We start from the raw sequence: 72089 nt of genomic DNA on the forward strand, positions 1-72089 counted from the left end.
AGTCTGAAGGTGTGCGTGAATGTGTTATGTGTTATTATCGGGGTCAGAGAATGACAGCTTACCACAGGAGGTTGGTGGTACCTTAATTGGGGAGGACGGGCTCGTGGTAATGGCTGGAGCAGAATTTGTCGAATGGTATTAAATACATCAAACATATGGTTTCCATGTGTTTGATGCCATTCCATTCTCAGCGGTGGCATTTCTTTGTGGGGCCCCACAGCCCTCCATGTGCTCGCCAGAGGTAGCCTGACTGCCATTAGGTACCCAGATGAGATCCTCAGACCCCTTGTGAGACCATATGCTGACACATGCACATTTGTGGCCTGCTGGAGGTCATTTTGCAGGGCTCTGGCAGTGCAACTCCTTGCACAAAGGCGGAGGTAGCGGTCCTGCTGCTGGGTTGTTGCCATCCTACGGCCTCCTCCACGTCTCCTGATGTACTGGCCTGTCTCCTGGTAGCGCCTCCATGCTCTGGACACTACGCTGACAGACACAGCAAACCTTTTTGCCACAGCTCGCATTGATGTGCCATCCTGGATGAACTGCACTACCTGAGCTACTTGTGTGGGTTGTAGACTCCGTCTCATGCTACCACTAGAGTGAGAGCACCGCCAGCATTCAAAAGTGACCAAAACATCAGCCAGGAAGCATAGGAACTGAGAAGTGGTCTGTGGTCACCACCTGCAGAATCACTCCTTTTTTGGGGGTGTCTTGCTAATTGCCTATAATTTCCACCTTTTGTCTATTCCATTTGCACAACAGCATGTGAAATGTATTGTCAATCGGTGTTGCTTCCTAAGTGGACAGTTTGATTTCACAGAAGTGTGATTGACTTGGAGTTACATTGTGTTGTTTAAGTGTTCCCTTTATTTTTTTGAGCAGTGTACAAAAAGCTGGTATAAAAATGTAAGCATGGTTAATTAGTGGGATTTTGGTCTGTGTATGAAAGGGATAAGTGATACACAGACCAAAATCCCACTAATTTACCATGCCTGTTATGTTCTACCAGTTTACAAATTGCAAAGGGAAACCCAGCTGCGAGCTGCCCAGTGATGCAAGCCTACCAGACAAGCTAAATGCCTTCTATGCTCGCTTCGAGGCAAGCAACACTGAACCATGCATGAGAGCACCAGCTGTTCTGGATCACTGCGGGATCACAATCTCCGTAGCCGATGTGATTACAAAGGAAGACCCAGCCGTGATCTGATGTGAGGCCCGCCAACGACCCAAAAGATTGGGAGATCTTGCTCTCCGACGCCGACTTGAGTTTTTAATTAGGTCAACATCCACAAGGCCGATGGTATTCAAGGGCGTGCTCTCAGAGAATGCGCAGAACACCTGGCAGGTATATTCACAGTCATTTTCAACCTCTCCCTTGACCACCATAATTTCTGTTCCCAAGAACTCAAAGGCTTCATGCCATAATGACTACCACCCTGTAGCACTCACATCTGTAATTATGAAGTGCTTTGAGAGGCTAGTTATGGCAACCCTTAGCCTACAATTTCCACACCCCCCCCCCCATCCGTCTGTTTAAGATAGAGCATGGGCTGCATCTCAATCCACCGTATCTGACGATATCGTCGTTCTTCATCTGCGGTAAAAGGTGGCAGAGCTAGAGCGTAGTTTGTCAGACCATGAGACATCCCGAAAATCGGTCTTCTCACGAAAATGTCTGTAGCGTTCGAACGGTTTGGGCTACACACTAATATAGCTTAGGACCCTGGGACAGGAATGCCTCCCTCTGCAACTGGATCCTGGACTTCCTGACGGGCCCAGGTGGTGAGGGTAGGCAACATAACCTCTGCCACGCTGACCCTCAATACGGAGGCCCCACGGGGTGTATGCTTAGACCCCTCCTGTACTCCCTGCTCACCCATGAGTTCGCCGTCGCTCACGACTCCAACACCATCATGAAGTTTGCTGACGACACGATGGTGGTAGGCCTGATCACTAACAAACATGAGACAGCCTATAGGGAGGAGGTCAGGGACCTGGCAGTGTGGTTCCAATGTCAGCAAGACAAAGGAGCTGATCGTGGACTACAGGAAATGGAGGGTCGAGCATGTACACATTCACATCGACGGGGCTGTAGTGGAACTGGCTGAGAGCTTCAAGTTCCTCGGTGTCCATATCACTAAGGATCTATCATGGTCCATACACACCAACAAAGTTGTGAAGAGGGCTCAACAGCACCTCATCCCCCTCAGGATGCTGAAAGGATTTAGCATGGGCGTTCAGATCCTCAAAAAGTTCTACATCTGCACCATTGAAGGCATCTTGACTGGCTGCATCACTGCTTGGTATGGCATGTGCTGGGCATCCGACTGCAAGGCGCTACAGAGGGTAAGGATCTCTCATGGTCCATACACACCAACCTAAAATAGTTAAATAGTTAACCAAATAGCTACCCGGACTACCTGCATTGACCCATTTTGCATCAACCTTTTTAGCTCATCAAATACGCTGCTGCTACTGTCTATTATCTATCCTGTTGCCTAGTCACTTTATTCTAGGTTAAACAGTGTATACGGAAAGTATTCAGACCCCTTGACTTTTTCCACATGATGTTATGTTACAACCTTGTTCTAAAATGGATCAAATAGTTTTTTTCCCCTCATCAATCTATACACAATACCCCATAATGAAACACAGGCAAAACATTTTTAGAAATGTATTCAGACCCATTTTTTGTATTTCACCCCCTTTTTCGATCTTGTCTCATCGCTGCAACTCCCCAACATGCTCGGGAAAGGTGACCCGCCAAACCGCACTTCTTAACACCCACCCACTTAACCCGGAAGCCAGCTGCACCAATGTGTTGGAGGAAACACCGTTCAACTGATGACCAGAGTCAGCCTGCAATTGCCCAGCACGCCACAAGAGCGCAATGAGCCAAGTAAAGCCCCCCAAGCCAAACCCTCCCCTAACCCAGACAATTGTGCACCACCCTATGGGACTCCTGGTCACGGCCGGTTGTGACACAGCCTGGGGTCTGTAGTGACGCCTCAAGCACTGCAAGCTGCGCCACTCAGGAGACTGTATTCAGACCCTTTACTCAATACTTTGTTGAAGCACCTTTGGCAGCGATTACAGCATCGAGTCTTCTTGGGTATGAAGCTACAAGCTTGGCACACCTGTATTCGGGGAGTTTCTCCAGTTCTTCTCTGCAGATCCTCTCAAGCTCTGTCAGGTCGGATGGGGAGTGTCGCACAGCTATTTTCAGGTCTCTCTAGAGATATAGCCAAGTTATCGTTACTCATTGTGTATTTATTATAACTTTTATTATTATTACGTGTTATTACGTTTCTATTATTTCTCTATTTTCTCTCTCTATGCCTTGTTGGGAAGGGCCCGTAAGTAAGTATTTCACTGTTAGTCTACACCTGTTGTTTACGAAGCATGTGACAAACACAATTTGATTTGGCAGGTAAATTCATTAACCCTTCCATTGTTTAACACCTCCTTCATTTGAACTGCAAACAGCACCCATGATGGTAAATAAGGGGCTGTTTGAAAGGGGGCCATATAAACATTGCCTTATTTTTTTTTTTACAGGTAACACACCCATTTCAGACAGAAAATGTGGTATCTGTCTGCTCTCTCTCTCTCTCTCTCTCTCTCTATCTCTCTGTCTCTCTCTGTCTCCGTCTCTCTCTCTCTCTCTCGCTCTACTGCCTCCTCCATATTCATTAGTTATTATTGTTATTGATGGCTTGGAACACCTGCTTCCAAATTACTGCTGTAATGACCAATTACAGTCCAGACTATATTAACACTTTCTACTGTGTGTGAGCTGCTGATAGGCTCTTTGGTGACAATGACAATGTTTCTGTTCTTGAATAGGAATCTCAATTCACTAGACATCTATATCTTCATTACTCTGAGGTAGACATGTCAGAACTACACAGGACTTGACTACCTCTGATTGACGGATGGTCTAGAGCCACCACCAGGGGGAGTCATGCTGCATCACGCCACTCAGATGGGTGGCTGACAGCCATAGCGAGCGAGCGGAGAGGAATAAAGGTGGAGGAGAGTAGGCTGATTAAAAGGAGAGGAGAGGAAGAGAGGTGAGGAGGCTGAGAGAAGATGGGGAGCTGTCAACAGCTCATCAGGCAGCGGTAGACAGCTGGGGCCAACCAAATAATTTCCCTGGGTGATTAGGTGTGTGTGTGTGATAGCATAAGGGCAATTGAGGTGATTACCACTGAGATTTTGGAGCTGGAGAGAACACTGTGGGTAGGACACAGAGGAGTGAAGTTTCCTTCAGAGGTACAGAGAGAAAGAGAAGTGAAAACGATGAGAGAACTGGCTTCTGACTGTAAAGGAGGTCTTCTTTCTTCTAGATGAAGTTCATTTTGCAATATGCTGTCATGTGTCACTCTGGAATGAGGTGTGAGTCTATTCTGTGTGTGTATGTGTGTTTTCTGTACATTTATCAACATGTACAGCGGGGGCTTCAAACTCATTCCATGGAGGTCCTAGCATCTGCTGTCTTTTCCCCTTTCAATTAAGACCTAGACAAACAGGTGAGGGGAGTTCCTTACTGATCAGTGACCTTACTTCATCAATCAGGTACAAGGCAGGAGCGAAAACCTGTGGAATGATGCAAATGTATACACACTCCTATCCGACAGGTACAGTCTTCACACTCCTATCCAACAGGTACAGTCTACACACTCCTATCCGATAGGCACAGTCTACACAATCCTATCCAACAGGTACAGTCTACACACTCCTATCCAACAGGTACAGTCTTCACACTCCTATCCAACAGGTACAGTCTACACACTCCTATCCAACAGGTACAGTCTTCACACTCCTATCCTATAGGTACAGTCTACACACTCCTATCCAACAGGTACAGTCTACACACTCCTATCCGATAGGCACAGTCTACACACTCCTATCCAACAGGTACAGTCTTCACACTCCTATCCTATAGGTACAGTCTACACACTCCTATCCTATAGGTACAGTCTACACACTCCTATCCTATAGGTACAGTCTACACACTCCTATCCGATAGGCACAGTCTACACACTCCTATCCAACAGGTACAGTCTTCACACTCCTATCCTATAGGTACAGTCTACACACTCCTATCCTACCAGAAACAGTTGAAACAATAAGACACACTCTGTTTCTTAATATACTTTATTGTAGCTGCACATTGCATGATTGTGAGTTAAAGTGCCTACTGTACCTTCCTAAAGACAATTCTCCCACTACGGCTTCATACACATTAAGATTGGTCACATGGTTGAGGTCACTGTGCAGTTTACTTAGCTGGTCCCTACATACCATCAAGATATTCAGTCTATTTCTATAAACACATCATTCTTAAATTACTGCAATACACATCCATTTAAAATGGAAGAAATAAAGAAGGATATTACTGTGCAAAGACACGAACTGAAACTCTTAGATTTTCCAATGAGTTCCCAAAAACACTGAAGGTACAGTAAATATGTAACATAATACATATATAAGTAAGTCTATTACATTTTTGTAATTATATTTCTGTCAGACAGGAACAATCCTCTTTTTCTCCGTCTTTGAAGAGTACATTCCCCTCTCGATAGCCTTGTGCTTCTTGCTAGATGAAGGACTGGCAAGTTAACACCAGAGTTGACACCGAAGCCAGTATGGTTGTTTCTCAATTGACACTATCAGTACCATATATGGCTCTTGGCATATGAATAGATGTATAATCTACTTATAATCGTATAATAATGAAGTATCATACAGTCAATCTGATCACTGCAAAACATTCAGTCAGAGAGACATAATCACAGATACACACTATACAGATTGCACTGAGGATCAGGGTAATTCAGTAACATATTTAGAATATCTTACATGTGATTTAGTGTGTTTCTGCACTCTCAAGGGCTGTGGATTGCCGTACGTTCCCAATTCACTTTCTTTGGCTCACATATTCACTATAATATATTAATATATCATCGACTAATAACATTATTAATCAAAACATACAGATTACATAGAGGCTATAGAATATACATCAAATATACATTTACAAATGGAGGAAAATACTTGACTTTTGAAACACTGGTATTGTCATAAATAACTCATATTTTAACTTCATATATATTTATAGTTATCATATTAGTATTTAAACATCTTCAAAAATGAAATACTGTTTGCTTGTTCCACACAGGCCAGGAGCCGGTGTTTTACACTCTGCAAGTATAATTTGCCTTTAGACACAGATCCAGGATCAGCTTACCCTCCCCAATACCTAAAATGAATAATATTAACCATTAGGGAGAAAAACATAATACTGACCCTTGGTTAGTAACTAGGGGCATTTTCAGCCAATAGTCAACACTAAGGTCATAGTTCAAAGGTCAATACAGCATTATGTTACAGCATGGGATACATACACTTTTACACACACACACACCTTCTCCACGAAACACACACTGGAGGTCAAGGTTTAACACTAGGAGAAAGGGTTGGTGCATCTGTCTCTAGAATTATATATATATGCTGAGCGCAAGTGATGCATCGTGTATATCATAATATTCATATATCATAGTATATTGTATACTATATGTGCTCTCAGGCATTTCTTTGTTTTCACACACACACACGCACACACACACACACACCAATGTAGAGGGTTTCCCTGTGTTACCTTACCTTACATAATTGAATCTACTGAATCTACTGTGCAACACAGACAAATGACTGCTTTACGGACTTGAACACACACACAACACAGTACTCTACTGCAAACACACACATACAAACGTTAGTCAAACTTTAGTATTGGAGTGTGCACCCATCATGCCATAAAAGCTGTGGTTTACACATCCTACCTACAGAGAGAATTGTTTAGGACAAATCAAGAACAGCTCCAAAATTTGCTCAGAGCCCGATTAGAGTGGTCACAGGTAAAACATTGAAAACTGCAGTTCCGGGCCTACGGCTACTGTGTTGGCGCTATCTACAGGTCACGCCCCAGCCTCTCGATCTCATCAATAAGAAAGTCGATGTCTGACTGGAGGGCTGCAGGGTTGGAGATAACCATGCGGAAGAAGTTGACCTTCTGGCCCTGAGGCTGGTAGCCCACCATGGTCGTACCAGACTCCATCATCATTGCTTTGATATTGGGCGCCACCTGGAGGATGGGAGGGGAATATAACATATTTAGAATACTGGAATTACGTGTCTGGAACATTTGAAAAGATAGAAGACGGTATAACAATGACCTTGTGAAGTTTCTCTCGATACTCTTTGCTGTTGTGTTCCATGCCTCTCAGGCTGGGTGGAATGTACCAGAAACACACATTGGTGTGCTGGGGCTACGGAGAGAAGACACACATTTAGAATATTTGGACCTTAATTAAGGATTTGTTTTATTACTATCATTTTTTCAGCACCCCTACTTCCCTGCGGCTGTGGAAGGAAGGGGGGTGGGGGGGGGGGGGGGGGGGGGACTGAGGGAGGAAAGGAAAAACTAGGACAGTTGCTTACCACTCCCTCGAACACCATCTCGTATCCCTCTCTGTTTCTGATCTTGTCGTAGAGGTACTGAGACAGGTCCAGACACTTGTCAATGTGCTGCTCAAATCCTACGGTGCCCTGCGGAAAAAAAGATTAATATTACAATGATTAATAAGAGCTGAAAATACAGAGGTGCTGGCTGGGGACAGCAGGGCATTCCTATAAGTGTTGAAACCCCATTGGGGTCTATATGTAAATAGAAGCCTGGATATGACCAAATACTAGATTCATGTAACATTGACTCACCTTGGCCTTCCACATGAGCCAGAACTTAAAGATGTCAACGTGGCGCCCACACTGGATGGCTTTGTCACCCGTGTCATAGCTGACATCATACTGTTTATCAGGCTGGAACAGGTACCCTGCGCACATCGAGTTACAGCCCGCCAGAATACCCTACAGAGAGAAATAACAGGGTTATATAGAGAGCGAGAGTGTCTGTGTGTGTGTACGTGTGTGTGTGTGTTTATCCTGACCTTCTCTCTGACCAGGATGGCGGAACACTGTAGAGGCACTCCCATCATCTTGTGAGGATTCCACGTGACAGAGTTAGCCCTAAAAGAGGAACAGCAGTCGTTACTGTGTTTGTTGTGTGAATTAAGGAGTGTGTGGGTGTGTGTGCTTGTGTGTCTGTGTCAGTACCTCACCACGCCGCTGAACTTATGGCGATGCTTCCTGGACATCAGGAGACCACCTCCCCATGCACCCTGGAAAAAGAACACACTCACCATTAGAACAATAGGAAAAAACTATATTGTCCCCAAACACACACACACACACACACACACACACACACACACACACACACACACACACACACACACACACACACACACACACACACACACACACACACACACACACACACTGTACTCACGTCTACGTGCAACCACATGTTGTATTTCTCGCAGATGTCAGCGATCTCATTGATGGGGTCAAATGCTCCGTAAACAGTGGAACCAGCTGTAGCGTTCACAAACAGTGGATGATAACCCTGGAGGAACACAATATCACAGGAGTCGCAAAGTGACATAACCCTTCATGTAAGAAACAGAGAGAGAAAGAGAGAGAGACGGACGGACGGACAGACAGAGAGAGACAAAAAGAGATAGAGAGACAGAGAGAGACAGAGAGAGAGATACAAAGACAGAGGGAAGGAGAGAGAGAATCACCTTCTGCTTGACATCGAGGATCTTAGCTTCTAGATCAGCAGGAATAACTCTCCCCCTGAGAAAGAACAGGAACAGAGAATCAGCTGATCTATCTTAATGTATATCTACAGTGGGTCAGGTGCGACCTTTGTGTGTAGCTGGTGTACCTCTCATCTGTGCTCAGCAGGACCACGTTCTCTGAGCCAAAGCCCAGAGCTGCCCCTGCCTTCTTGATAGAGTAGTGGCTCTGTGGGATTACAGGAAAATACAGGAACTTAAACAACTTAAAACCAACATTATTGAAGATTTCTTCAGAGTGTGTTTTTGCTTGTGAGTGTGCGTGTGACGTACATGTTCTGATGTGAAAAGCACCAGGCGGGGAGCGGCAGACATGCCCTTGGTCTTGACCTCAGGGAAGTACTTGTAGCGAGCGATCATCACACTGTACATGTTAGAGATGGCACCACCTGTGGACAGAGAGAGAATGACTGGTCAGTACAGGACCCTGGACAGCAGCTAGTCCAATACAGGCAGACATGACCACCTGATTTTCGCACTATCCAATGATACATTTCCACATGACAGGACAATAAAGGTATCCAGTCCTGTTGTACATGATCACTTCTATATTGAAAAGATATCAAACAGTATCGGACATGTAGTAACACACATAACGTACTCACATACTGTATGCCTGCACACACACACACACACACACACACACACACACACACACACACACACACACACACACACACACACACACACACACACACACACACACATACACCATATCCTACATACCTGGTGAGAATATGCCGTCCCCCTCTCCTGAGGGCCAGCCTATCATCTCTCTCATCTTCTTCAGCGTCAGCTGCTCCATCAGGACAAACACTGGAGCGATCTCATAGGTGAACCTGCCGGTCAATATATTAATACACGAATCAATCAATTCACACAACTATCAATTCACTCAAAACAATATTTATTGTAACATTTCACTTAAAATATTTCGGTCACATAGACCTTTGACCCTTTTCCTACGTTCCAGCTAAGACTTTACTTCAGGTGAACAAATGTTAAACATATTCAAGGATGTTATTTTTGCACGGCTAAACTGAGCTGAGGACCCAGAGCTACTGCTAGAACTGCAAGACGACCCTATGGACTCAACGTTCCATTAAATTAGCCTCACACACACACACACACACACACATTTACGCACACAAGCAAATTTTGCTGACAGAGTTGAACTAATTAAAATCTGCCTGATATGAGACAGGGAACAGACATTCATATTCAAATCCCTTTAAAGTATCAGTCAGCGTTTAATTAAAGCACACAAAGCTCTGATGGCTATCTGTCAATTCTGTCAATCACAACAGAGGCTTTGATGCGACTGGCTGAAGGGTGTGTGTGTGTGTGTGTGTGTGTGTGTGTGTGTGTGTGTGTGTGTGTGTGTGTGTGTGTGTGTGTGTGTGTGTGTGTGTGTGTGTGTGTGTGTGTGTGTGTGTGTGAGAGAGGAGGGAGGGAGGGAGGGAGGGAGGGAGGGTGGGGCTTGTGTTGGGGAGAGATAAGAAGGCTTTAGCCCCAAATCTATTTCCTGCTTCAGAGTGGAGGAAGAGAAAGAGAGAATGAAGGAGAGAGCGAAGGAGAGAGAGAGGGAGCACAGATGTGGAACCAATGGAATGGAGAGAAACGGGAAAACAAGATGCAAATGTAGAGACAGAGGGAGAGAGGAGACGGAGATGACAACAGAGAGGCTTTTGTTTCAACCTCTATTGAATTTTGAGTTTAGGGTTTGGCTCATTTCAGAATTGAATTGAGAATGCTTCATAAATTGCAATTCAATTCTTGAATTTGAATTACATTTGAATTGAAGTAGTAAACAGGACACAGAATCACAATTCAAATTTGAATCAATGGAAAAATAATTGAATTCAGTGAAACTCAAAGAAATTCAAATGCCTCTTCTATTCCACATTATGTGTAGTCTATACAAATATACATATTGTACATAAAACATCAAACAGGTCGTTATATACATATGTAACAGTATAACTTTAAACCGTCCCCTCGCCCCGACACGGGCGCGAACCAGGGACCTTCTGCACACATCAGCAACTGACACCCACGAAGCGTCGTTACCCATCGCTCCACAAAAGCCACGGCCCTTGCAGAGCAAGGGGCAACCCTACTTAAAGTCTCAGAGCAAGTGACGTAACTGATTGAAATGCTACTAGCGCATACCCGCTAACTAGCTAGCCATTTCACATCCGTTACACATGCATGTAAAATATTGTTGAAAAAAATTGAAATTAATCTTCAAATTAATGGTCAAGGAAGACACAACTTGTATGAAAATCAGTGGAGGCTGCTGAGGGGAGGACGGCTCATAATAATGGCTGTAACAGAGCTAATGTAATGGCATCAAACACATGGAAACCATCTATTTGATGTATTTGACACCATTCCACCAATTCCGCTCCAGCGATAATCACAAGTCTGCCCTCCCCAAATAAGGTGCCACCAACCTCCTGTGATACGAATATTCTAAGTTATTATATTTAATTAATCACTTACATTTTTCAATATGGGGAAAATACAACATTTCCCAGAATGCATTAGTTTAACCCTCAAGTTGACCCGGAGGCCTTCGAAAAGAAGCAAAACAAATGAAATGGTTGGTGGAAAAAGAATAGTCTATTCTAAGCACTAAGGTTAAAAGGTATACAGTATGAGCATTGTTTCCAGAGGAAAGTGATATATTCTTTGGTATCTGGAAGTGTGACCTTTAAGATTCAATGAAACTCTCATGTTCTATGACTGAGTGGAATTCATTTGAAATGCACTGAATTGAATTCGACTTCCTGTTATTCAAATGAAACTTCTACATCCTGTGGGGAGTGGCCAATTCAATTCAAATTTCAATGAGTTGAACGGGAGTCAATTCAAACATTCTAAATTGAGCCCCACCCTGGCTGAGATGTTGTGATTTGATCATTTCAGAAAGAGAGGGCAAAATCTCTGGTTGACTGAAATGATCTATGACATTTGTAAGCGACTCTGGTTTGGGTTGTGTGAATTTTGTGGCCCTACCTCTGATGCCTGACCTCCCCACATCCTTCCCCTTCCTTCCCCGCCTCTCTCACCCCTCCACCTATGGCGCATTTCCAATGACAATTTGCCCCAGAGTTTTACCCAAAAGGCTCAGACTATTCTGTTTCCACTTACGAGTGCCGGCACCCGTGTTTCGCCATAGCTCTGGTGGACTAAATTGGAGCCAAGGCAAGGCCCTGGGTATATTTCAGCTAGCATTTACATAACAATGGCTAACTGTGAACTTTGACACATTCTCACAAAAGCAAAAGTCTTGAATGATGCAAAGGCTGTTGATTCTGCTCGTCACAAGTCTTTAGTGTCACACTCCTGATGGAAACATGATCACATTAGCAGCACACTAGTTTTGGGGGTAAATCTAATTGGGAAAGCACCACTACTGTATAACAAGGCCAGTTACACAACACACACACAATCCCCCTTCTACCCTTCACAGCCCTCCCCTCATCATCTGGGGACAGGGGAGCCGCACTGACAGACACACAAATAAACACAGAAGAGGGGAGGAAGAGAGAGGGGAAGGGGAATAATATATGGCCGAGAGAGGAATGGAAGACATTTGTGGCAAAGAGGATAGTAGGGGGAAGAGAGCATTTAAAAAAAAAACTTTATGTAACTAGGCAAGCCAGTTAAGAACAAATTCTTATTTACAATGACGGCCTAGGAACAGTAGGTTAACTGCCTTGTTCAGGGGCAGAACGACAGATTTTTACCCTGTCAGCTCAGGGATTCAATCTAGCAACCTTTCAGTTACTGCCCAATGCTCTAACCACTAGGCTACCTGCCGCCCCAAGAAGAAGGAGGAAGGAGGGAGAGAAGAGTAAAGGGAGAGGAAATGAGAATGAGAGCGAGAGAACAGAGAGGGAGAGAGAGAGAGAGAGAGCGAGATAGATAAATCTCGGCAGCAGCCCTATAATCAATACACCAGCACAGATTATGACTGATGGGCCCTAATTACACACCACACCACACCACACCACACCACACCACACCACACCACAGACAGACAGACAGACAGACAGACAGACAGACAGACAGACAGACAGACAGACAGACAGACAGACAGACAGACATGGCCGGATTAAGAAATCATAGGTCCCGGAGCTTTGTTTAAAAAAAAAAAAGATTGGCAACTCTGACTGACAAACTGAGATCAATCTGGTCTTCAATTCAAACAATGAATAGCCCAGGCCAATGAAGCGACACACAGATTGTACAATATTAGCAGGCAATATATATATATATACAGTACCAGGCAAACCATATCATTCAAGGGTTTTTCTTTATTTTCACTATTTTCTGCATTGTATAATAATAGTGAAGACATCAAAACTATGAAATAACACATTTGGAATCATGTAGTAACCAAAAAAGTGTTAAACCTTGAATTATAAATAAATCACAACAGTGTCACCAGCAAGCACCCCACAACATCACACCTCCTCCTCCATGCTTCACGATGGGAACCACATATGCAGAGATCATCCGTTCACCTACTCTGCATCTCACAAAGACACGATAGTTGGAACCAAAAATCTCCAATTTGGACTCATCAGACCAAAGGACAGATTTCCACCGGTCTAATGTCCATCACTCGTGTTTCTTGGCCAAGCAAGTCTCTTATTATTATTGGTGTCCTTTAGTAGTGGTTTCTTTTCAGCAATTCGACCATGAAGGCCTGATTCACGCAGTCTCCTCTGAACAGTTAATGTCGAGATGTGTCTGTTACTTGAGCTCTGTGAAGCATTTATTTGGGCTGCAATCTGAGGGGCAGTTAACTCAAATGAACTTATCCTCTGCAGCAGAGGTAACTCTGGGTCTTCCTTTCCTGTGGCGGTCCTCATGAGAGCCAGTTTCATTACAGCGCTTGATGGTTTTTGCGACTGCACTTGAAGAAACTTTCAACGTTCTTGAAATTTGACTGACCTTCATGTCTTAAAGTAATGATGTACTATCGTTTCTCTTTGTTTATTTGAGCTGATTACCAAATATGGCTATCTTCTGTATACCACCCCTACCTTGTCACAACACAACTGATTGGCTCAAACGCATTAAGAAGGAAAGACGTTCCACAAATTAACTTTTAACAAGGCACACCTGTTAATTTAAATGAATTCCAGGTGACTACCTCATGAAGCTGGTTGAGAGAATGCCAAGAGTGTACAAAGCTGTCATCAAGGTAAATGGTGGCTACTTTGAAGAATCTCAAATATGAAATATATTTTTATTTGTTTAACAATTTTTAATTTTTGGTTACTAAAATATTCCATATATGTTATTTCATAGTTGTGATGTCTTCACTATTATTCTACAATGTAGAATATAGTAAAAATAAAGTAAAACCCTGGAATGAGTAGGCGTGTCCAAACTTTTGACTGGTACTGTGTGTGTGTGTGTGTGTGTGTGTGTATACTGTATATATATATACAAAATATACAAAATGTCACTGTTAGAACATCATATTTGCCTTACTTACAAGCAGAGCACAATCTTATATAAGGAGACAGAATATTTTGACAAATCTGACGATTTTGGCTGAGAACAAAGGATAATCATTTTTCCTAATCTCGGGCAATAATATCTATAATGGCGATCATTATCACAATCACAGCCAATCATTGGTCTTTTCAGGGTGAAAATTACCCCTCAGTCACCTGCCTGTCCTATGGGACAGCCCCTAAATGCCCTCATATTATCCCCAAACCAGACCCCCTAAGTGACTCTGAGCACCATTGTGTCAGTTGTGTGCATGTGCGTGTGTGTGTGTGTGTTTGTGTGTGCAAGTGCAAAGGAAAATCAGTCTTTATCTACAGGGACAATAGAGCCAGAATGAGTCCTCCACAGGGAGCCGGGGCAGTCAGTCGCTGAGTGTGACAGGATTTTCAGTGTCGCCGGGCGGCCATTGTGTGTGGGGCCCAGCTGGGCTATCTGCTAAGACCAGCTCACAATGAGCCTGCAGTCAATGGGGCGTTAACACTATCTCCTGAATCTGGGCCAGGCTGAACTTGTGTGTGTGTGTGTGTGTGTGTGTGTGTGTGTGTGTGTGTGTGTGTGTGTGTGTGTGTGTGTGTGTGTGTGTGTGTGTGTGTGTGTGTGTATCACAATTTAGTGTTCCTGCTCTCTGAGTCTCTCTCTCTCGGCATGGTTCCAAGTTTCCAACCGAGAGATGAGATGGAGTTTTCCAAGCAGGGTGATTGCCTAAGCTAATGTTTAAGAAAGAAGTGAAGCGTCTCTTCTTTTCAATCTTGTTCTGTTACTATCAAACTCTGATCTTGAATTCTTCTTGTTTTATTACCATTAATGAACATGTCTGGTCTCTCAAAATCCTATGTTCTAATAAAGCAATAAGGCCCGAGGGGGTCTGATATATGGCCAATATACCACAGCTAAGGGCTGTTCTTAGTCACGACTGTCCCTGAACAAAGCAGTTAACCCACTGTTCCTAGGCTGTCATTGAAAATAAGAATTTGTTCTTAACTGACTTGCCTAGTTAAATAAAGGTAAAATAAAATAAATAAATAAAAGGAATATATATATTCTGTCAACCAATCAGAATTCAGGGCTCAAACCACACAGTTTATAATTAAGCAATAAGGTCTGAGGAGGTGTGGTATATGGCCAATATACCACGGCTAAGGGCCGTTCTTATGCATGATGCAACGCGGAGTGCCTGGACACAGCCCTTAGCCGAGGTATATCTGCCATTTCTCACAACCCCCCGAGCTGCCTTATTGCTATTATAAACTGGTTACCAACGTAATTAGAGCAGTAAAAATAAGAGTTTCGTCATACCTGTGGTATACAGTCTGATATACCACGGCTGTCAGCCAATTAGCATTCAGGGCTCGAACCACCCAGTTTATAATCATGTATTGTTTGTGATCTCTCTTGTATGTGTATTTCTCTCTTGCAGCTCTGGCATTGCCCTGCTTGCTCTCTCTTGTAATGTTGTAGTCATTTCTCTTGTGTATTTATTTGGTCTTTCACGTTCCTGTATTACTATTAAGTTATTAACCCGTTTCTCCTCTCTACATATGTGTTGTCGTTGCATTCTCTCTTGTAGCCCAGTCCTGTATTGTGTGTCCTGTATCCTGTGTTGTTTAGCTCTGCAGGGCTTCATGCCCTCTGTCAGAGTGGGCCACCAACTAAAACTGAGTTCTGATCAATGTTCAATAACCAGCCCGTGGGGCGTGTGTGTGTGTTATCTGAGATGTACAGTATTCAGGCATACTGTTCGATACACGGTTGGTACAATGCCAACATCAGTCAGGTCAAAACCCAAATTGTATACAACGGTCTTATATGAACTTCATTTTAAACACCTTTGACCTAACCAATCAGAGGCCCTGGCCTTCGTTTAACCCCCGAGGTTAAAGATTTCCAATTCCGATTCTGTACTGAGCAGGTCTGAGGGGAACCAGACTTCCTGAGAAATAATGATTTTATTATATTTTTTGCTACATGGCGGAAATCCTTTAAATGTCAATCACAACCCACGGGGGCTTTCCAGCAAACGTTGGCTAGCCAGCACTGTGATGTCCACATCACACGCACACACACACAGACACACACACACACACACACACACACACACAGACATAGACACACACACACACACACACACACAAAAACAGCAGTGTATGTCTCACATGTTTGTGTTGGCTGTAGATGTGAGCCACTCTCCAGCCAGCCCAATGATGTCCAGCCCAGTAGAGAGCTGGTTGAAGAACCGCGGATGACCTGGGACACAAAGAGAGAGAGATGAGAGATTCTATCTCAATGGGACTTCCTGGATTAAATAAAGGTTCCTAAAGAAACAAAAGAACATAGTGGAATATTTGCCTGGATGGTTTCTATAACCTTATAAAAACACACCGTGTTTTCTTCCCCCTGGGGGCTGAAACAGTGTGTGTGTTCTTTTCTGCTATTAAAACAAACCACTTTAAGTTAAAAAGAAAAAAACACATTCACTCTTCTCTGTATTCCTATTGTGTCCCGAGCCGCAGTGAAACATTTGCCTTGGAGGTGCAGAGAAACTATACTGGGGACACAAAGCACGTATCCACTGATAACAAGGTTACATGACAACCACTTTGTCTGAGTTCACATGAAGATGCTCACAAAGCTTGAAGTTTAAGTTTGAAAGATATTAAACAAACAACAATCATCATCACTAGGCTACTACTGTTGTATTTACAGTTGAAGTCGGAAGTTTACATACACTTAGGTTGGAGTCATTAAAACTCGTTTTCAACCTACCACAATTTGTTAACAAACTATAGTTTTGGCAAGTCGGTTAGGACATCTACTTTGTGCATGACACGAGTAATTTTTCCAACAATTGTTTACGGACAGATTCACTTATAATTCACTGTATCACAATTCCAGTTGGTCAGAAGTTTACATACACTAAGTTGACGGCGCCTTTAAACAGCTTGGAAAATTCCAGAAAAGGATGTCATGGCTTTAGAAGCTTCTGATAGGCTAATTGACATAATTTGAGTCAATTGGAGGTGTACCTGTGAATGTATTTCAAGGCCTATCTTCAAACTCAGTGCCTCTTTGCTTGACATCATGGGAAAATCAAAAGAAATCAGCCAAGACCTCAGAAAAAAAATTGTAGACCTCCACAAGTCTGGTTCATCATTGGGAGCAATTTTCAAACGCCTGAAGGTACCACGTTCATCTGTACAAACATTAGTACGCAAATATAAACACCATGGGACCACACAGCCGTCATAACGCTCAGGAAGGAGACGCGCTCTGTCTCCTAGAGATGAACGTACTTTGGTGCGAAAAGTGCAAATCAATCCCAGAACAACAACAAAGGACCTTGTGAAGATGCTGGAGGAAACCGGTATCTATATCTAAAAGTATCTATATCCACAGTAAAACGAGTCCTATATCGACATAACCTGAAAGGCCGCTCAGCAATGAAGAAGCCACTGCTCCAAAACCGCCATAAAAAAGCCAGACTACGGTTTGCAACTGCACATGGGGACAAAGATTGTACTTTTTGGAGAAATGTCCTCTGGTCTGATGAAACAAAAATAGAACTGTTTGGTCATAATGACCATCATTATCTTTGGAGGAAAAAGGGGGAGGCTTGCAAACCAAAGAACACCATCCCAACCGTGGAGCACAGGGGTGGCAGCATCATGTTGTGGGGGTGATTTGCTGCAGGAGGGACTGGCACTTCATAAAATAGATGGCTTCATGAGAAAGGAAAATTATGTGGATATATTGAAGCAACATCTGAAGACATCAGTCAGGAAGTTAAAGCTTGGTCGCAAATGGGTCTTCCAAATGGACAATGACCCCAAGCATACTTCCAAAGTTGTGGCAAAATGGCTTAAGGACAACAAAGTCAAGATATTGGAATGGCCATCACAAAGCCCTGACCTCAATCCTATAGAAAATTTGTGGGCAGAACTGAAAAAGCGTGTGCGAGCAAGGAGGCCTACAAACCTGACTCAGTTACACCAGCTCTGTCAGGAGGAATGGGACAAAATTCACCCAACTTATTGTGGGAAGCTTGTGGAAGGCTACCCAAAATGTTTGACCCAAGTTAAACAATTTAAAGGCAATGCTACCAAATACTACTTGAGTGTATGTAAACTTCTCACCCACTGGGAATGTGATGGACGAAATAAAAGCTGAAATAAATCATTCTCTCTACTATTATTCTGACATTTCACATTCTTAAAATAAAGTGGTGATCCTAACTGACCTAAGACAGGGAATTTTTACTTGGACTCAATGTCAGGAATTGTGAAAAACTGAGTTTAAATGTATTTGGCTAAGGTGTAAGTAAATTTTCCCGACTTCAACTGTATGTCATGTAGCCCCCTAGACGGACTGACTGAAAGACTGACTGACTGGCTGAAGAGCGCAATATCGGAGATATGAAAGGCTAAGCGGATTTGCTCCCTCTCTGTTGGCATAGTGCAGCACCGTGGACAGAGAGTCATTGGAATGAAGGCATGGGAATCAACTGCGGTAGGCTAATTAACACAGACAATTTTTTCTTAGCTATCATCACCTTGTGTGTGTAAATGATAAATGATTTAAGCTAAAGGTCTTTAGGAAGGAAAACCCAAGGGACAGCTTGAGTGTTGTTGTTCCTAACGGCTTGTAAAAGCACATGCAGGTTTGCATCCCTGCCGGCGGTACTTGGTTTAATAAGAAGAGAGAAGGAGAAGAGGTTGTCAACAGAATTACCAGGGGAATAGCAACCCGTCATTGTGATTGGTTGTAGCCTATCGAGGGAAAAGCTTATGCTTAAATGGTTTTGTGTAGAATTCCATTTTGCTCATGTGGTGTGAACACTAGCAGATGACCGTGACAAAGATAAAACATATTGTAGCCCAATGCACTAATTAACGTGAAAAACAAGACATGCAATATGTTCAATAAAACAGTGCATTAAACACTTCCAGATAGCCTATACAATATAAAAATATTATAGGCTATAGTCCTACTATATAGGTTGGTTTAGTTTCATATAACCTAACCATTTAAGCTTACAGCAATCTTGTTTGTTTTGGATTGGAAAGTAGCTTTAAAGAGCATAATTTACTGTCTTTATTTCTAATCTAATTTCCAATTAACGAAGGAGAGAAATAACAGCCTATCTTAATTAGCTTTATAAGTTAAGGCTTTTTCCAATGAAAAGCTTTTAGTCTGCCTGGCTTGGTGAGAGAACTGATATTATAAGAAATACAAAGAATAAAAAAGTTATATACACAAAAACTGTCCTAAAAGCATGAAAAGCAAACATCTGGTCTAAAACTTGTAACATATTTCACGGGATTATGTTGTGGCCAGTTTAGGGGTCTATGGTGTACAGTACGTACCTGTTCGCACGCCGTACTTGAGCGTGTCCCTGCAGTCCACAAGGATCTGCTCAAGGGACTCTGGCTGGTCAGAGAGCTCGAGGTTGAAGCCCTCCATGCCCTCGAGCAGCTGATGCGGATGGTGGAAGTCCAGAACCTTGGTGGAACGGTCGAACGTCTTCCTGACGTAGTTGGTGAGGATGTCCACAAGTTCCAATAAGAACTGCATAGTCGCCTCTTCTCCATTTTTGGCGGGAAGTAAATCTAGTAGAATTAGGGGGAAAGCATTTACAAAACGAAAACAAATGTATGTAGAAGCTGGATTCCCTCATAGATAAGGGGGCCTGTAACGGCTATAACAAACTAGCAACATTGTAGGTCTAGACCAGCATTCACTACATGTCTAGAAAATGAAAGATAAAAAAGAGTAGGCCTATATTGAAAGTCTGGCAAGAATAAACTTCTCTTACCTCTCGCAAACATGTTGGAGAAATCGGTCTCAGTGCGACGGAAGCGCGTATCCCGGTCGCTGTTGACACAGGAGAACAGGTTCTTCTGGCGTTCTGAGAGCGAGCCTGCGAGCCGGCCTTCCTCCCCTAGACTGTTATTCTTCTGCAGGAACCCTAGGGTGTTGCACGGAGGGGCAAGAGTGGGGGAACACGCTTGGTTACCACTGCCCAACATCGCTAGATAAATAACTTGATAATAACTTTTATTCAAAGACCTGAGTTTTATCTATCCTTGTTATCAGTTACAAATGCAACACAGGTCTTGTGGTGTCCTCTCTCAGACAGCGCTTATATACCCGGGTGGTAATCCCCATATAGCAGGAGGGTTATGGATCAATGTATGGATGAGGGTTGCCTGTGTATTTCTGTGTGTATGTGTATGTGAGTGTGTGTGTATGCTTGCATGGGTGCCCTGCCCAACTCTGCACAGTGACATCAACCCATAACCCAGCCATGCTGGAAATTGTTTTTTTTTGGACAGTAGTTACACCTAACAGAAACAGGTCGTTTTGGATAGTCGGTACACCTAATGGAAACAGGTTCTTATGGACAGTATTTACATCTAATAGAAACAGGTTATTTTTGACAATTGTCAAACCCAATGGCAACAAGGTATTGTAAGAGCTGTCGCTTTCCTCATCCTCGGAAGAGGTGAGGAGAGAAGGATCTTCAGACCAATATGCGGAGTCAGGGAAATATGCCATCTTTATTATATATACGAAAACTGATGACACGAAAACAAACACTTTAACAAACTACAAAATAAGAAAACGACGTACACGCAACCTGAACATAAACTCACATGACAAACGTAAACTCACGAACAGGAACGGACATCGAAACATACGAACAGCCAAACAGCTCCAAAAGTGAATACATATCGAACATAACGAAGACATCACAGGAGACAATCACCCACAAACCAACAGTGAGAAATGCCCTACCTAAATATGACTCTTGATTAGAGGAAAATGCAAACCACCTGCCTCTAATCAAGAGCCATACCAGGCAAACCGAAACCAACATAGAAACAGATAACATAGACTGCCCACCCAAAACACATGCCCTGACCAAAAACACATAAAAACTAACATAAATAGGTCAGGACTGTTACAGTACCCCCCCCCCAAGGTGCGAACGCCGGGCGCACCAGCACAAAGTCCAGGGGAGGGTCCGGGTGGGCAGTTGACCACGGTGGTGGTTCCGGTTCCGGACGCTGTCCCCATACCACCATAGTCACTCCCCTCTTCTGTCTACCCCTTCTAATGCCCACCCTAACACTACCTTCCCCTAAATAAACAGCTAGCACCAGGACAAGGGGCAGCACCGGGACAAGGGGTAGCACCGGGACAAGGGGCAGCACCGGGACAAGGGGCAGCACCAGGATAAGGACCATCACTGGAATAAGGGGCAGCACCGGGACAAGGGGCAGCACCGGGACAAGGGGCAGCACCGGGACAAGGGGCAGCACCGGGACAAGGGGCAGCACCGGGACAAGGGGCAGCACCGGGACAAGGGGCAGCACCGGGACAAGGGGCAGCACCGGGACAAGGGGCAGCACCGGGACAAGGGGCAGCACCGGGACAAGGGGCAACACCGGGACAAGGGGCAGATCCCGGCTGAAGGACTCTGGCAGGTCCTGTTTGGACGGCTCTGGCAGGTCCATGCAGGCTGACGGCTCTCGACGCTCATGGCAGGCTGACGGCTCTCGACGCTCATGGCAGGCTGACGGCTCTCGACGCTCATGGCAGGCTGACGGCTCTCGACGCTCATGGCAGGCTGACGGCTCTCGACGCTCATGGCGCTCTGACGGCTCTGGCTGCTCATGGCTCTCTGACGGCTCTGGCTGCTCATGGCTCACTGACGGCTCTGGCTGCTCATGGCTCACTGACGGCTCTGGCTGCTCATGGCTCACTGACGGCTCTGGCTGCTCATGGCTCTCTGACGGCTCTGGCTGCTCATGGCTCTCTGACGGCTCTGGCTGCTCATGGCTCGCTGACGGCTCTGGCAGATCCTGTCTGATTGGCGGCTCTGGCAGATCCTGTCTGGTTGGCGGCTCTGGCAGATCCTGTCTGGTTGGCGGCTCTGGCAGATCCTGTCTGGTTGGCGGCTCTGGCAGATCCTGTCTGGTTGGCGGCTCTGGCAGATCCTGTCTGGTTGGCGGCTCTGGCAGATCCTGTCTGGCGGGCGGCTCTAGCGGCTCCTGTCTGGCTGACGGCTCTAGCGGCTCCTGTCTGGCGGATGGCTCTGTAGGCTCATGGCAGACGGGCGGCTTTGCAGGCTCATGGCAGACGGGCGGCTTTGCAGGCTCCTGGCAGACGGATGGCTCAGATGGCGCTGGGGAGACGGATGGCTCAGATGGCGCTGGGGAGACGGATGGCTCAGATGGCGCTGGGGAGACGGATGGCTCAGATGGCGCTGGGGAGACGGATGGCTCTGGCCGCATACGGCGCACTGTAGACCTGGTGCGTGGTGCCGGAACTGGAGGCACCGGGCTAATGATAAGCACCTTCCTACTAGTGCGTGGAGCAGGGACAGGGCACACTGAACTCTCAAAGCGTACTCTATACCTGGTGCGTGGTACCGGCACTGGTGGCACCTGGCTGAGGGCACGCACCTCAGGACTAGTACGGGGAGAAGTGACAGTGTGTACAGGACTTAGGATACGCACAGGTGGCTTAGTGCGTGGGGCCGGAACTGGAGGCACTGAACTGGATACACGCACTATAGGGAGAGTGCGTGGAGGAGGAACAGGGCTCTGGAAATGCACTGGTAGCCTAGTGCGTAATGTAGGCACTGTAGGTACTAGGCTGGGGCGGGGAGGTGGCGCCGGAAATACCGGACCGTGCAGGCGTACTGGCTCTCTTGAGCATTGAGCCTGCCCAACCTTACCTGGTTGAATGCTCCCGGTCGCCCTGCCAGTGCGGCGAGGTGGAATAGCCCGCACTGGGCTGTGTAGGCGAACCGGGGAAACCATGCGTAAGGCAGGTGCCATGTATGCCGGCCCGAGGAGACGCACTGGAGACCAGACACGTTGAGCCGGCCTCATGACACCTGGCTCAATGCCCAATCTAGCCCTACCAGTGCGGGGAGGTGGAATAACCCGCACCGGGCTATGCACACGTACAGGAGACACCGTGCGCTCTACTGCGTAACACGGTGTCTGCCCGTACGCCCGCTCTCCACGGTTAGCCTGGGAAGTGGGCGCAGGTCTCCTACCTGCCCTTGGCCCACTACCCTTTAGCCCCCCCCCAAGAAATTTTTGGGAGTTACTCACGGGCTTTTCGGGCTTCCGTGCAAGACGTGTCCCCTCATAATTCCGGTTACGAGCTTGATTCTCCGGCTTCCATCCACGTCTCCTAGCTGCCTCCTCATACCAGCGCTCCTGGGCTGTGACTGCCTCACTCCTCTCACGAGAGCAGCGATGTTCTCCAGTTTGCGCCCAGGGTCCTCTACCAGACAGGATCTCCTCCCAAGTCCAAAAGTCCCTGTTGCTCCGTCGAGCCTTCCCATACCGCTTGGTCTCTGTATTTTGGTGTGGGTGATTCTGTAAGAGCTGTCGCTTTCCTCATCCTCGGAAGAGGTGAGGAGAGAAGGATCTTCAGACCAATATGCGGAGTCAGGGAAATATGCCATCTTTATTATATATACGAAAACTGATGACACGAAAACAAACACTTTAACAAACTACAAAATAAGAAAACGACGTACACGCAACCTGAACATAAACTCACATGACAAACGTAAACTCACGAACAGGAACGGACATCGAAACATACGAACAGCCAAACAGCTCCAAAAGTGAATACATATCGAACATAACGAAGACATCACAGGAGACAATCACCCACAAACCAACAGTGAGAAATGCCCTACCTAAATATGACTCTTGATTAGAGGAAAATGCAAACCACCTGCCTCTAATCAAGAGCCATACCAGGCAAACCGAAACCAACATAGAAACAGATAACATAGACTGCCCACCCAAAACACATGCCCTGACCAAAAACACATAAAAACTAACATAAATAGGTCAGGACTGTTACAGGTATTTTGGACAGTAGCAATACCTAATGGAAGCAGGTTGTTTTGGACAGTAGTTACACCTAATGGAAACAGGTTATTTTGGACAGTATTTACACCAAATAGAAACAGGTTATTTTGGACAGTATTTACACCTAATGGAAATATTATTTTGGACAGCATTTAAAACTAACGGAAACAAGTTATTTTGGACAATTGTCAAACCTAATTGAAGCAGGTTATTTTGGACAGTAGTTACACCTAATGGAAGCAGGTTCTTTAGGACAGTAGTTACACCTAATGGAAACAAGTTTTTTGGATTATTGTTACACCTAATGGAAGCAGGCTATTTTGGACAGTAGTTACACCTAATGGAAACATGTTATTTTGTACAGTAGGTACACCTAATGCCACCAGGTTATTTTGGACAGTAGTTACACCAAATGGAAGCTGGTTATTTTGGCCAGTAGTCACACCTAATGGAAGCAGGTTATTTTGGACAGTAGTTACACCTAATGGAAGTAGGCTATTTTGGACAGTAGTTGCACCTAATGGAAACAGGTTATTTTGGACAATTGTTACACCTAATGGAAACATGTTATTTTGGGCAGTAGGTACACCTAATGGAAACATGTTATTTTGTACAGTAGGTACACCTAATGCCACCAGGTTATTTTGGACAGTATTTACAACTAACGGAAACAGGTTATTTTGGACAAATGTCACACCTAATGGAAGCAGGTTGTTTTAATGGTAGTTACCCCTAATGGAAACAGGTGATTTTGAACAGTAGATACACTTAATGGAAACATGTTATTTTGGCTAGCAGTTACACCTAATGGAAACAGGTTTTTCGGACAATTGTTACACCCAATGGAAGCTGGTTATTTTGGACAATTGTTACACCTAATGGAAACAGGTTATTTTGGACAGTAGTCACACCTAATGGAAGCAGGATGTTTTGGACAGTAGTTACACCTAATGGAAACCGGCTATTTTGGCCAGAAGTCACACCTAATGGAACCATGTTATTTTGGACAGTAGATACACCTAATGGAAGCAGGATGTTTTGGACAGTAGTTACACCTAATGGAAACAGGTTTTTCAGATTATTGTAACACCCAATGGAAGCAGGTTGTTTTGGACAGTAGTTACACCTAATGGAAGCAGGCTATTTTGGATAGTAGTTGCACCTAAAGGAAACATGTTATTTTGGACAAATGCTACACCTAAAGCTACCAGGTTATTTTGAACAGTATTTACAACTAACAGAAACAGGTTATTTTGAACAATTTTCAAACCTGATGGAAACAGGTTATTTTGGACAGTAGTTACACGTAATTGAAACAGGTTATTTTGGACAGTATTTACAACTAATAGAAACAGGTTATTTTGGACAGTATTTACACCTAATGGAAACAGGTTATTAAGGACAGTATTTACACCTAATGGAAACAGGTTATTTTGGACAATTGTCAAACGTAATTGAAGCAGGTTATTTGCACAGTAGTTACACCTAATGGAAGCTGGATATTTTGGCCAGTAGTCACACCGAATGGAAGCAGGTTGTTTTGGACAGTAGTTACACCTAATGGAAGCAGGTTTTTCTGGACAGTAGTTGCACCTAATGGAAACAGGTTATTTTGGACAATTGTTACACCTAATGGAAACATGTTATTTTGGACAGTAGGTACACCTAATGCTACCAGGTTATTTTGGACAGTATTTACACCTAACGGAAACAGGTTATTTTGGAGAGTAGATACACATTATTTTGGCTAGAAGTTACACCTAATGGAAACAGGTTTTTCGGACAATTGTTACACCTAATGGAAGCTGGTTATTTTGAACAATTGTTACACCTAATGGAAGCTGGTCATTTTGGCCAGTAGTCACACCTAATGGAAGCAGGTTGTTTTGGACAATTGTTACACCTAGTGGAAGCAGGCTATTTTGGACAGTAATTGCACCTAATGGAAACAGGTTATTTTGGACAGTATTTACACCAAATAGAAACAGGTTATTTTGGACAGTATTTACACCTAATGGAAACAGGTTACTTTGGACAATTGTCAAGCCTAATTGAAGCAGGTTATTTTGGACAGTAGTTACACCTAATGGAAGCAGGTTCTTTAGGACAGTAGTTACACCTAATGGAAACAAGTTTTTTGGATTATTGTTACACCTAATGGAAGCAGGTTGTTTTGAACAGTAGTTACACCTAATGGAAGCAGGCTATTTTGGACAGTAGTTACACCTAATGGAAACTTGTTATTTTGGACAGTAGGTACACCTAATGCTACCAGGTTATTTTGGACAGTATTTACAACTAACGGAAACAGGTTATTTTGGAATATTGTCAAACCTGATGGAAACAGGATATTTTGGACAGTAGTTACACGTAATTGAAACAGGTTATTTTGGACAGTAGTTACACCTAATGGAAGCAGGCTATTTTGGATAGTAGTTGCACCTAATGGAAACATGTTATTTTGGACAATTGCTACACCTAACGCTATCAGGATATTTTGAACAGTATTTACAACTAACAGAAACAGGTTATTTTGAAAAATTTTCACACCTGATGGAAACAGGTTATTTTGGACAGTAGTTTAACGTAATTGAAACAGGTTATTTTGGACAGTATTTACCCCTAATAGAAAAAGGTTATTTTGGACAGTATTTACAACTAACGGAAGAAGGCTATTTTGGACAGTAGTTGCACCTAAAGGAAACAGGTTATTTTGGACAATTGTTAAACCTAATGGAAACATGTTATTTTGGACAGAAGGTACACCTAATGCTACCAGGTTATTATGGACTGTATTTACACCTAACGGAAACAGGTTATTTTGGACAGTAATTACGCCTAATGGAAACAGGTTATTATGGGCAGTATTTACACCTAATGGAAACAGATAATTTTGGACTGTATTTACAACTAATGGAAACAGGTTATTTTTGACAGTATTTACACCAAATAGAAACATGTTATAATGGACAGTATTTACACCTAATGGAAACAGGTTATTTTGGACAGTATTTAAAACTAACGGAAACAGGTTATTTTGTACAATTGTCAAACCTAATTGAAGCAGGTTATTTTGGACAGTAGACACACCTGATGGAAGCAAGTTGTTTTGGATGGTGGTTACACCTAATGGAAACATGTTATTTTGGCTAGCAGTTACACCTAATGGAAACAGGTTTTTCAGATTATTGTTACACCTAATGGAAGAAGGTTGTTTTGGACAGTAGTTACACCTCATGGAAGCAGGCTATTTTGGACAGTAGGTACACCTAATGCTAACAGGTTATTTTGGACAGTAGTTACACCTAATGGACGCAGGTTGTTTTGGACAGAAGTTACACCTAATGGAAGTAGGCTATTTTGGACAGTAGTTGCACCCAATGCTACCAGGTTATTTTGGACAGTATTTACAACTAACGGAAACAGGTTATTTTGGACTGTATTTACAACTAAAGGAAACAGGTTATTTTGGACAATTGTCAAAACTAATTGAAGCAGGTTATTATGGCCAGTAGTCACACCTAATGGAAGCAGGTTGTTTTGGACAGTAGTTGCACCTATTGGAAACAGGTTATTTTGGACAATTGTTAAAACTAATGGAAACATGTTATTTTGGACAGTCGGTACACCTAATGCTACCAGGTTATTTTGGACAGTATTTACAACTAACGGAAACAGGTTATTTTGGAATATTGTCAAACCTGATGGAAACAGGTTCTTTTGGACAGTAGTTACACGTAATTGAAACAGGTTATTTTGGACAGTAGTTACACCTAATGGAAGCAGGCTATTTTGGATAGTAGTTGCACCTAATGGAAACATGTTATTTTGGACAATTGCTACACCTAACGCTATCAGGATATTTTGAACAGTATTTACAACTAACAGAAACAGGTTATTTTGAACAATTTTCAAACCTGATGGAAACAGGTTATTTTGGACAGTAGTTTAACGTGATTGAAACAGGTTATTTTGGACAGTATTTACCCCTAATAGAAAAAGGTTATTTTGGACAGTATTTACAACTAACGGAAACACGTTATGTTGGACAGTAGTAATACCTATTGGAAGCTGGTTATTTTGGCCAGTAGTCACACCTAATGGAAGCAGGTTGTTTTGGACAGTAGTTACACCTAATGGAAGCAGGCTATTTTGGACAGTAGTTGCACCTAAAGGAAACAGGTTATTTTGGACAATTGTTAAACCTAATGGAAACATGTTATTTTGGACAGAAGGTACACCTAATGCTACCAGGTTATTATGGACAGTATTTACACCTAATGGAAACAGATTATTTTGGACTGTATTTACACCTAACGGAAACAGGTTATTTTGGACAGTAATTACGCCTAATGGAAACAGGTTATTATGGACAGTATTTACACCTAATGGAAACAGATTATTTTGGACTGTATTTACAACTAATGGAAACAGGTTATTTTGGACAGTATTTACACCAAATAGAAACAGGTTATAATGGACAGTATTTACACCTAATGGAAACAGGTTATTTTGGACAGTATTTAAAACTAACGGAAACAGGTTATTTTGTACAATTGTCAAACCTAATTGAAGCAGGTTATTTTGGACAGTAGACACACCTGATGGAAGCAAGTTGTTTTGGATGGTGGTTACACCTAATGGAAACATGTTATTTTGGCTAGCAGTTACACCTAATGGAAACAGGTTTTTCCGATTATTGTTACACCTAATGGAAGAAGGTTGTTTTGGACAGTAGGTACACCTAATGGAAGCAGGCTATTTTGGACAGTAGGTACACCTAATGCTACCAGGTTATTTTGGACAGTAGTTACACCAAATGGAAGCTGGTTATTTTGGCCAGTAGTCACACCTAATGGAAGCAGGTTGTTTTGGACAGAAGTTACACCTAATGGAAGCAGGTTGTTTTGGACAGAAGTTACACCTAATGGAAGTAGGCTATTTTGGACAGTAGTTGCACCTAATGCTACCAGGTTATTTTGGACAGTATTTACAACTAACGGAAACAGGTTATTTTGGACTGTATTTACAACTAAAGGAAACAGGTTATTTTGGACAATTGTCAAAACTAATTGAAGCAGGTTATTATGGCCAGTAGTCACACCTAATGGAAGCAGGTTGTTTTGGACAGTAGTTGCACCTATTGGAAACAGGTTATTTTGGACAATTGTTACACCTAATGGAAACATGTTATTTTGGACAGTAGGTACACCTAATGCTACCAGGTTATTTTGGACAGTATTTACAACTAACGGAAACAGGTTATTTTGGAATATTGTCAAACCTGATGGAAACAGGTTATTTTGGACAGTAGTTACACGTAATTGAAACAGGTTATTTTGGACAGTAGTTACACCTAATGGAAGCAGGCTATTTTGGATAGTAGTTGCACCTAATGGAAACATGTTATTTTGGACAATTGCTACACCTAACGCTATCAGGATATTTTGAACAGTATTTACAACTAACAGAAACAGGTTATTTAGAAAAAAATTCAAACCTGATGGAAACAGGTTATTTTGGACAGTAGTTTAACGTAATTGAAACAGGTTATTTTGGACAGTATTTACCCCTAATAGAAAAAGGTTATTTTGGACAGTATTTACAACTAACGGAAGAAGGCTATTTTGGACAGTAGTTGCACCTAAAGGAAACAGGTTATTTTGGACAATTGTTAAACCTAATGGAAACATGTTATTTTGGACAGAAGGTACACCTAATGCTACCAGGTTATTATGGACTGTATTTACACCTAACGGAAACAGGTTATTTTGGACAGTAATTACGCCTAATGGAAACAGGTTATTATGGGCAGTATTTACACCTAATGGAAACAGATAATTTTGGACTGTATTTACAACTAATGGAAACAGGTTATTTTTGACAGTATTTACACCAAATAGAAACATGTTATAATGGACAGTATTTACACCTAATGGAAACAGGTTATTTTGGACAGTATTTAAAACTAACGGAAACAGGTTATTTTGTACAATTGTCAAACCTAATTGAAGCAGGTTATTTTGGACAGTAGACACACCTGATGGAAGCAAGTTGTTTTGGATGGTGGTTACACCTAATGGAAACATGTTATTTTGGCTAGCAGTTACACCTAATGGAAACAGGTTTTTCAGATTATTGTTACACCTAATGGAAGAAGGTTGTTTTGGACAGTAGTTACACCTCATGGAAGCAGGCTATTTTGGACAGTAGGTACACCTAATGCTAACAGGTTATTTTGGACAGTAGTTACACCTAATGGAAGCAGGTTGTTTTGGACAGAAGTTACACCTAATGGAAGTAGGCTATTTTGGACAGTAGTTGCACCCAATGCTACCAGGTTATTTTGGACAGTATTTACAACTAACGGAAACAGGTTATTTTGGACTGTATTTACAACTAAAGGAAACAGGTTATTTTGGACAATTGTCAAAACTAATTGAAGCAGGTTATTATGGCCAGTAGTCACACCTAATGGAAGCAGGTTGTTTTGGACAGTAGTTGCACCTATTGGAAACAGGTTATTTTGGACAATTGTTAAAACTAATGGAAACATGTTATTTTGGACAGTCGGTACACCTAATGCTACCAGGTTATTTTGGACAGTATTTACAACTAACGGAAACAGGTTATTTTGGAATATTGTCAAACCTGATGGAAACAGGTTCTTTTGGACAGTAGTTACACGTAATTGAAACAGGTTATTTTGGACAGTAGTTACACCTAATGGAAGCAGGCTATTTTGGATAGTAGTTGCACCTAATGGAAACATGTTATTTTGGACAATTGCTACACCTAACGCTATCAGGATATTTTGAACAGTATTTACAACTAACAGAAACAGGTTATTTTGAACAAACCTGATGGAAACAGGTTATTTTGGACAGTAGTTACACGTAATTGAAACAGGTTATTTTGGACAGTACTTACACCTAATGGAAGCAGGCTATTTTGGATAGTAGTTGCACCTAATGGAAACATGTTATTTTGGACAATTGCTACACCTAACGCTATCAGGATATTTTGAACAGTATTTACAACTAACAGAAACAGGTTATTTTGAACAATTTTCAAACCTGATGGAAACAGGTTATTTTGGACAGTAGTTTAACGTGATTGAAACAGGTTATTTTGGAAAGTATTTACCCCTAATAGAAAAAGGTTATTTTGGACAGTATTTACAACTAACGGAAACACGTTATGTTGGACAGTAGTAATACCTATTGGAAGCTGGTTATTTTGGCCAGTAGTCACACCTAATGGAAGCAGGTTGTTTTGGACAGTAGTTACACCTAATGGAAGCAGGCTATTTTGGACAGTAGTTGCACCTAAAGGAAACAGGTTATTTTGGACAATTGTTAAACCTAATGGAAACATGTTATTTTGGACAGAAGGTACACCTAATGCTACCAGGTTATTATGGACAGTATTTACACCTAATGGAAACAGATTATTTTGGACTGTATTTACACCTAACGGAAACAGGTTATTTTGGACAGTAATTACGCCTAATGGAAACAGGTTATTATGGACAGTATTTACACCTAATGGAAACAGATTATTTTGGACTGTATTTACAACTAATGGAAACAGGTTATTTTGGACAGTATTTACACCAAATAGAAACAGGTTATAATGGACAGTATTTACACCTAATGGAAACAGGTTATTTTGGACAGTATTTAAAACTAACGGAAACAGGTTATTTTGTACAATTGTCAAACCTAATTGAAGCAGGTTATTTTGGACAGTAGACACACCTGATGGAAGCAAGTTGTTTTGGATGGTGGTTACACCTAATGGAAACATGTTATTTTGGCTAGCAGTTACACCTAATGGAAACAGGTTTTTCCGATTATTGTTACACCTAATGGAAGAAGGTTGTTTTGGACAGTAGGTACACCTAATGGAAGCAGGCTATTTTGGACAGTAGGTACACCTAATGCTACCAGGTTATTTTGGACAGTAGTTACACCAAATGGAAGCTGGTTATTTTGGCCAGTAGTCACACCTAATGGAAGCAGGTTGTTTTGGACAGAAGTTACACCTAATGGAAGCAGGTTGTTTTGGACAGAAGTTACACCTAATGGAAGTAGGCTATTTTGGACAGTAGTTGCACCTAATGCTACCAGGTTATTTTGGACAGTATTTACAACTAACGGAAACAGGTTATTTTGGACTGTATTTACAACTAAAGGAAACAGGTTATTTTGGACAATTGTCAAAACTAATTGAAGCAGGTTATTATGGCCAGTAGTCACACCTAATGGAAGCAGGTTGTTTTGGACAGTAGTTGCACCTATTGGAAACAGGTTATTTTGGACAATTGTTACACCTAATGGAAACATGTTATTTTGGACAGTAGGTACACCTAATGCTACCAGGTTATTTTGGACAGTATTTACAACTAACGGAAACAGGTTATTTTGGAATATTGTCAAACCTGATGGAAACAGGTTATTTTGGACAGTAGTTACACGTAATTGAAACAGGTTATTTTGGACAGTAGTTACACCTAATGGAAGCAGGCTATTTTGGATAGTAGTTGCACCTAATGGAAACAGGTTTTTCAGATTATTGTTACACCTAATGGAAGAAGGTTGTTTTGGACAGTAGTTACACCTCATGGAAGCAGGCTATTTTGGACAGTAGGTACACCTAATGCTAACAGGTTATTTTGGACAGTAGTTACACCTAATGGAAGCAGGTTGTTTTGGACAGAAGTTACACCTAATGGAAGTAGGCTATTTTGGACAGTAGTTGCACCCAATGCTACCAGGTTATTTTGGACAGTATTTACAACTAACGGAAACAGGTTATTTTGGACTGTATTTACAACTAAAGGAAACAGGTTATTTTGGACAATTGTCAAAACTAATTGAAGCAGGTTATTATGGCCAGTAGTCACACCTAATGGAAGCAGGTTGTTTTGGACAGTAGTTGCACCTATTGGAAACAGGTTATTTTGGACAATTGTTAAAACTAATGGAAACATGTTATTTTGGACAGTCGGTACACCTAATGCTACCAGGTTATTTTGGACAGTATTTACAACTAACGGAAACAGGTTATTTTGGAATATTGTCAAACCTGATGGAAACAGGTTCTTTTGGACAGTAGTTACACGTAATTGAAACAGGTTATTTTGGACAGTAGTTACACCTAATGGAAGCAGGCTATTTTGGATAGTAGTTGCACCTAATGGAAACATGTTATTTTGGACAATTGCTACACCTAACGCTATCAGGATATTTTGAACAGTATTTACAACTAACAGAAACAGGTTATTTTGAACAATTTTCAAACCTGATGGAAACAGGTTATTTTGGACAGTAGTTTAACGTGATTGAAACAGGTTATTTTGGACAGTATTTACCCCTAATAGAAAAAGGTTATTTTGGACAGTATTTACAACTAACGGAAACACGTTATGTTGGACAGTAGTAATACCTATTGGAAGCTGGTTATTTTGGCCAGTAGTCACACCTAATGGAAGCAGGTTGTTTTGGACAGTAGTTACACCTAATGGAAGCAGGCTATTTTGGACAGTAGTTGCACCTAAAGGAAACAGGTTATTTTGGACAATTGTTAAACCTAATGGAAACATGTTATTTTGGACAGAAGGTACACCTAATGCTACCAGGTTATTATGGACAGTATTTACACCTAATGGAAACAGATTATTTTGGACTGTATTTACACCTAACGGAAACAGGTTATTTTGGACAGTAATTACGCCTAATGGAAACAGGTTATTATGGACAGTATTTACACCTAATGGAAACAGATTATTTTGGACTGTATTTACAACTAATGGAAACAGGTTATTTTGGACAGTATTTACACCAAATAGAAACAGGTTATAATGGACAGTATTTACACCTAATGGAAACAGGTTATTTTGGACAGTATTTAAAACTAACGGAAACAGGTTATTTTGTACAATTGTCAAACCTAATTGAAGCAGGTTATTTTGGACAGTAGACACACCTGATGGAAGCAAGTTGTTTTGGATGGTGGTTACACCTAATGGAAACATGTTATTTTGGCTAGCAGTTACACCTAATGGAAACAGGTTTTTCCGATTATTGTTACACCTAATGGAAGAAGGTTGTTTTGGACAGTAGGTACACCTAATGGAAGCAGGCTATTTTGGACAGTAGGTACACCTAATGCTACCAGGTTATTTTGGACAGTAGTTACACCAAATGGAAGCTGGTTATTTTGGCCAGTAGTCACACCTAATGGAAGCAGGTTGTTTTGGACAGAAGTTACACCTAATGGAAGCAGGTTGTTTTGGACAGAAGTTACACCTAATGGAAGTAGGCTATTTTGGACAGTAGTTGCACCTAATGCTACCAGGTTATTTTGGACAGTATTTACAACTAACGGAAACAGGTTATTTTGGACTGTATTTACAACTAAAGGAAACAGGTTATTTTGGACAATTGTCAAAACTAATTGAAGCAGGTTATTATGGCCAGTAGTCACACCTAATGGAAGCAGGTTGTTTTGGACAGTAGTTGCACCTATTGGAAACAGGTTATTTTGGACAATTGTTACACCTAATGGAAACATGTTATTTTGGACAGTAGGTACACCTAATGCTACCAGGTTATTTTGGACAGTATTTACAACTAACGGAAACAGGTTATTTTGGAATATTGTCAAACCTGATGGAAACAGGTTATTTTGGACAGTAGTTACACGTAATTGAAACAGGTTATTTTGGACAGTAGTTACACCTAATGGAAGCAGGCTATTTTGGATAGTAGTTGCACCTAATGGAAACATGTTATTTTGGACAATTGCTACACCTAACGCTATCAGGATATTTTGAACAGTATTTACAACTAACAGAAACAGGTTATTTAGAAAAAAATTCAAACCTGATGGAAACAGGTTATTTTGGACAGTAGTTTAACGTAATTGAAACAGGTTATTTTGGACAGTATTTACCCCTAATAGAAAAAGGTTATTTTGGACAGTATTTACAACTAACGGAAGAAGGCTATTTTGGACAGTAGTTGCACCTAAAGGAAACAGGTTATTTTGGACAATTGTTAAACCTAATGGAAACATGTTATTTTGGACAGAAGGTACACCTAATGCTACCAGGTTATTATGGACTGTATTTACACCTAACGGAAACAGGTTATTTTGGACAGTAATTACGCCTAATGGAAACAGGTTATTATGGGCAGTATTTACACCTAATGGAAACAGATAATTTTGGACTGTATTTACAACTAATGGAAACAGGTTATTTTTGACAGTATTTACACCAAATAGAAACATGTTATAATGGACAGTATTTACACCTAATGGAAACAGGTTATTTTGGACAGTATTTAAAACTAACGGAAACAGGTTATTTTGTACAATTGTCAAACCTAATTGAAGCAGGTTATTTTGGACAGTAGACACACCTGATGGAAGCAAGTTGTTTTGGATGGTGGTTACACCTAATGGAAACATGTTATTTTGGCTAGCAGTTACACCTAATGGAAACAGGTTTTTCAGATTATTGTTACACCTAATGGAAGAAGGTTGTTTTGGACAGTAGTTACACCTCATGGAAGCAGGCTATTTTGGACAGTAGGTACACCTAATGCTAACAGGTTATTTTGGACAGTAGTTACACCTAATGGAAGCAGGTTGTTTTGGACAGAAGTTACACCTAATGGAAGTAGGCTATTTTGGACAGTAGTTGCACCCAATGCTACCAGGTTATTTTGGACAGTATTTACAACTAACGGAAACAGGTTATTTTGGACTGTATTTACAACTAAAGGAAACAGGTTATTTTGGACAATTGTCAAAACTAATTGAAGCAGGTTATTATGGCCAGTAGTCACACCTAATGGAAGCAGGTTGTTTTGGACAGTAGTTGCACCTATTGGAAACAGGTTATTTTGGACAATTGTTAAAACTAATGGAAACATGTTATTTTGGACAGTCGGTACACCTAATGCTACCAGGTTATTTTGGACAGTATTTACAACTAACGGAAACAGGTTATTTTGGAATATTGTCAAACCTGATGGAAACAGGTTCTTTTGGACAGTAGTTACACGTAATTGAAACAGGTTATTTTGGACAGTAGTTACACCTAATGGAAGCAGGCTATTTTGGATAGTAGTTGCACCTAATGGAAACATGTTATTTTGGACAATTGCTACACCTAACGCTATCAGGATATTTTGAACAGTATTTACAACTAACAGAAACAGGTTATTTTGAACAAACCTGATGGAAACAGGTTATTTTGGACAGTAGTTACACGTAATTGAAACAGGTTATTTTGGACAGTACTTACACCTAATGGAAGCAGGCTATTTTGGATAGTAGTTGCACCTAATGGAAACATGTTATTTTGGACAATTGCTACACCTAACGCTATCAGGATATTTTGAACAGTATTTACAACTAACAGAAACAGGTTATTTTGAACAATTTTCAAACCTGATGGAAACAGGTTATTTTGGACAGTAGTTTAACGTGATTGAAACAGGTTATTTTGGAAAGTATTTACCCCTAATAGAAAAAGGTTATTTTGGACAGTATTTACAACTAACGGAAACACGTTATGTTGGACAGTAGTAATACCTATTGGAAGCTGGTTATTTTGGCCAGTAGTCACACCTAATGGAAGCAGGTTGTTTTGGACAGTAGTTACACCTAATGGAAGCAGGCTATTTTGGACAGTAGTTGCACCTAAAGGAAACAGGTTATTTTGGACAATTGTTAAACCTAATGGAAACATGTTATTTTGGACAGAAGGTACACCTAATGCTACCAGGTTATTATGGACAGTATTTACACCTAATGGAAACAGATTATTTTGGACTGTATTTACACCTAACGGAAACAGGTTATTTTGGACAGTAATTACGCCTAATGGAAACAGGTTATTATGGACAGTATTTACACCTAATGGAAACAGATTATTTTGGACTGTATTTACAACTAATGGAAACAGGTTATTTTGGACAGTATTTACACCAAATAGAAACAGGTTATAATGGACAGTATTTACACCTAATGGAAACAGGTTATTTTGGACAGTATTTAAAACTAACGGAAACAGGTTATTTTGTACAATTGTCAAACCTAATTGAAGCAGGTTATTTTGGACAGTAGACACACCTGATGGAAGCAAGTTGTTTTGGATGGTGGTTACACCTAATGGAAACATGTTATTTTGGCTAGCAGTTACACCTAATGGAAACAGGTTTTTCCGATTATTGTTACACCTAATGGAAGAAGGTTGTTTTGGACAGTAGGTACACCTAATGGAAGCAGGCTATTTTGGACAGTAGGTACACCTAATGCTACCAGGTTATTTTGGACAGTAGTTACACCAAATGGAAGCTGGTTATTTTGGCCAGTAGTCACACCTAATGGAAGCAGGTTGTTTTGGACAGAAGTTACACCTAATGGAAGCAGGTTGTTTTGGACAGAAGTTACACCTAATGGAAGTAGGCTATTTTGGACAGTAGTTGCACCTAATGCTACCAGGTTATTTTGGACAGTATTTACAACTAACGGAAACAGGTTATTTTGGACTGTATTTACAACTAAAGGAAACAGGTTATTTTGGACAATTGTCAAAACTAATTGAAGCAGGTTATTATGGCCAGTAGTCACACCTAATGGAAGCAGGTTGTTTTGGACAGTAGTTGCACCTATTGGAAACAGGTTATTTTGGACAATTGTTACACCTAATGGAAACATGTTATTTTGGACAGTAGGTACACCTAATGCTACCAGGTTATTTTGGACAGTATTTACAACTAACGGAAACAGGTTATTTTGGAATATTGTCAAACCTGATGGAAACAGGTTATTTTGGACAGTAGTTACACGTAATTGAAACAGGTTATTTTGGACAGTAGTTACACCTAATGGAAGCAGGCTATTTTGGATAGTAGTTGCACCTAATGGAAACAGGTTTTTCAGATTATTGTTACACCTAATGGAAGAAGGTTGTTTTGGACAGTAGTTACACCTCATGGAAGCAGGCTATTTTGGACAGTAGGTACACCTAATGCTAACAGGTTATTTTGGACAGTAGTTACACCTAATGGAAGCAGGTTGTTTTGGACAGAAGTTACACCTAATGGAAGTAGGCTATTTTGGACAGTAGTTGCACCCAATGCTACCAGGTTATTTTGGACAGTATTTACAACTAACGGAAACAGGTTATTTTGGACTGTATTTACAACTAAAGGAAACAGGTTATTTTGGACAATTGTCAAAACTAATTGAAGCAGGTTATTATGGCCAGTAGTCACACCTAATGGAAGCAGGTTGTTTTGGACAGTAGTTGCACCTATTGGAAACAGGTTATTTTGGACAATTGTTAAAACTAATGGAAACATGTTATTTTGGACAGTCGGTACACCTAATGCTACCAGGTTATTTTGGACAGTATTTACAACTAACGGAAACAGGTTATTTTGGAATATTGTCAAACCTGATGGAAACAGGTTCTTTTGGACAGTAGTTACACGTAATTGAAACAGGTTATTTTGGACAGTAGTTACACCTAATGGAAGCAGGCTATTTTGGATAGTAGTTGCACCTAATGGAAACATGTTATTTTGGACAATTGCTACACCTAACGCTATCAGGATATTTTGAACAGTATTTACAACTAACAGAAACAGGTTATTTTGAACAATTTTCAAACCTGATGGAAACAGGTTATTTTGGACAGTAGTTTAACGTGATTGAAACAGGTTATTTTGGACAGTATTTACCCCTAATAGAAAAAGGTTATTTTGGACAGTATTTACAACTAACGGAAACACGTTATGTTGGACAGTAGTAATACCTATTGGAAGCTGGTTATTTTGGCCAGTAGTCACACCTAATGGAAGCAGGTTGTTTTGGACAGTAGTTACACCTAATGGAAGCAGGCTATTTTGGACAGTAGTTGCACCTAAAGGAAACAGGTTATTTTGGACAATTGTTAAACCTAATGGAAACATGTTATTTTGGACAGAAGGTACACCTAATGCTACCAGGTTATTATGGACAGTATTTACACCTAATGGAAACAGATTATTTTGGACTGTATTTACACCTAACGGAAACAGGTTATTTTGGACAGTAATTACGCCTAATGGAAACAGGTTATTATGGACAGTATTTACACCTAATGGAAACAGATTATTTTGGACTGTATTTACAACTAATGGAAACAGGTTATTTTGGACAGTATTTACACCAAATAGAAACAGGTTATAATGGACAGTATTTACACCTAATGGAAACAGGTTATTTTGGACAGTATTTAAAACTAACGGAAACAGGTTATTTTGTACAATTGTCAAACCTAATTGAAGCAGGTTATTTTGGACAGTAGACACACCTGATGGAAGCAAGTTGTTTTGGATGGTGGTTACACCTAATGGAAACATGTTATTTTGGCTAGCAGTTACACCTAATGGAAACAGGTTTTTCCGATTATTGTTACACCTAATGGAAGAAGGTTGTTTTGGACAGTAGGTACACCTAATGGAAGCAGGCTATTTTGGACAGTAGGTACACCTAATGCTACCAGGTTATTTTGGACAGTAGTTACACCAAATGGAAGCTGGTTATTTTGGCCAGTAGTCACACCTAATGGAAGCAGGTTGTTTTGGACAGAAGTTACACCTAATGGAAGCAGGTTGTTTTGGACAGAAGTTACACCTAATGGAAGTAGGCTATTTTGGACAGTAGTTGCACCTAATGCTACCAGGTTATTTTGGACAGTATTTACAACTAACGGAAACAGGTTATTTTGGACTGTATTTACAACTAAAGGAAACAGGTTATTTTGGACAATTGTCAAAACTAATTGAAGCAGGTTATTATGGCCAGTAGTCACACCTAATGGAAGCAGGTTGTTTTGGACAGTAGTTGCACCTATTGGAAACAGGTTATTTTGGACAATTGTTACACCTAATGGAAACATGTTATTTTGGACAGTAGGTACACCTAATGCTACCAGGTTATTTTGGACAGTATTTACAACTAACGGAAACAGGTTATTTTGGAATATTGTCAAACCTGATGGAAACAGGTTATTTTGGACAGTAGTTACACGTAATTGAAACAGGTTATTTTGGACAGTAGTTACACCTAATGGAAGCAGGCTATTTTGGATAGTAGTTGCACCTAATGGAAACATGTTATTTTGGACAATTGCTACACCTAACGCTATCAGGATATTTTGAACAGTATTTACAACTAACAGAAACAGGTTATTTAGAAAAAAATTCAAACCTGATGGAAACAGGTTATTTTGGACAGTAATTTAACGTAATTGAAACAGGTTATTTTGGACAGTATTTACCCCTAATAGAAAAAGGTTATTTTGGACAGTATTTACAACTAACGGAAGAAGGCTATTTTGGACAGTAGTTGCACCTAAAGGAAACAGGTTATTTTGGACAATTGTTAAACCTAATGGAAACATGTTATTTTGGACAGAAGGTACACCTAATGCTACCAGGTTATTATGGACTGTATTTACACCTAACGGAAACAGGTTATTTTGGACAGTAATTACGCCTAATGGAAACAGGTTATTATGGGCAGTATTTACACCTAATGGAAACAGATAATTTTGGACTGTATTTACAACTAATGGAAACAGGTTATTTTGGACAGTATTTACACCAAATAGAAACAGGTTATAATGGACAGTATTTACACCTAATGGAAACAGGTTATTTTGGACAGTATTTAAAACTAACGGAAACAGGTTATTTTGTACAATTGTCAAACCTAATTGAAGCAGGTTATTTTGGACAGTAGACACACCTGATGGAAGCAAGTTGTTTTGGATGGTGGTTACACCTAATGGAAACATGTTATTTTGGCTAGCAGTTACACCTAATGGAAACAGGTTTTTCAGATTATTGTTACACCTAATGGAAGAAGGTTGTTTTGGACAGTAGTTACACCTCATGGAAGCAGGCTATTTTGGACAGTAGGTACACCTAATGCTAACAGGTTATTTTGGACAGTAGTTACACCTAATGGAAGCAGGTTGTTTTGGACAGAAGTTACACCTAATGGAAGTAGGCTATTTTGGACAGTAGTTGCACCCAATGCTACCAGGTTATTTTGGACAGTATTTACAACTAACGGAAACAGGTTATTTTGGACTGTATTTACAACTAAAGGAAACAGGTTATTTTGGACAATTGTCAAAACTAATTGAAGCAGGTTATTATGGCCAGTAGTCACACCTAATGGAAGCAGGTTGTTTTGGACAGTAGTTGCACCTATTGGAAACAAGTTATTTTGGACAATTGTTAAAACTAATGGAAACATGTTATTTTGGACAGTCGGTACACCTAATGCTACCAGGTTATTTTGGACAGTATTTACAACTAACGGAAACAGGTTATTTTGGAATATTGTCAAACCTGATGGAAACAGGTTCTTTTGGACAGTAGTTACACGTAATTGAAACAGGTTATTTTGGACAGTAGTTACACCTAATGGAAGCAGGCTATTTTGGATAGTAGTTGCACCTAATGGAAACATGTTATTTTGGACAATTGCTACACCTAACGCTATCAGGATATTTTGAACAGTATTTACAACTAACAGAAACAGGTTATTTTGAACAAACCTGATGGAAACAGGTTATTTTGGACAGTAGTTACACGTAATTGAAACAGGTTATTTTGGACAGTACTTACACCTAATGGAAGCAGGCTATTTTGGATAGTAGTTGCACCTAATGGAAACATGTTATTTTGGACAATTGCTACACCTAACGCTATCAGGATATTTTGAACAGTATTTACAACTAACAGAAACAGGTTATTTTGAACAATTTTCAAACCTGATGGAAACAGGTTATTTTGGACAGTAGTTTAACGTGATTGAAACAGGTTATTTTGGAAAGTATTTACCCCTAATAGAAAAAGGTTATTTTGGACAGTATTTACAACTAACGGAAACACGTTATGTTGGACAGTAGTAATACCTATTGGAAGCTGGTTATTTTGGCCAGTAGTCACACCTAATGGAAGCAGGTTGTTTTGGACAGTAGTTACACCTAATGGAAGCAGGCTATTTTGGACAGTAGTTGCACCTAAAGGAAACAGGTTATTTTGGACAATTGTTAAACCTAATGGAAACATGTTATTTTGGACAGAAGGTACACCTAATGCTACCAGGTTATTATGGACAGTATTTACACCTAATGGAAACAGATTATTTTGGACTGTATTTACACCTAACGGAAACAGGTTATTTTGGACAGTAATTACGCCTAATGGAAACAGGTTATTATGGACAGTATTTACACCAAATAGAAACAGGTTATAATGGACAGTATTTACACCTAATGGAAACAGGTTATTTTGGACAGTATTTAAAACTAACGGAAACAGGTTATTTTGTACAATTGTCAAACCTAATTGAAGCAGGTTATTTTGGACAGTAGACACACCTGATGGAAGCAAGTTGTTTTGGATGGTGGTTACACCTAATGGAAACATGTTATTTTGGCTAGCAGTTACACCTAATGGAAACAGGTTTTTCCGATTATTGTTACACCTAATGGAAGAAGGTTGTTTTGGACAGTAGGTACACCTAATGGAAGCAGGCTATTTTGGACAGTAGGTACACCTAATGCTACCAGGTTATTTTGGACAGTAGTTACACCAAATGGAAGCTGGTTATTTTGGCCAGTAGTCACACCTAATGGAAGCAGGTTGTTTTGGACAGAAGTTACACCTAATGGAAGCAGGTTGTTTTGGACAGAAGTTACACCTAATGGAAGTAGGCTATTTTGGACAGTAGTTGCACCTGTAACAGTCCTGACCTGATTTATGTTAGTTTTTATGTGTTTTTGGTCAGGGCATGTGTTTTGGGTGGGCAGTCTATGTTACCTGTTTCTATGTTGGTTTCGGTTTGCCTGGTATGGCTCTTGATTAGAGGCAGGTGGTTTGCATTTTCCTCTAATCAAGAGTCATATTTAGGTAGGGCATTATCACTGTGTGTTTGTGGGTGATTGTCTCCTGTCTCCTGTGATGTTTTCGTGTTGTCGATGTATATTCACTTTCGGAGCTGTTTGGCTGTTCGTGTGTTTCGATGTAACGTTCCTGTCCGTGAGTTTACGTTTGTGATGTGAGTTTATGTTCAGGTTCCGTTTTACGTCGTTTTGTTATTTTGTAAATTTTGAAAGTATTTTGTTTTTGTTTCGTGTTACCATCTTCATCGTTAATTAATAAAGATGGCATATTTCCCTGAACCCGCATTTTGGTCAGAAGATCCTTCTCTCCTCACCTCATCTGAGGAGGAGGAGAGCGACAGCTCTAACAGAATCACCCACCAACAAACAGTGACCAAGCGGTATGGGAATGCTCGACGGAGCAATAAGAACTTCTGGACTTGGGAGGAGATCTTGGACGGTAGAGGACCTTGGGCTCAACCAGGGGAATATCGCCGTCCAAAGGAGGAATTGGAAGCAGCGAAGGCTGAGCGGCGCTGGTATGAGGAGGCAGCGAGACGACGCGGTTGGGAGCCGGTGAGTCAGACCAAAAAATTTATTGGGGGGGGGCACACGAGGAGTGTGGCAAAGCCGGGTAAGATACCCGAGCAAACTCCCCGTGCTTACCGTGGAGGTAGAAGGCGTCGTATTGGTAAGACACCGTGTTATGCGGTAGAGCGCACGGTGTCCCCAGTACGCGTGCTTAGCCCAGTGCGGGCTATTCCACCTTGCCGCACTGGGAGGGCTAGGTTGGGCATCGAGCCGGGTGCCATGAAGCCGGCCCAACGTAGCTGGTCTCCAGTACGTCTCCTCGGGCCGGTGTACATGGCACCAGCCTTACAGGTGGTGTCCCCGGTTCGCCTGCATAGCCCAGTGCGGGCTATTCCACCTCGCCGCACTGGCAGGGCTACGGGGTTCATTCAACCTGGTGGGGTTGGGGAGGCTCGGTGCTCAAGAGCACGTGTCCTCCTTCACGGTCCGGTATATCCGGTGCCACCTCCATGTACCAGTCCTCCGGTGGCAGCCCCCCGTACCAGGCTGTCTCTCCGGGTTCTCTCTCCTGCTGTTTCCTCCTCTCCAGCGCAGCCGGTGCCTAGACCACGCACCAGGCTGTCTCTCCTTCTCCTCCCTACAGAGCTATCTGTCTCCCCAGCGCCATCTGAGCCATCCGTCTCCCCAGCGCCATCTGAGCCATCCGTCTCCCCAGCGCCATCTGAGCCATCCGTCTCTCCAGCGCCATCTGAGCCATCCGTCTCCCCAGCGCCGTCTGAGCCATCCGTCTGCCATGAGCCTGCAAAGCCGCCCGTCTGCCATGAGCCTGCAAAGCCGCCCGTCTGCCATGAGCCTACAGAGCCATCCGCCAGACAGGAGCCGCTAGAGCCGTCAGCCAGACAGGAGCCGCTAGAGCCGTCAGCCAGACAGGATCTGCCAGAGCCGCCAACCAGACAGGATCTGCCAGAGCCGCCAACCAGACAGGATCTGCCAGAGCCGCCAACCAGACAGGATCTGCCAGAGCCGCCAACCAGACAGGATCTGCCAGAGCCGCCAACCAGACAGGATCTGCCAGAGCCGCCAACTAGACAGGATCTGCCAGAGCCGCCAGCGAGCCATGAGCAGCCAGAGCCGTCAGTGAGCCATGAGCAGCCAGAGCCGTCAAAGAGCCATGAGCAGCCAGAGCCGTTAGTGAGCCATGAGCAGCCAGAGCCGTCAGAGAGCCATGAGCAGCCAGAGCCGTCAGAGCGCCATGAGCGTCGAGAGCCGTCAGCCTGCCATGAGCGTCAAGAGCCGTCAGCCTGCCATGAGCGTCGAGAGCCGTCAGCCTGCCATGAGCGTCAAGAGCCGTCAGCCTGCCATGAGCGTAGAGAGCCGTCAGCCAGCATGGACCTGCCAGAGCCGTCCAAACAGGACCTGCCAGAGTCCTTCAGCCGGGATCTGCCCCTTGTCCCGGTGTTGCCCCTTGTCCCGGTGCTGCCCCTTATCCCGGTGCTGCCCCTTGTCCCGGTGCTGCCCCTTGTCCCGGTGCTGCCCCTTGTCCCGGTGCTGCCCCTTGTCCCGGTGCTGCCCCTTGTCCTGGTGCTGCCCCTTGTTCTGGTGTTGGCCGTTTATTTAGGGGAAAGTGGTTTTAGGGTGGTCATTAGAAGGGGTAGACAGAAGAGGGGAGTGACTAAGGTGGTAAGGGGACAGCGTCCTGATCCGGAACCACCACCGTGGTCAACTGCCCACCCGGACCCTCCCCTGGACTTTGTGCTTGTGCACCCGGCGTGCGCATCTTGAGGGGGGGGTACTGTAACAGTCCTGACCTGATTTATGTTAGTTTTTATGTGTTTTTGGTCAGGGCATGTGTTTTGGGTGGGCAGTCTATGTTACCTGTTTCTATGTTGGTTTCGGTTTGCCTGGTATGGCTCTTGATTAGAGGCAGGTGGTTTGCATTTTCCTCTAATCAAGAGTCATATTTAGGTAGGGCATTATCACTGTGTGTTTGTGGGTGATTGTCTCCTGTCTCCTGTGATGTTTTCGTGTTGTCGATGTATATTCACTTTCGGAGCTGTTTGGCTGTTCGTGTGTTTCGATGTAACGTTCCTGTCCGTGAGTTTACGTTTGTGATGTGAGTTTATGTTCAGGTTCCGTTTTACGTCGTTTTGTTATTTTGTAAATTTTGAAAGTATTTTGTTTTTGTTTCGTGTTACCATCTTCATCGTTAATTAATAAAGATGGCATATTTCCCTGAACCCGCATTTTGGTCAGAAGATCCTTCTCTCCTCACCTCATCTGAGGAGGAGGAGAGCGACAGCTCTAACAGCACCTAATGCTACCAGGTTATTTTGGACAGTATTTACAACTAACGGAAACAGGTTATTTTGGACTGTATTTACAACTAAAGGAAACAGGTTATTTTGGACAATTGTCAAAACTAATTGAAGCAGGTTATTATGGCCAGTAGTCACACCTAATGGAAGCAGGTTGTTTTGGACAGTAGTTGCACCTATTGGAAACAGGTTATTTTGGACAATTGTTACACCTAATGGAAACATGTTATTTTGGACAGTAGGTACACCTAATGCTACCAGGTTATTTTGGACAGTATTTACAACTAACGGAAACAGGTTATTTTGGAATATTGTCAAACCTGATGGAAACAGGTTATTTTGGACAGTAGTTACACGTAATTGAAACAGGTTATTTTGGACAGTAGTTACACCTAATGGAAGCAGGCTATTTTGGATAGTAGTTGCACCTAATGGAAACATGTTATTTTGGACAATTGCTACACCTAACGCTATCAGGATATTTTGAACAGTATTTACAACTAACAGAAACAGGTTATTTTGAAAAAAATTCAAACCTGATGGAAACAGGTTATTTTGGACAGTAGTTTAACGTAATTGAAACAGGTTATTTTGGACAGTATTTACCCCTAATAGAAAAAGGTTATTTTGGACAGTATTTACAACTAGCGGAAACACGTTATGTTGGACAGTAGTAATACCTAATGGAAGCTGGTTATTTTGGCCAGTAGTCACACCTAATGGAAGCAGGTTGTTTTGGACAGTAGTTACACCTAATGGAAGAAGGCTATTTTGGACAGTAGTTGCACCTAAAGGAAACAGGTTATTTTGGACAATTGTTAAACCTAATGGAAACATGTTATTTTGGACAGAAGGTACACCTAATGCTACCAGGTTATTATGGACAGTATTTACACCTAATGGAAACAGATTATTTTGGACTGTATTTACACCTAACGGAAACAGGTTATTTTGGACAGTATTTACGCCTAATGGAAACAGGTTATTATGGACAGTATTTACACCTAATGGAAACAGATTATTTTGGACTCTATTTACAACTAATGGAAACAGGTTATTTTGGACAGTATTTACACCAAATAGAAACAGGTTATAATGGACAGTATTTACACCTAATGGAAACAGGTTATTTTGGACAGTATTTAAAACTAACGGAAACAGGTTATTTTGTACAATTGTCAAACCTAATTGAAGCAGGTTATTTTGGACAGTAGACACACCTGATGGAAGCAAGTTGTTTTGGATGGTGGTTACACCTAATGGAAACATGTTATTTTGGCTAGCAGTTACACCTAATGGAAACAGGTTTTTCAGATTATTGTTACACCTAATGGAAGAAGGTTGTTTTGGACAGTAGTTACACCTAATGGAAGCAGGCTATTTTGGACAGTAGGTACACCTAATGCTACCAGGTTATTTTGGACAGTAGTTACACCAAATGGAAGCTGGTTATTTTGGCCAGTAGTCACACCTAATGGAAGCAGGTTGTTTTGGACAGAAGTTACACCTAATGGAAGTAGGCTATTTTGGACAGTAGTTGCACCTAATGCTACCAGGTTATTTTGGACAGTATTTACAACTAACGGAAACAGGTTATTTTGGACTGTATTTACAACTAAAGGAAACAGGTTATTTTGGACAATTGTCAAAACTAATTGAAGCAGGTTATTATGGACAGTAGTCACACTTAATGGAAGCAAGTTGTTTTGGACGGTAGTTACCCCTAATGGAAACAGGTTATTATGAACAGTAGATACACATTATTTTGTCTAGAAGTTACACCTAATGGAAACAGGTTTTTCGGACAATTGTTACACCTAATGGAAGCTGGTTGTTTTGGACAGTAGTTACACCGAATGGAAGCAGGCTCTTTTGGACAGTAGGTACACCTAATGGAAGCTGGTCATTTTGGCCAGTAGTCACACCTAATGGAAGCAGGTTGTTTTGGACAATTGTTACACCTAATGGAAGCAGGTTATTTTGGACAGTAGGTACACCTAATGCTACCAGGTTATTTTGGACAGTATTTACAACTAACGGAAACAGGTTATTTTGGACAGTAGTTACACGTAATTGAAACAGGTTATTTTGGACAGTAGTTACACCTATTGGAAACATGTTCTTATGGACAGTATTTACTCCTAAAGGAAACAGGTTATTTTGGACAGTTGTCAAAACTAATGGAAACAGGTTATTTTTGACAGTAGTCACACCGAATGGAAACATGTTATTTTGGACGAATGGAAACATGTTATTTTGGACAGTAGGTACACCTAATGGAAACAGGTTATTTTGGACAGTATTTACAACTAATGGAAACAGGTTATTTTGGGCAGCAATTACACCTAATGGAAACAGGTTATTTTGGACAGTATTTACAGCAAATAGAAACAGGTTATTTTGGACAGTATTTACACCTAATGGAAACAGGTTATTTTGGACAGTATTTAAAACTATTGGAAACAGGTTATTTTGGACAATTGTCAACCCTAATTGAAGCAGGTTATTTTGGACAGTAGACACACCTGATGGAAGCAAGTTGTTTTGGACAGTGGTTACACCTAACGGAAACAGGTGATTTTGAACAGTAGATACACTTAATGGAAACATGTTATTTTGGCTAGCAGTTACACCTAATGGAAACAGGTTTTTCAGATTATTGTTACACCTAATGGAAGCAGGTTGTATTGGACAGTAGTTACACCTAATGCTACCAGGTTATTTTGGACAGTAGTTACACCAAATGGAAGCTGGTTATTTTGGCCAGTAGTCACACCTAATGGAAGCAGGTTGTTTTGGACAGAAGTTACACCTAATGGAAGTAGGCTATTTTGGACAGTAGTTGCACCTAATGCTACCAGGTTATTTGGACAGTATTTACAACTAACGGAAACCGGTTATTTTGGACAATTGTTACACTTTTTGGAAACATGTTATTTTGGACAGTAGGTACACCTAATGCTACCAGGTTATTTTGGACAGTATTTACAACTAACGGAAACAGGTTATTTTGGACAATTGTCAAACCTGATGGAAACAGGTTATTTTGGACAGTAGTTACACGTAATTGAAACAGGTTATTTTGGACAGTAGTTACTCCCAATGGAAACAGGTTCTTTAGGACAGTAGTTACACCTAATGGAACATGTTATTATGGACATGATTTACTCCTAATGGATACAGGTTATTTTGGACTATTGTCAAACCTATCGGAAACAGTTTATTTTGGACAGTATTTACACCTAATAGAAACAGATTATTTTGGACAGTATTTACAACTAACGGAAACAGGTTATTTTGGACAATTGTCAAACCTAATTGAAGCAGGTTATTTTGGACAGTAGTCACACCTAATGGAAGCAAGTTGTTTTGGACGGTGGTTACACCTAATGGAAACATGTTATTTTGGACAGTAGGTACACCTCATGGAAACAGGTTATTATGGACAGTTTTTACACCTAATGAAAACAGGTTATTTTGGACAGTATTTACAACTAATGGAAACAGGTTATTTTGGGAAGTAATTACACCTAATGGAAGCAGGTTGTTTTAAATAGTATTTACACCAAATAGAAACAGGTTATTTTGGACAGTATTTACACCTCATGGAAACAGAATATTTTGGACAATTGTCAAATCTAATTGAAGCAGGTTATTTTGGACAGTAGTTGCACATAATGGCAACAGGTTATTTTGGACAATTGTCAAACCTAATTGAAGCAGGTTATTTTGGACAGTAGTCACACCTATTGGAAGCAAGTTGATTTGGACGGTAGTTACAACTAATGGAAACAGGTTACTTTGAACACTAGGTACACCTAATGGAAGCTGGTTATTTTGGACATTTGTCACACCTAATGGAAGCAGGTTGTTTTGGCCAGTATTTACAACTAATGGAAGCTGGTTATTTTGGCCAGTAGTTACACCCAATGGAAGCAGGCTATTTTGGACAGTTGTTGCACGTAATGGAAACATGTTATTTTGGACAGTAGGTACACCTAATGCTACCAGGTTATTTTGGACAGTAGTTCCACCTAATGGAAGCTGGTTGTTTTGGACAGGAGTCACACCTAATGGAAGCAGGTTGTTTTGGACAATTGTCAAATCAAATTGAAGCAGGTTATTTTGGACAGTAGTTACACCTAATGGAAGAAAGTTGTTTTGGACGGTAGTTACACCTAATGGAAACAGGTTGTTTTGGACACTTGTTACACCTAATGGAAGCAGGTTATTTGGGAGAGTAGTTCCACCTAATGGAAGCTGGTTATTTTGGCCAGTAGTCACACCTAATGCCACCAAGTTAATTTAGACAGTATTTACAACTAACGGAAACAGGTTATTTTGACCAATTGTCAAACCTGATGGAAACAGGTTATTTTGGACAGTATTTACACGTAATTGAAACAGGTGATTTTGGACAGTAGTTACACCTAATGGAAACAGGTTCTTTAGGACAGTAGTTACACCTAATGGAAATCTGTCATTTCGGGCAGTAGTTGCACCTAATGGAAACACGTTATTTTGTATGGTAGTTACACCTATTGGAAACAGGGTATTTGTATATGAAATTATTAATACATATCTACTTAATTTAATTGTTGTATTGAAACACTATTGAGAAAAAAGTATTAGAAAGTATTATGTCAGATTGACAAAATGTATTCAGGTAATCACGTTTCAGTTGAATTTGAACAAGTACCTCCCAAATGAATCAATTGTGTCAGCTCTAGCTCCTTTTCAGTTGCATTTGTCATAACTACTAAATGAAATAAAAAACACCAATATATTACAAAGTTTAATTTCCAATTAACAATGGTACAGTAAAGAGATCAGTAGGGAGCTTTGTGCTCCCATCTACTTCTTACTCAACCATGAAGTGCATTGCCAGTTCCTGAGCCTGCGGTCTGTCAATTGAACTAACCTACAGACCAGTTTAACCACACTGACATAACCAGTTACGGTTACATAAACTTTTAACATGTGGTTGTTAATCTACCTTAGTTGAACGCACTGACTGAAGTCGCTCTCGATAAAAGCGTCTGCCAAATTTCCAAAATGTAAATGTACAAATGTACAGTTGTGGAAAGCATGCTGACGATTAATCTAATGAGCTCTGCCCCCTAAAAAGACAAACTCTTTGACCAAACAAAATTTGCTCAGTTAATTTCTACGTGAATGAATCTGGTGCACATCAAATTCCACCGAGTTAAATCAGTAAATTCTACAAGAAACAATTACATTCCGCCATAAAACATGAATTGTTCGTGTAATGTTAACAAAATATGATAGAGCAAATCCTAAAGGCAGCCAAAAATGTTTGTGTAGAGGAGACATTATGGAAGGGAAAGGGGATAACTAGTTATCTGAACAACTGAATTGATTCTACCAAAATGTGTCTCCGCATTTAGGCCAACTCATTCGAATCAGACTGGGGTTAATGATGGATGAGAGACATTTAACGGGCTCTGGATAGGCTAGTCTATTTTTTTTACTAAAGTCCGTGTATATTAATAGCCCATTGATTTTAGATTAAAAAACTATAAAAGACTACCATCAGAAAAGGTCATTATGGAAGGATTTAAACATTTATTTTCACGTCATACAGTTTTAAGTAAATTATATCAAAATCGGATGTTAAAATGTTTTGCAATATCGAACAGATAAGAGCCTCAATATCGAACAGACAAGGCTCTCTCAAACAGAACCCTTTTTCTGTTTCAGAGCTTCAGAGATCCTTTCATTTAAATGTACTCCCCTAATCTTGGATGGCAGATTGGCACTGATTATTTGACAAGATCAGCAGCCTCGACAACTGCTGGTTGGTTCTCGTTAATCTTCCCTCTCATCCACAGGACGCGTCTCTTTACTGAAAGGAGCTGACGACTGTAACGGCCTGTAAATCCAACACTGACATAGGCCAACATCTAACAACTCAGCACAATTTTCTGAAGACTGTTGTCACAGAGGGATTTTTCAGTTTTCTCCTCCCCACATTTTTTTTTTATTTCAACCCCGAGCACAAAGCGATTCCTTATCAGCCCAAAGGGGATATTATAGAAACGAGGGTAAATTATTGGGCCTGGTGCATAATGAACAGACATTTGAAAATGACTCATAAGGCCAAAGCAATGTCCTCTATAAAATGAATCAGTCAGTTTATTGAATAAACATGTTTCCTCGTACATTGCGGTAAATTATTTCGTTATTAAGGTTATTTGCAAGGTTGTAAGGGAGGTTAAATTGTGTTAATTTTATCCGACAGGGGGCGTCCTCATTACGGGGCAGGTTACCTAATTATTTGGGCCCTCGGTACGAATTATAGTTCTGCATCGTAACTCTCGAGCTAAAACCCATTTATTCTTAGGCTAATGACATCCTCTTCTTTGTTTTTGGATTGAACCAATGGTAGGACAATGTATACTTTTGCAATTAAATGTTAACTTGACATTATCAAAACCCTGCCACCAAAAGATGTTGGACTGAAATCAATGAAAGTAGGAAGGATTTCTAAAAGCAAATATATTTTTCTCAATGTGTGATGACGTCAAACCAATCCTAGATGTAATCGAAAAACGATTAAATATACAGTGTCCAGGGAAAAAAGGTCCTCTAAGATTCCTGTTGGAAAAATACTGGATTCAATCGTTTCACCTTGTTTTAGGTGGATTGGCTAACATAACAGAGGCTTTATGGAACCTCCCAGATTTACCAAACTCACGCCCTCCCACGTCATCTCATCGACGTCATCACATCTCATTTTATAAGGTATATAAAAAAATACGTTTTGCATAAAGGGACCCAAATCCATACCACCTCCAAACGGAAAGGCGAGGAAAGTAATGTTTAAAAAAATAATAAGTCGTTGATAAAATAAAATACAAAACTGGAATTAGAACATTTATTATTTCGTCTATAGCCCTAGTTTATGCACACACCATGTTGGCAGCTAATTCTGCATTAAAAACCTAGTGGGACAGCTCTATCTCGACAAATATTCAATGTTTAGGCATCTTCTACATTTCTGAGGCGAATTGTTACTTGCTGTAGTGTAGGCCTGTATCCTATCCTTTGCCAACTGCAGAGATATGGATAGGAAGGGACATGGGGTGCCTCGCGGGGTCGGGGCGGGAACCCCGGCGCGCCGTGCTTGGCCTAAAGCTAATTGCCAACTGACCTTTAGGAGATGAGAACGTGGAGTGACAGTCAGCGACGGCCTTGCCCTAATATTAGCATATTATAGCATCATTATGCTGGGTATGGAGACGGGCCTATGAGGCTTCATATGCCTACAAAGTCAAATGACAACGTTTCGCGTAGGCTATTGCAGTGAATCAAATTAGATTGCCGTTGTTGATGGTTCATAGGTCTAAAACTTACCACATATCTTCATCCCCAGTTTCCGCGTGCATCCTTGCATCCACGCGTCATAGTCTAAAACAGAATGTTTGGGGAGAATGTTTGAAAATTCGATTCTGGAATAATGAATGGTGTGATTTGGGTGACAGTGGATTCGTTTTCATAAAGCGTATGGTGGCAGTGTATGGCACAACGGAGTGAAGAAGCACGAAGCAGACTATCATGCAGAAGAAGCAGTAGCCTCTACAGCTCACGCCACCCCTTCTCAAACCCCATTGGCAGGAAACAAAGCAGCGCTGACCTTAGATCTGTGCGGTTATTAGCCTATTCCTGAACATTCGAATTGTTCCGAATCCACACAGTCCAAACAAAATGGGCCATTAGAGGCCCACACTGTCACGCACCCGGCAAAGGGGACGTTTTAAACAAACACCCGTGAAATTAGCTCGCGAAGGAGAGCAGAAATTAATTGGGTGAAACACAGTATTTTGACTGGCGCGAGATGGTGATGTCTGGCTGGCCGTTTGGACACACACACGCGCACGCACACACCAGGCAGTATAGGGAGAACTACTGCAGCATAGGGAAAACAACCTATAGGCTACGTATTTTGGTATTGCATGAACATACAGATGGAAAATGGCATCATAGCCACACAAAAAACACAAGCACACAGAGTCAAGCAATGGGACGGCAACAAAACACATCTATATGAATATGAGCCTTATGGTGGTGATATTTGTCTAGGATTTAAGACCCGGATAGAACGTCTCGAGGTGTCACTCAGAGCGCAAGGTAAGCGCTGCCCGAGACACACTCGCACACAGGAACCACAGGCAGCCTCGGGTATGTGTGCGAGACAGAGCGTGGCAGCGAGATAATGGCAACAATCAACAGTAGCAGCAGAGAAACAGGCAGAGTATAAACAACATCACAGGCTTTTTGAAACGGTTATGCATTCTGTAAAACCTGTCAAACACATTCTTCCTCTGTCAAATAGCCTATCAAATGAAGTAAATTTTCCATATTAGGCCAATGGCTTTACTGGCAGAAATTTTAGGCTGATTAACGAGGCCTAGGCTTCCATTTTCTAAAACAAATATGACTTGGCCTAGGTCTAAAGAGAAGAGGGTTTGGGGATTTTTCTTAACTAAAATGTAACTGTCAGTGGTAGACTAAAAGGCTAATTTCAGTAATACCTACTAAATGCCCTCTTCTTTCAGTGTTCGATGGTAAAATTGGCCAACACATCCCATTGACATCCCTCCTCCGCGTACACTTCGCCAATGTCATAGAAAACGAAAGCAAGCCATCATCACGAGCAACGGAGTGCCTGCAATTATCAGCCATTTCCCTGCGTAATTGCGCTGGTAAGAGCTCTCTTAGTGATGCAGGACTACACTCTCATGCAGTGATGCAGGACCACACATTGGAAAGATTTTGAGGAGAAATTATTGAAATTATTTAAAAAATGTATCACGAATTTGAATGCTAATATTCAGAATATATATTTTGCCAATAAATAATAGCATAGGCCTACATTTAGTGTTTAGGTTATTAGGCCTATTTTGAAATCGAGAATATTTTAAACATTATTTGATAGGCCAAATTTAAAAAAGGCATAACCTAAGGAAATTCGATAGGCTTATTCCAAATAATTGTGTTTTCTATTCCAAACATAATTCCTTCCCGATGCCATGTGCTGAATACATAACGACGCTCTATGAGGCAATTACAGGATGTCCGTTTCTCAGTGCGCGCCGCTGATCCGTTAGACAGCGGCAGGCAGTTGTGATAGCTCTGTTTTTAACCGGAATGATTAACGACGTCGCCCACACGGTAAATAGCCAGAGTGAGACTCGTTTTTATCAGGCAGAGAGGGAGTGGGGTAGGGAGAGGGAGAGAGAGGAATGAGAAGAAAGAGACCTACTTGTGGATGAAGGTCGTAAATTGGCGGAGTTGGGGTCCTGGTCCCCGCCGGCGGCTGTCGGTTCAGACGTGGCCATCAGTCCTCCGTTATTCCCGTGCGCTCTGGGACTCTTATCAGATTATCAACGAAAACAACCAACCGGTTGCTGAAAACAAACGGCCCAGTGTTAAGATAGATGGCTAATATTAAACAACTAAATAACCACATTCATGTTTTAAAGTTTGTCTATTTACATAGCCTAAAATAGGCAACATTAGTTGAATTTGATCAATGAAATTGAGCTTTAAATATCCGTGCAGTGACCATAAACGAAGAGGATGATGCATCATTTGCTGTATTATCTGCCTCTTTGACGGGAATAATTTATTCTAGAACATGGCTAGCATTTGCCGATCGAAGGGAGATAAATCAGTGGTGGTCGTTTTGAGAAGATTTGTCTCGCGCCACACACGTAGGCCTACCCGGGCGCGTGGGTCCCTCTGTCAAATGCAGAAATGCATTCGGACGATAACATCGCGGGCATTCAATACTGGACCCAAATATAGTCTGCAAATCTGACAGAAATTTAAGGCTACGTTATTCTAAGCTTAGCCTATAAACACCAACGAAAAACTGTCCCTAGTGAAGTTTTTATGGGTCGTTAAAGCGAAATCATCCCCATCTCAGAGCCATCAGTCTTGGGCGCTCGAGCTAAGCGATGAGCACCAGACCGTTCAGTCTACTTAATTAGATCAAAGAGCACGAAAACAAAGGATTTTCGTGCCTTCAATATAAATCAAATAAATAGGCCTAGGTCTAATCCACAAACAAATCATCCTTAACAGACCTATTCATAATGAGGAATATGCTAAACGAAAAACCCTATCACAATGATGTGCAATGGAATTATTTGACACATTTTGACAAATAATTATTGGTTTAGTAAGATAAATATATAATTAATTGGACAGCCTACTGAAATCCGTTGGAAAATGGATTGACATAGCATATCGATTTTTAATTATGATGATCTTTGAATAACCACGGCGAAGCCAGCATCAGTCAATGTCATTGTTAATAAGGAATAGTTAGGCTAATGATGGAATCGTGCTACTCATATAGGCTATAAATAACAATAGCCTACCATTGCTCATAACATGTTAATTGTTTCTTAATTACAAACTTTTGAACGAGAGAGATATGGAAATCTGAACATTCAAGCGACAGGTCTTTTGCAAAAATATTTATGCTTTTCTAAACCAATCTCATCCTTTTTTCGACTCCAATATGAATGAGCATCGCAACAATCTAGCAGTTGTTGAGCGCTGTGCAGCATTCAAAAACATAAACTCACTGTTATATTATGGAAAAATAAATCAATATTACAATATAGGCTGTTCGGAAACGTGAGAGCGCTCGCGCTATGAGACTATAGGCTACCTTACCGTCTGCGGGCGCACAGGTTGTCGTGTCCAGAAACTATCACCAAAGAACCGAATTACAGTTCTCTATCCACCCAACGTTCTGAGACGCAAGACAGTCCAAAACCAACAACACCGGAATAGCAATGGAGCACGAAAAATTCCATCCAGTAGCGTGCGAGTGACCTTTTTTCCCCTCAAGAATGTTTCATTTTTTAAATTATTTCTGAGCGCCTGAATCGCCTATTTATCCATTTTTACGCACGCACACGTGAGTCATAGCATTACCTCCCTCTGGCACGAAATTAAGCTTCTTCACGACCACTGACGTGTCCCCTTTTCTGTGAGTGGGATACTTTATTTCAGCAGGTTTGATTGTCATGAGAAATGCATAGCTCCATTACGATCCCCAATCACGAAGTGTCACTCTTAGGAAATTTGATAGCAATCAAGTCCTCAATAGCCTACTTACTAACCTAGGTGATGTTCAACACGACCAAAAATAACAACGGAGGTTTTATTTGCGTCACTGGCACCTGTCAATCAAAGGAAAAATGTGACAAAATTGTGTTGGCCAACACTAGTAGCCTAGCAGATATGGATTTAAGATGGACTCCATTTTGCTCAGAAGGCTAGGCATATCGATGAAATGTTATCACAAAGAAATGGACAAGTGCTAGCCTATTCATTTTCTTCTGTGCTGTTGTCCAGATGTACTTTTGTGGATTGCGACGCTAGACTGATATGATGACTCTAGACACGAGGGGGCGCCTCGACTGCGTTCACAGATCTCTGTGGTCAGGCAGCGTTGATGGAATTTATTTCCAAAATGGTGAAAACCATGTAATCTCTTGCCTATGCTGTGCTGAACAACATATTGTTTGGAACATGTCCAAATAAATATCCTATACCTCCTAGCCTATATAGGCTGAATATTAAAACAAGAAAAAGATTAGCATGGTATACACACCTGAGGAAGTTTAGGGAATTGACCTATCAACCCCATTATCCCAAGAAGCAGGGCTCCAATGGGAAGTGTTCTCTCCACAGTCCACTCCCCTGCCTAATGCCCCTGCTTTCACTCTCTCTTTCGTCTTTCACCGCTCCCCTTCTTTTGGGATTTTCTCTTGCTTTCCACTTATTCTCTCTTCACCCTGTCAGAACAGACCTTTATAAACAGTGCATTTGGAAAGTATTGAGACCCCTTCCCCTTTTCCCCATTTTTCTACCTTACAGCCTTGTTCTAAAATGGATTAAATTGCACTACCGTTGAAACGTTTGGCGTCACTTAGAAATGTCCTTGTTTTTTAAAAGAAAAGCAATTTTTTGTCCATTAAAATCATATCAAATTGATCAGAAATACAGTGTAGACATTGTTAATGTTAAATATTTTTTATTTAGCCAGTTGAGAACAAGTTATCATTTACAACTGTGACCTGGCCAAGATAAAGCAAAGCAGTGCAACACAAACAACAACACATAGTTACACATGGAATAAACAAACATACAGTCAATAAAACAATAGAAAAGTCTATATACAGTGTGTGCAAATGAGGTAGGATAAGAGAGGTAAGGCAATAAATAGGACATAGTGACGAAATAATTGCAATATAGCAATATATATGACTATACAATATAAATTACTATTGTAGCTGGAAATTTCCTGATTTTTAATGGAATAGGTGTACAGAGGCCCATTATCAGCAACCATCACTCCTGTGTTCCAATGGCAAGTTGTGTTAGCTAATCCAAGTTTATAATTTTAAAAGGCTAATTGATCATTAGAGAACCCTTTTGCAATTATGTTAGCACAGCTGAAAACTGTTGTTCTGATTAAAGAAGCAATAAAACTGTCCTTCTTTAGACTAGTTGAGTATCTGGAGCATCAGCATTTGTGGGTTCGATTACAGGCTCAAAATGGCCAGAAACAAATAACTTTCTTCTGAAACTCATCAGTCTATTCTTGTTCTGAGAAATGAAGGCTATTCCATGTGAGAAATTGCCAAGAATCTGAAGATTTCATACAACGCTGTGTACTACTCCCTTCACAGAACAGAGCAAACTGTCTCTAACCAGAATAGAAAGAGAAGTGGGAGGCCCCGGTGCACAATGGAACAAGAGGACAAGTACATTAGAGTGTCTAGTTTGAGAAACAGAACAAGTCCTCAACTGGCAGCTTCATTAAATAGTACCCGAAAAACACCAGTCTTAACGTCAACAGTGAAGAGGCGATTCCGGGATGCTGGCCTTCTAGGCAGAGTTACCCTGTCCAGTGTCTGTGTTCTTTTGTCCATCTTAATCTTTTCTTTTTATTGGCCAGTCTGAGATATGGCTTTTTCTCTTTGTAACTCTGCCTAGAAGGCTATGTTTCACAAGTTTGAACAGCACAGTACAGTACTGCACAGTTCAGTACACTAGAGCACAGTAGAGTATAGTACGGTACATCAGTATTTAATTTAGTAGAGTACAGTACAGTTTAGTTCAGTATAGTAGAGTGTACATTAGAGTAAAGGAGGGTACAATACAGTATATTATACTCTACTCTACTGTGCTGTACTATATTTGTCTTTACATTTCTTTACTGTACTCTCCTGTGATCTACTGTACTGTGCTGTCCAAACTTAATCCAATCTGGACCGGACCAATCCTGAACCAATCATCGTTGTCTGTTTGGGCCAAATCAAGGCCGGTCTGTACTGGACCAAATTTGAACCAATTATAGACATCTATGTGTGGGCTGAATATAAGCAGGTCCGGACCGGACGTCTGTGGACGTTGAAATCAAGTCCAATTGATGCACAATGTCTTGTAATATTTATTTCTGCTTGGACCCCAGGAAGAGTAGCTTCTGTCTTGGCAACAGCTAATGGGGATCCTCATAAAATACTAAATACTAAATCTGGGGCCAAATCAATGAGGGCCAAATCAAGGCTGGTCCAGACAAAATCTGAACCAAACATAGACGTCTATGTTGGTCCGCACCGCACCAAAATCAAGGCTGGTCATGACCAAAAAAAGACAGCTGGTCCAGAAGACATCAGGACCAAAGAAAAGACCCCCAAAAGACGTAGGTGCCGGTCCATACTGAGTGGGATGTGATTGTTTTAATGATTCCGGTTCTACTTGCAGAAATCTAAAGAGCAAGTTTCGACATAGTACAGGAGTAGTTACTGCGAAATTAACCCTTTGTGTTGAAGAAGCCGGAAAGACACAGATATTAGAACAGTGAACTTTGTGTTATTTACAGTGCCTTCAGAAAGTAATCATACTCCTTGACTTATTTCACATTATGTTGTGTTACAGCCTGAATTCAAAATTGATTAAATCTATTTTTTTCTCACCTATCTACACACAACACCCCATAATGACAGTGAAAAGATGTTTTTTGAAATTTTTGCAAATGCATTGAAAATAAAATACAGAAATATCTCATTTACATAAGTAATCACACCCCTGAGTCAATACACGTTAGAATCACCTTTGGCGGTGATTACAGCTGTGAGTCTTTCTGGCTAAATATCTAAGAGCTTTGCAAACCTGGATTGTACAATATTTGCACATTTTTCACTTTAAAATTCTTCAAGCTCTACCAAGGTGGCTGTTGATCATTGCTAGACAGCCATTTTTAAGTCTTGCCATAGATTTTGAAGCCGATTTAAGTCAAAACTCTAAGTAGGCCACTCAGGAACATTCAACGTCGTCTTGGTAAACAACTCCAGTGTATATTTTGCCTTTTCTTTTAGGTTATTGTCCTTCTGAAAGGTTCATTTGTCTCCCAGTGTCTGTTGGAAAGCAGACTGAAACAGGTTTTCCTCTAGGATTTTGCCTGTGCTTAGCTCTATCCCATTTATTTTTTATCCCTAACAACTCCCTAGTCCTTGTGATGACAAGCATACCCATAACATGATGCAGCCACCACCATGCTTGAAAATATGAAGTGTGGTACTCAGGGATGTGTTGTGTTGGATTTGCCCCAAACATAACGGTTTGTATTCAGGACATAAAGTACATTTCTTCGCCACAATGTTTACAGTTTTACTTTAGTAACTTTTTGCAAACAGGATGCATGTTTTTGAATATTTTCATTATGTACAGGCTTCCTTTCCACTCTGTCATTTAAGTTAGTATTGTGGAGTAACTACAATGTGGTTGATCCACTGTATCTGTAACTGTTTTAAAGTCACCATTGGCCTCATAGTGAAATCCTTGAGCGGTTTCCTTACACTCTGGCAACTGAGTTAGGAATGACAGCTGTTTCTTTGTAGTGACTGGGTGTGTTGATACACCATCCAAAGTGTAATTAATAACTTCACCATGCTCAATGGGATATTCAATGTCTGTCTTTCTTATTTTTACCCATCAACCAATAGATGCCCTTCTTTGCGAGGCATTTGAGAACCTCGCTGGCCTTTGTGGTTTAATCTGTTTTTGAAATGCACTGCTCCACTGACCTTACAGATCATTGTATGTGTGGGATACAGCGATGTGAACAAGTCCTCAACTGGCAGCTTCATTAAATAGTACCCGAAAAACACCAGTCTTAACATCAACAGTGAAGAGGCGATTCCGGGATGCTGGCCTTCTAGGCAGAGTTACCCTGTCCAGTGTCTGTGTTCTTTTGTCCACCTTAATCTTTTCTTTTTATTGGCCAGTCTGAGATATGGCTTTTTCTCTTTGTAACTCTGCCTAGAAGGTTATGTTTCACAAGTTTGAACAGCACAGTACAGTACTGCACAGCTCAGTACACTAGAGCACTGTAACGGTCCTGACCTGTTTTATGTTGTTTTTTGTATGTGTTTAGGTCAGGGCATGTGTTTTGGGTGGGCAGTCTATGTTATCTGTTTCTATGTTGGTTTTGGTTGCCTGGTATGGCTCTTAATTAGAGGCAGGTGTTTTGCGTTCTCCTCTAATTAAGAGTCATATTTAGGTAGGGTGTTCTCACTGTTTGTTTGTGGGTGAATGTCTTCCGTATCTGTGTTATGTCTTGCACCATACGGGACTGTTCGGTTGTTCGTGTCGTTTCGATGTAGTCTGTTCCTGTCCGTAAGTGTTACGTTTAGTTATGTAAGTTTATGTTCAGGTTTCGTCTACTTCGTTTTCTTGTTTTGTATTTTTGAAAGTGTTTTGTTTTTTCGTGTTGCCATCATCGTTTTCAAATAAAGAGATGGCTTATTTCCCTACTGCTGCATTTTGGTCTGATGATCCTTCTCTCCTCTCCTCGTCTGAGGATGAGGAGAACGAAAGCCCTTACAAGCACAGTAGAGTACAGTAGAGTATAGTACGGTACAGCAGTATTTAATTTAGTGGAGTACAGTACAGTAGAGTTTAATTCAGTAAGAGTACAGTACAGTTTAGTTCAGTACAGTAGAGAGTACATTAGAGTAAAGGAGGGAATAATACAGTAGTATACTCTACTGTGCTGTACTATATTTGTCTTTACTTTTCTTTACTGTACTCTCCTGTGATTTACTGTACTGTGCTGTCCAAACTTAGTCCAGTCTGGACCGGACCAATCCTGAACCAATCATCGTTGTCTGTTTGGGCCAAATCAAGGCCGGTCTGTACTGGACCAAATTTGAACCAATTATAAACATCTATGTTTGGGCTGAATATAGGCAGGTCATTCAAAAATCACGTTAAACGCTATTATTGCACACAGAGTGAGTCCATTTAACTTATTATGTGACTTTGTAAGTACATTTTTTTCCCTGAACTGATTTAGGCTTGCCATAACAAAGGGCTTTAATACTTATTTACTAAAGACATTTCAGCTTTTCATTTGTAATTCATTTGTAATAATTTCTAAAAACCTAATTCCAGGTTGACATTGGGGTATTATGGGGTATTGTGTGTAGACGGGTAACACAAAGTCTCAATCCATTTTAAATTCAGGCCGTAACACAACAAAATGTGGAAAAAGTCAAGGGATGTGAATACTTTCTGAAGGCACTGCATGTCACGGCTGACTAGGTGTGTTGGTAGGAATCAGGTGCAGAGAGCAGAGAGCAGAGAGTTCCAGGGGAAAAATGCACTTTATTCCGGCACCGGAAATGGTAATGCCCAAAACACAGGGCACAAAACACTGACCAACCCAAACACAGGGTAAACACGGTCCGGAGCACAACAACACCTACGACACAAACGTGAACACAAAAATAATCCCGCACGACAAAGGGCAGGTTCCACACGCTTACATAGGGAAGCAAATCAAGAAAACACAAAATGGAACAGGTGCAACTAATAAGACAAAACTAACAGAAAAGGGAAAAGGGATTGGTGGCGGCTAGTAGGACGGTGACGACGACCGCCGAGCACCGCCCGAACAGGCAGGGGAGCCACATTCAGCGGGAGTCGTGACAGTGCACATGAAGATTAAACAGGTACAAACATGTGTGGGCTGTGACTGCCTCACCAAGACAATATAAGAATGTGAAATAAAAAACAACTACATTTAAGTAACTACCTGGTGTTTTGACTGTCAGACTGGGCAGTGTGCTGGTGACAGCTATGGGGTAAGGTGAGAGGGTGAACATGGTTTATGTCTCCCCAGCTTCTTTTCCTCTTCTTAATTTGATGATGAGGAGAGGGAAGAAGAGCTGTCAGAGCTCTACAGAATCCTCATAGCTCCCAGAATCCTCTGAGTCATCTTCATCACTAGAGTCTGAACCATCGTCACCATAATACGTTTCCTCATCTTGGCTTTTCTCCTTTTACTCTGAGGCAACATTATATAGGAACAAAGCAAAGTCAAGGGTATGTTTGAGAGTATCCACTACACACATAATTTAACTAATCAATTACTCATTACCACTTTGATAAGCTATATCAGGTGTGTCAGTGCTGGGCTCGAACAAAAGCTTGTATACATTGTACTCTTCAGAACCAGAGATGTGACCACTTGAATCCAACCTGAAACCATTGTCACACAGCCAAGTCTTCTTTCCGCAATAACCTTTGTGTGTGTGTGTGTGTTGGACTGAGCCACTTGCCACTCTGCAGGTTCTCCTGGATGAGAGGAATGAACTGTCTGGTCTCTGGATTCTCTGGTTATTAGATCAGAACTGGAACAACAAAGCACAGATACATTAATCGTCCACAGGTTGGCTAATTAATAAATGTATTGATTGATTGGTTGATTTACACAATGAGAGAGAAGTGAACAAAAGGCACGAAAATAATCAAACAATGAATGACAGAACTTATTTGACAAATAGGCTGACTCATTTGACACAGTTTCTTTGCCAGCACAATGTCTTTATTCATCACAGACTTGAGGAACTGAAGTCACAGACACAGATGTAAGTCACAGTGCATCCAGGTAGACCCCCCCCCCCACTCTTTTTTTACCAGAAATCGTGATTCCTCGATTAATCAGGGACAGTTACATCTCTGGCTGATATTAATCTATTCATTTCCAATCAGCGCAATGTGGGACTTGGTCTAAACTGAACTTCAAAGGTAATTACATTTTTTCAGCAGTCATGCAAAAGGTATTAAAAACATTGGTGGAAAACAGATTGTTCAGATGTTCCAATCTACCAATCTATCTATAGCCAAGACTAAGCTCTACTACTGTTCCTGTCATACTCCACTCACCCGTTACAGCTGAAGCCGACTGTTGGGGTTTCTTAATGTCCTTCATCTTCAGGTCATGGCTGAGGATCACAGGCGATCCAGCGGAATCAACACTAATTTCATTCTCACCTCCTGCACAGAGCACTTCCAATCTCACAGGTGGAGAGTCCTGAGTGAGAGAATAACACATGACATATGCAGTCTATTAAATGATAAATGCAATAGCTTAGTATTTTTGTGTGTGCTTTCTTAGTGTCGATTACCTACCTTCACAGGATGTGATGCTGCTTGTGTAGGAAGGTTCCTTCTGAAAAACAAAAAACACATTTATGCATCACATGGGAATTCAACACCATGCCGGATGTTGAATGGTGTAGTTAGAACTGGTGAATCCTTACATGGGTGTGGCAACAATAAGTTTTGCTTCCACTGTTTCTAGAACAAAAAAATAAGTTAAGGGAGTCATCAGTCTGAAACCAACTCATCCAGGTCAGGGTAGAATGGAAAGCACAGTAGTGGTTGTTTGTTTCACCCTGCATACCAGATCTTTACACACGGAGTAGGCTAATTACATACAGTACCTTTAAAGTGCATTTAAAGTTTGATTTAATTTAATCCTATTCTTTAACTTGAATCCAACATATCAGTTATGTTGGTTCCTTGGAAGCTGTGGGAACATACATTTTTGGTTTCCTGTGGTTCTGGGAACACCTGTTGTATTCGGCACATGTGACTAATAAGATTGGATTTGACTTGATGCTGAAGAACTGAGCTTCCCACAGAAGAACGTTGTTTTTAAAGACCTGTGAACTATCTGAGCACATTCCCAACGTCAAACCAGTTGGAGCGTTACTCAAATGTGATGAAATGTAACCATGTTTGAACTTTTAGGAAACGTTCTATTAAAGCACAGGTGTCAAACTCATTCCACGGAGGGCCGAGTGTCTGCGGGTTTTCGCTCCTCCCTTGTACTTGATTGATGAATTAACATCACTAATTAGTTAGGAACTCCCCACACCTAGTTGTCTAGGGCTTTATTGAAAGGAAAAACCAAAAACCTGCAGACACTAGGCCCTCCGTGGAATGAGTTTGACACCCCTGTATTAAAGTAACGAAATACCCAGCAAATAATGTTATTCTGTCAAATCCTTAAATGTGCTGAGAATGTTATAAACCCAAGCAAGTATCCTGCACCATTACCAGAACGTTCGATTCAATTTCAAACAACAGAAAACATAGATAGAAAGAATATAATAGACAGATGGACACAAATGGCAACAAACATCAATGTTCACACCTGTTCAAACCCACATGTTCCCACAGCATCCATACCCATTCCATTGGTCTCACTCCAACATTCCCTCTCATTGTTCATACCTTGGCCGTTTCCAGTGCTTGTAACACTCTATGCCCCTTAAACACCAACTCTGGACCTCGAAGCCAGTTCCACTGCATTTTTCCATTGTTCCCCTCGAATCAAATTGCGCTATTCTATTTCCCTCTGAAGCCCTTCTTTTCCAATATTTAAATTATAATGCATTTGATTCATCCACTGTCTTAACAATGGAGGATCATTTGATTTCCGTTTTTTAAGTAAACGTTTCTTCAAAATGATTGATGAGAAAAGTATGGTCCAACCCATTGGGTTGAACTGAACACCTTGCCCTCATATGCCATGAAAAATGCAGATAGATGGATTCAAATAAATCTTAAATTGTAAAACTTCTGACAGACAGCTTTTTGTATTATTATTATGGTTTTTACCCCCTTTTTCAATGTTGTCTCATCGCTGCAACTCCCCAACAGACCCGGGAGGCGAAGGTCAAGTCATGTGTCGTCCGAAATATGACCCGCCAAACCACGCTTCTTAACACCCACCAGCTTAACCCAGAAGCCAGCCACACCAATGTGTCGGAGGAAATACCGTTCAACTGACGACCGAGGTCAGTCGGCGGGCGCCCGGCCTGCCACAAGGGGACGCTAGAGCATGATGAGCCAAGTAAAGCCCCCCCGGGCAAACCCTCCCCTAACCCGGACGATGCTGGGACAGTTGTGCACCTCCCTATGGGACTTGCGATAACAGCCGGTTATGATACAGCCCGGGATCGAACCCAGGTCTGTAGTGACCTGGGTTAGGGTTTTAAGGCACAGCCTTAACCTGTTTGGGCTGCAGGGGCAGTATTGAGTAGCCAGATAAAAGGTGCCCATTTCAAACGGCCTTGTACTCAATTCTTGCTCGTACAATATGCATATTATTATTACTATTGGATAGAAAACACTCTCTAGTTTCTAAAACCGTTTGAATTATATCTGTGAGTAAAACAGAACTCATTTGGCACAAACTTCCTGACCAGGAATTGGAAAGTCTGAAATCGAGGCTCTGTTCTAGGTCCTGCCTATAAATGGGATGATACGTATTAGTATACATGCACATCATACACCTTCCCCTAGATGTCAAGAGGCAGAGAGAGAAGAAATGGAATGTTTATCTTGGTCTGAAGTGGAATAAATCCTCTTGGAATGACGTGTCACCCATTTCCTGTTTTCAGGAAGGCGTGAGAAGGAACCGGGGATTGCCTTCTGAAAAGCTGTCGTTATAGGCGACTACTATCTCCGGCTTTGATTTTATTTGATACATGTGACAATATCATCGTAAAGTATGTTTTTTCAATATAGTTTAATCAGATTTTTGATTTTTTTTGGGGAGTTTTGCCGTGTTCCGTTCTCTTCCGTTTGTTGACATGGAGAGATTCGCGCCACTTGGCAAGTGTGCTTGCTAAATCGAGAGGGAAAACGGCTGTTCTAAATCCAAACAACGATTTTTCTGGACAAAGGACCCCTTGTACAACATTCTGATGAAAGATCAGCAAAAGTAGGACCCATTTTATGATGCTATTTCATATATCTGTCGAACATGTTGTGCTAGTCGTTTGCGCCTAGCTTTTGGGTACTCTATCGCTATACCTAAGCTGTATGTCGTAATGTTATTTTTAGAATTCTAACACGGCGATTGTGAAATTGGTGTGGCTGGCTTCTGGGTTAAGCTGGTGGGTGTTAAGAAGCGTGGTTTGGCGGGTCATATTTCGGAGGACACATGACTTGACCTTCGCCTCCCGGGTCTGTTGGGGAGTTGCAGCGATGAGACAACATTGAAAAAGGGGGTAAAAACCATAATAATAATACAAAAAGCTGTCTGTCAGAAGTTTTACAATTTAAGATTTATTTGAATCCGTCTATCTGCATATTTCATGGCATATGAGGTTGAGGTGAGATACCCAATGGGTTGGACCATACTTTTCTCATCAATCATTTTGAAGAAACGTTTACTTAAAAACTGGAAATCAAATGATCCTCCATTGTTAAGACAGTGGATAAATCAAATGCATTATAATTTAAATATAGAGTGTTACAAGCACTGGAAATGGCCAAGGTATGAACAATGAGAGGGAATGTTGGAGTGAGACCAACGGAATGGGTATGGATGCTGTGGGAACATGTGGGTTTGAACAGGTGTGATGTCATTGATGTTTGTTGGCATTTGTGTCCATCTGTCTATTATAGTCTGTCTATCTACGTTTTCTGTTGTTTGAAATTGAATCGAACGTTCTGGTAATGGTGCAGGATACTTGCTTGGCTTTATAACATTCTCAGCACATTTAAGGATTTGACAGAATAACATTATTTGCTGGGTATTTCATTACTTTAATAGAACGTTTCCTAAAAGTTCAAACATGGTTACATTTCATCACATTTGAGTAACGCTCCAACTGGTTTGACGTTGGGAATGTGCTCAGATAGTTCACAGGTCTTTAAAAACAACGTTCTTCTGTGGGAAGCTCAGTTCTTCAGCATCAAGTCAAATCCAATCTTATTAGTCACATGTGCCGAATACAACAGGTGTTCCCAGAACCACAGGAAACCAAAAATGTACGTTCCCACAGCTTCCAAGGAACCAACATAACTGATATGTTGGATTCAAGTTAAAGAATAGGACTAAATTAAATCAACTTTAAATGCACTTTAAATAAACATTTGATTTGGTCCTATTCTTTAACCTTTACTGCTCCAGCGTTCCGCCAGCGGAACTCCTCCCACATTTCACTGAAAAGGCAGAGCGCGAAATTCAAAATATATTTTTTAGAAATATTTAACTTTCACACATTAACAAGTCCAATACAGCAAATGAAAGGTACACATCTTGTGAATCCAGCCAACATGTCCGTTTTTTAAAAATGTTTTACAGTGAAAACAGCACGTATATTTATGTTAGCTCACCACCAAATACAAAAAAGGACAGACATTTTTCACAGCACAGGTAGCATGCACAAAGCCAACCTAACTAACCAAGAACCAACCAAACTAACCAACAAACAACTTCATCAGATGGCAGTCTTATAACATGTTATTCAATAAATCTATGTTTTGTTAGAAAAATTTGCATATTTCAGGTATAAATCATAGTTTACATTGCAGCTACAATCAGAGATTGCACCGAAAGCAGACAGAATAATTACAGACACCAACGCCAAATACCGAAATACTCATCATAAAACATTTCTGAAAAAGACATAGTGTACAGCAAATGAAAGACAGGCATCTTGTGATTCCAGCCAATATTTCCGATTTATTAAGTGTTTTACAGCGAAAACACAATATAGCGTTATATTAGCTTACCACAATAGCCAGAAACACAAGCCATTTCCCAGCAGTAAAAGTTAGCGATCGTGACACACCAGCAAAAGATATATAATTTTTGACTAACCTTGATAAGGTTCATCAGATGACAGTCCTATAACATCAGGTTATACATACACTTATGTTTTGTTCGAAAATGTGCATATTTAGAGCTGAAATCAGTGGTTATACATTGTGCTAACGTAGCTATTTTGTCCCACAACGTCCTGATTTTTTTCGGACACTTTTTCTGACACACATATTCTGACCAAATAGCTATTCATAAACATAACTAAAAAATCCATGTTGTATAGGAAATAATAGATACACTAGTTCTTAATGCAATCGCCAGGTTAGAATTCTAAAAATAACTTCACTACCACATAAGGCTTACGTTATGTCGACCGAGTGCCCAAAACCTGGGCGCAAAACTAATAGTACACAGTTCGACAGATATATGAAATAACATCATAAAATGGGTCCTACTTTTGCTGATCTTCCATCAGAATGTTGTACAAGGTGTCCTTTGTCAAGAACAATCGTTGTTTGGATTTAGAACGTCCATTTTCCCTCTTGAATTAGCAAGCGCACTAGGCAAGTGGCGCAAGTGGCACACAACGCAACACGCCTAACGTCCCGAATAAATTTCAAAAATCTAATAAAACTATATTGAAAAAACATACTTTACGATGATATTGTCACATGTATCAAATAAAATCAAAGCCGGAGATAGTAGTCACCTATAACGACAGCTATTCAGAAGGCAAATCCAGGTCCAACTTCGCGCCTTCCTGAAAACAAAAAATGGGTGACACGTCATTCCAAGAGGACGTATTCCATCTCAGACCAAGATAAACACTCCATTTCTTCTCTCACTGCATCTTGACATCCAGGGGAAGGTGTATGACGTGCATGTATACTAATAGGTATCATGCCCATTTATAGGCAGGACCCAGAAGAGAGCATCGATTTCAGATTTTCCACTTCCTGGTCAGGAAGTTTGTGCCAAATGAGTTCTGTTTTACTTACGGATATAATTCAAACGGTTTTAGAAACTAGAGAGTGTTTTCTATCCAATAGTAATAATAATATGCATATTGTAAGAGCAAGAATTGAGTACGAGGCCGTTTAAATTGGGCACGTTTTTCCCCCAAAGTGACAACAGCGCCCTCTGTCCTCATCAGGTTTAAACTTAGATTTTTGGTTGAATCCAACATATAAATTATTAACTTGTAAACAACCTTGAATTAAAAACTTAGGCTGCAGGGATTGGGGTAAGGGAGAGATAAAACCCATGGTGTATTTATATATGGGCCCCATTCTGGAGAGCTCTCAGCTCTGTCTTGTTAGCTGTGCACTCATGATACGCTCTTATCTATTCATTTGTAAGACTTTGGAGTCAGTCACACTCTGCTGTACAACAGACATTTTACTTTGAAGTTTACTAATTAAGTAAGGGAGAAGAGACTTCATTTCTTCAAACAATCATACTTTAATATCGATTTTTTATTACAATAATGAAGCTGGTCAACGACCAGCCGTAGGTGATCATTGAGAGCCCGAATAATACAGAAACGCAAAGGGTTTATAAAGAAAAGCAAAAAGTGCTTAGTCATGGTTGGTTCCACCCCTACCCGGCAGCTCTCAGCTCTGTCTTGTTAGCTGTGCGCTCATGATACACTCTTATCTATTCAGTTGTAGGAGTTTGGAGTCAGTCATGCTCTGCTGTACAACATACAGTTTACTTTGAGTTGAGTCAGATCTCTATCCATCTTTGTCTCCCTCTTCTCTCCCCCTTGTGGTGGATATCAAGTGATCTGGAGCAATAGTCTTACCCTTTGATTTTCTATTAGTTTACAATACTAAAACCAGGCGAAAAGGGAATCGGAATAATATCAAAAAAGGAACATCACGTTCTCTCGCCCTTGGCTTGCAGGCCTGCTCCTGCCCATGTCAAACACACACTGTAGGCGTACTAGCCCACTAGTCTAGCAAGTACCACAGTGCTTGCTGGGCATGACCCAGCGAGCGGCACTTTCCACCTGCCGGTGCTGGATCGAGGTGAGCGCTTTTCTCTGTGGTGGATCAAGTAACTGTGCATTTGTGCCCAGTTTTAGAAGGCCCAATCTTGTGTTTACTCATTTACTTACACCACCTCTCTCTCTCTCTCTCTCTCTCTCTCTCTCTCTCTCTCTCTCTCTCTCTCTCTCTCTCTCTCTCTCTCTCTCTCTCTCTCTCTCTCTCTCTCTCTCTCTCTCTCTCTCTCTCTCTCTCTCTCTCTCTCTCTCTCTCTCTCTCTCTCTCTCTCTCTCTCTCTCTCTCTCTCTCAAAAAGAATCTCTGCTCAAAGGGCCTTAGAAAGAATGCTTGCAGAGAGAGAAGCTAGCGTGGAAGGAGCGTCTTCCACTTTGGAAGATTAATAATTTTCAGCCTGTAGTAGAAGAAATATGGATGTCAAAAAATTGTGAAATTGAATGGTCTTTCTTGCCCAAGGAATGAGCCACCCCGCATGGCTGCCAATGTGATAAGGATGCAACCAGGGCTGACACAGATGGCGGTTACTCATGTGCAGGACATAAAATCTTCTTTTGAACAGTTCATCCAAGATACCGTCCAGAAAATCATTCTGGACTGCACTAAATTTGGAGGGAAGGATTGTTTTTGGAGAGAGATGGAAGGAGATGGACCAAACTAATTTACATGCATACTTTGGGGTTCTTATCCTTGCTGGTGTTTTCAGATCTAATGGGGAATCACAGAATCCCTGTGGGATGCAGACACTGGCAGAGAACTTTTCTGTGCAACAATATCTCTGGAAAACATCCCCATTATTTCCAGGATTATCCGCTTCGATAACCGAGACACCAGACCAGCTTGGCGGCAGAGAGACAAGCTAGCTGCAATCAGGTCAGTGGGACAAGTGGGTGGACCGCCGTCTCCTGTTTTACAAACCTGGGCCCAACGCTAGTGTTGATGAGTAGTTTATGCCATTTAGGTGCCGTTGCCCCTTCAGGCAGTACATATCGTCTAAACCCGCAAAATAGGGAATCAAGATCTGGGTTGCCTGTGATGCTGCTTCATCATATGTGTGGAACTTGCAATTGTATATGGGGAAGCCAGATGGAGGAGCCCCT

At 41.3% G+C, this 72089-nt stretch overlaps 1 protein-coding gene across 5 annotated transcripts; it reads right to left on the reverse strand.

The window, feature by feature from the left end:
- Nucleotides 1-5144: 5144 nt before the first annotated feature.
- On the reverse strand, nucleotides 5145-57405 carry LOC129824317 (glutamate decarboxylase 1-like). 5 transcript variants are annotated; one of them, XM_055883874.1, is made up of 17 exons: nucleotides 57184-57405; nucleotides 55308-55452; nucleotides 53399-53452; nucleotides 20113-20265; nucleotides 19664-19906; nucleotides 16457-16547; nucleotides 9492-9604; nucleotides 9039-9154; nucleotides 8855-8934; nucleotides 8709-8763; nucleotides 8414-8530; nucleotides 8179-8243; nucleotides 8013-8091; nucleotides 7783-7932; nucleotides 7507-7614; nucleotides 7242-7334; nucleotides 5145-7150 (listed from the first exon to the last, which is right to left on the reverse strand). In XM_055883874.1, exons 2-17 carry the CDS (start codon nucleotides 55381-55383, stop codon nucleotides 6977-6979), a joined length of 1767 nt encoding a protein of 588 aa, XP_055739849.1. In that variant the 5' UTR covers nucleotides 55384-55452; nucleotides 57184-57405; the 3' UTR covers nucleotides 5145-6976. The 5 variants fall into 5 exon arrangements, with proteins under 5 accessions (XP_055739849.1, XP_055739848.1, XP_055739847.1 ...); XM_055883873.1 differs by lacking the exon at nucleotides 57184-57405 and adding an exon at nucleotides 56996-57171; XM_055883872.1 differs by lacking the exon at nucleotides 57184-57405 and adding an exon at nucleotides 56732-56979.
- Nucleotides 57406-72089: the final 14684 nt, after the last annotated feature.

Source organism: Salvelinus fontinalis, chromosome 26 (genome assembly GCF_029448725.1).
Source record: "Salvelinus fontinalis isolate EN_2023a chromosome 26, ASM2944872v1, whole genome shotgun sequence".
Lineage (NCBI taxonomy): Eukaryota > Metazoa > Chordata > Actinopteri > Salmoniformes > Salmonidae > Salvelinus > Salvelinus fontinalis.

Bases quoted from the DNA above. Each gene is read 5' to 3' on its own strand.
- LOC129824317 (XM_055883874.1), bottom strand. From the start codon at position 55,383: ATGGCCACGTCTGAACCGACAGCCGCCGGCGGGGACCAGGACCCCAAC. The intron at 9,155-9,491 runs GTATGTAGGATA...CTCTGTCCACAG, and splicing joins GGACGGCATATTCTCACCAG to GTGGTGCCATCTCTAACATG. The intron at 7,335-7,506 runs GTAAGCAACTGT...TTCTCTCCGTAG, and splicing joins AGATGGTGTTCGAGGGAGTG to CCCCAGCACACCAATGTGTG.